Genomic DNA, 72089 nt, shown 5'->3' with positions numbered 1-72089 from the left:
TTCCTCTCTGCTTCATTTATTTCTACCATTCTGTCTGCTTTCTTACTTATCCTATCTTCTGCCTCCATTATTTTACTGTTGATTCCCTCCAGAGTGCTTTTGATCTCATTTATTGCATTATTTATTATATATTGACTTTTTTATTTCTTCTAGGTCCTTGTTAAACATTTCTTGCATCTTCTCAATCCTTGTCTCAAGGCTATTTATCTGTAACTTCATTTTGCTTTCAAGATTTTGGATCATTTTCAATATCACTGTTCTGAATTCTTTTTCAGGCAGATTCCCTATGTCTTCCTCTTTTGTTTGATTTGGTGGGCATTATCCTGTTCCTTTACCTGCTGAGTATTTCTCTGCCTTTTCATCTTGTTTAGATTGCTGTGTTTGGGGTGGCCTTTCCATATTCTAGCAGTTTGTGATTCCTCTTTATTGTGGAGGTTCCTCACTGTATGTGGGTTTGGACAGGTGGCTTGTCAATGTTTCCTGGTTTGGGTAGCTTGTGTCAGTGTTCTGGTGGGTGAAGCTGGATTTCTTCTCTCTGGAGTGCAATGAAGTGTCCAGTAGTGAGTTTTGAGATGTCTGTGTGTTTGGTGTAACTTTGGGAAGCCTGTATATTGAAGCTCAGGGCTATGTTCCTGTGTTGCTGGAAAATTTTTGTGGTATGTCTTGCTCTGGGACTTGTTGGCTCTTGGGTAGTGCTTGGTTTCAGTGTAGGTATGGAGGCGTTTGGATGAGCTCTTATCGATTAATGTTCCCTGGAGTCAAGAGTTCCCTGGTGTTCTCAGGATTTTAACTTAAGCCTCCTGTCTCATGTTCAGTCTTATTCTTACAGTTTCTTCAAGCCTTCTCCATCTATACAGCACTGATGATAAAACGTCTAGGTTAATGATGAAAAGTTTCTCCATAGTGAGGGACACCAAAAGAGGTTCACAGAGTTACATGGAAAAGAGAAGAGTAAGGAGGGAGATAGACATGACCAGGAGAAGAGGGGAGAAGGCAGTGGCAACCCACTCCAGTTCTCTTGCCTGGAAAAATCCCTTGGGTGGAGGGCCTGGTAGGCTGCAGTCCATGGGGTCACTAAGAGTCGGACACGACTGAGAGACTTGACTTTCACTTTTTCACTTTCATGCATTGGAGAAGGAAATGGCAACCCACTCCAGTGTTCTTGCTTGGAGAATCTCAGGGACAGGGGAGCTTGGTGGGCTGCTGTCTATGGGGTCGCACAGAGTTGGACACGACTGAAGCGACTTAGCAGTAGCAGCAGCAGGAGAAGAGGGGGAATCAAAAGGGGAGCAAGCAAGCTAGCCAGTAATCACTTCCTTATGTGTTATCCACAGTCTGTATCCCTCAGAGATGTTCATGGAGTTACACAGAGAAGAGAAGAGGGAGGAAGGAGACAGAGGTTGGTTGCCAGGAGGAGAAAAGGGGGAATCAAAAGGAGAGAGACAGATCCAGCCAGTAGTCAGTTCCCTCAGTGTTCTCCACAGCCAAGAACACACAAAGAGATTCACAGAGTTGAGTAGAGAAGAGAAGGGGGAGGGAGGGGATAGAGGCGACCTTGTGGAGAAGAAGCAGAGTCAAAAGGGGGAGAGAGAAATCAAGCCAGTAATCACACTCCCAAGTAAAAATGGATACTGAAGATTGGGTTCTTAAAGGTACAAAATTGATAACAAATACCAAAAATCAAAGATTAAAAATCTAGAGTAGAGATTAGACTCTCAAAAGTACATTAAAAAAAAAAAGTCACAAAAATTATAAACTATATATATGAAGTTTGCTTAAAAAAATAGAATTTTTTAAACAAGGTAATAGTAGATTATAAAAATGAAAATTAAAGGAGTAATAGACAACTTAATTTTTTTTTAATTTATAAAATGATAATAGTAAAAATATATCTAGGAATTTCTCTGGAGCTGCTGTGGACAGTGTGAGGTCAGTTAAGTTTTAGATAGTTTCTTGATTTGGCTTATACTTGTAAAGATCTATAGGCCCCTTCCAATGTAGTCAGTGCTAACTATAGGGTTTTAATTTGTTGCACCTGTCACTTCCAAAGCAGTTCCCTCTGCTTATTTTAGCTTCTTCTGTTTGTTGGTCTCTTCAGTGTTTAATTTCTGCCCTGACAGAAGAAGACGAAGGTAGTCACTTATTTAGGCCCACTTGTTCAGTTGTGCTGTGGGGAGGAAGGAACACTGCAAACAAGTATAACTGGCATGTGTGGGGAGTGCTCACAGTTTCAGCCGCACTCGGTTTGCTCCCGCTCCGTGTGTGTGCTTTCCCAGTCTACACTTCTCAGGCTCTAGGTTGGTCTGCTGGCAACTGTCTGAGGTGAGCCTTGGGTTATGTGCACTTCCCAGGTCTAAACTGCTCAGGTTCAGGTTCTCAAGTACTCTCCAAAGTTGCAGGTCGGTTGGGCTTGTTTTGTGTCCTTCCCAGGTCCGAGCAGCTCAGGTGATCAGGTACTTAGTGAGCACAGTCACCCCAAGGTGGTGCATCTTATCACCTCCCCCACCCCAGCTGCTCGGTTTTCTGGGTGTACAAGGGCACGCCTTCTCAGGTGTGCTGTGTGTCTCTTCTGGGGAACTGATCTCTGGCTTCGACCCTCCCGGTGAATGTCAACCGTTCAGAATCCCAAGAACTCTTGGTTAGCAGTAGAGCCTGTTTGCAGTTTGGTAGAGGATGATGCCTCTCTGGGGCTGCGATTGCCCCTTTCTGGCTCTGGCTGCCCCCCGCCTGATTATCTCCAGCAGGGGATAGGCCAGTCCACAGCCTGCTAGCTCTCCTTTGGTGCCTGCTCAGTCCTTTGTTCTGTGAGCTGGCCTGGCAGTGCCTCAGGTTAGGGCTTTTCACAGGATAGTTCTTTCTCTCTCTCTCTCTTTCTCTCTCTCTCTCTCTCTTTTTTTTTTTTTTTTCCTCTCTCTCTCTGGCTATCCCACAGTTTGGATTGCTAGCTCATATTAGTTCCCTCAGATTGCTCTCAGGGCATTCAGGCCAGTCCTTACTCTATGCAATGTAGGCTGCACCTCCCTGTTCAGCCCCCACTTGCTGGTGGTGGCTGCGAAAGCTGGGAGTTGCTGTTAGGCACATAATTTGTGGGGTTTGATTATTTATTTATTTATTTATTTTTCCTCCCAGTTATGTTGTCCTCTGAGATTCCCAGATTCCCCACAGACCCACTGGTGAGAGTGTTTCCTGGTGTTTGGAAACTTCTCTTTTAAGACTCCCTTCTTGGGATGGGTCTCTGTCCCTACATCTTTTGTCTCTCTTTTTATCTTTTATATTTTGTCGTACCTCCTTTCAAAGACAATGGGCTGCCTTTCTGGGTGCCTGATGTCCTCCGCCAGTGTTCAGAAGTTGTTTTGTGGAATTTGCTTAGAGTTCAAATGTTCTTTTGATGAATTTGTGGGGGAGAAAGTGGTCTCCCCATTCTATTCCTCTGCCATCTTCATGACCTGACTTTTTAAAGCAAATCAACAACTTTCAAAATAATTTCTGAAGATATAAATAAATGTTGTTCAAAAAATATATAGAGTAATGACACTTACCATGCAAAAACAAAGATATTTTGCATGGTAAGAAAAGGGGAAATTTTCTCATGCACAATGATCTGAATCGATCAGGACTGATAATGGAATAGATAATCCACTTTTAGAGCAAAATCAGTAATCAGATGTATATAAAAAAGAGAGATTTTAGCTTATTTAATGTGAGAAAATTGACAGAAAATAAAATAGAAGGTATGTAATAGTGTTGGAAAACAAATCAGGACTTGTCAAAGGAAGAAAATATCAGTTGAACTTGTAGCAAAATGACTTCTCATTTCTTCCCATACATTTTAATTTAGAGCAAAATGACATAAGGAAGTCAACAGAATGCTGAAAAGAGTGTGAGAAGTAGTAATGTCAGGTATGTTAAAACAAAACATCAGTTTCATTTATTGATCTTGACTGTCTGCCAATCACCTATTTTTATCTTTCCTGTTTGCCAGCTAATTCCTACAAACTATATGTATAGACACACACACACACACACACACACACCCTTCAATATAACATAAAACCAACTCCCTTAAAGGGAGAGGCAATAGCATATATTTTGAAACCACTCTATATATGGACAACAGGGCTGTGAGAAAAACATCAGGTTGTCTCCTTTTGGGAAAACACGTGTTCTGGAGGCTGTAAGAAGAATTTGTCCTGGCTATTAGGTTTGACAGCTGTGGTCTTGGAGAAAGTTTCAAAATGTTTTCAGTGATATGAAATGTTATACAAAATTAAGAAACTATATGTTAGTGAAAGGGAGCACAGAATTCCCTCAAAAGTTAGGATGAAATTCTATGTCACTTAATAGCTGAAGGGCTGAAATAACAATGCCCAATATATTTAGTTTCAAAGGCATTGTTTCCTCTTCCATAAAATAAGGCTCTTCATGTTATCTGAAAGAATTCCTTGGAGTTTTAAATATTATAAACTCTGCTCTATCCATACATGTTTCACATATGTTATATATGGAACATAAAGAGAATGAATTTTTGCATTATTTCCCCCCCCAAAAGTTGGTGAATTTAGAAGTTTTTTTTAGAATTTACATCTTATTTAAATTTTATTTTTTGTTACTATTTTGCATAGAGACTGTAAGGGAGAGAATATTAAAGAAAGGAGGGAAGTGGAAAGGGAAGAAGTAGGGAAGAGAATGAGCAAGAGAAGAATGATTTCTGGCTAGCCAGGTAACACATAGCTGCCTAGCTGTTAGGTACAGCATGAAAACTTCTGCAATTCTGGACTTTTGAACACTTTTGAATGATTACTTTGCATTTAACAAATGCAAAGATGACTCTTAATGATACTTAATTGTTTTGTGTTGTTGAAGAATGTGATTTATATGTTAGATACTTTTCCATTCTTTCTCCTGCCCCCAATTCGAGTCCTTTTCAGATATTCCTTCTCTTGGAAAATGGTAGTCACAATATAAATGAAAAAAAAAAAAAAAAAAAGTCTGGTAGGCTCTAACCCTTAAATTCTAAATGTTTAAGCATTTAGAGATGAGAGACTAAACAAATATTTGGAAATAACAAAATGAAGAAAAATAGGTTTTTACAGAAACTTTTATTAAATATCTCTCACTGATATTCAAATTAAAACAGGATTTCTTCAGTACTGGAAAAGGGGCAAAGAATGAAGAAGATAAAATGAAAGCTTCATGGGCCTAAGAGAGCAAGTGCCTAGAGAGGCTTAGGAGGCTTAAAAGCTACAAAAGTTTTAGAGCCTGTTTGTGGACCCTGAGTTTTCCCTACGTAGGCAACAAGGTCCCAGCTACATCCACCCTATATTTTAAGTAGGCTATTAGGCTAAAGACAGTATTTTAAGTAGGTTTTACATGGGAACACAAAGGATTTCTAATTGGAATATGCATTGCTGTTGTTCAGTCACTAAGTCATGTCCTGCTATTTGTGACCCTATGAGCTGTGGCACCTAAGACTTCCCTGCCCTTCACTATCTCCCAGACTTTGCTCAAACTCAAGTCCATTGAGTCAGTGATGCAATACAACCATCTCATCCTCTGTTGTTCCCTTGGCCTCTTGCTCTCAATTTCTCAGCATCAGGTCTTTTCCAATGAATCAGATCTTCACATCAGGTGGCCAAAGTATTGGAGCTTGAGATTTAGCATCAGTCCTTCCAATGAATATTCAGGGTTGATTCCTTTTAGGATTGACTGGTTAGATCTCCTTGCTGTCCAAAGGACTCTCAAGAATCTTCTCCAGCACCACAGCTTAATAGTATCAATTCTTTAGTTCTCAGTTTTCTCTATGGTTCATTTCTCACATCTGTACATGACTACTGGAAAAACCATCAGATCAGATGAGATCAGGTTCAGTCGTGTCCGACTCTTTGCGACCTCATGAATTGCAGCACGCCAGGCCTCTCTGTCCATCACCAACTCCCGGAGTTCACTCAGACTCACGTCCATCGAGTCAGTGATGCCATCCAGCCATCTCATCCTCTGTCATCTCCTTCTCTTGCCCCCAATCCCTCCCAGCATCAGAGTCTTTTCCAATGAGTCAACTCTTCGCATGAGGTGGCCAAAGTACTGGAGTTTCAGCTTCAGCATCATTCCTTCCAAAGAAATCCCAGGGCTGATCTCCTTCAGAATGGACTGGTTGGATCTCCTTGCAGTCCAAGGGACTCTCAAGAGTCTTCTCCAACACCACAGTTCAAAAGCATCAATTCTTCAGCACTCAGCCTTCTTCACAGTCCAACTCTCACATCCATACATGACCACAGGGAAAACCATAGCCTTGACCAGACAAACTTTTGTTGGCAAAGTAATGTCTCTGCTTTTGAATATGCTATCTAGGTTGGTCATAACTTTCCTTCCAAGGAGTAAGCATCTTTTAATTTCATGGAGTTTTGTTGACAAAGTGATGTCTCTGCTTTTTAATATAATGTCTAGGGTTTTCATAGTTTTTCTCCTAAGGAGCAAATATCTTTTAATTTCATGGCTGCAGTCACCATCCACAGTGATACTAGAGTGGAATAAAATAAAATCTGTACTTCCAACTTTTCCCCATCTATTTGCCATGAAGTGATGGAACCTGGGACTGGATGCCATGACCTTAGTTTTTGAATGTTGAGATTTAAGCCATTTTTTTCACTCTCCTCTTTCACCTTCATCAAAAGGCTCTTTAGTTTACCTGCATTTTCTACCATTAGCATGGTATTTTCTGCATACCGGAGGTTGTTGATATTTCTCCCAGCAATCTTGATTTCAGCCTGGCATATTTCATGAGTACTAAACATAGAAGTTAAATAAGCAGGATGATGATATGCAGTCTTGACTAATCCTTTCCTGATTTTGAACCAGTCCATGTTCCATGTACGGTTCTAACTGTTGCTTCTTGTCCTGCATACAGGTTTCTCAGGAAGAAGTTTTCACAGTCTATTGTGATTTAGAGTCAAAGGCTTTAGTATAGTCAATGAAGAAGGAATAGATTTTTTTTTTATGGAATTCTTTTGCTTTCTCTATGATCCAACGAATTTTGGCGATTTGATTTTTGGTTCCTATGCCTTTTCAAAATCCAGCTTGTACATCTGTAAGTTCTTGCTTCACACACTGTTGAAGTCTAGCTTGAAAGATTTTTAGCATTACCTTGCTAGCATTTGAACAGAGAACGATTGTCGTCTGAACATTTATTGGTATTGCTTTCTTTGGGACTGGAATGAAAACTGAACTTTTCCAGTCCTGTGGCCACTGCTGAGCTTTCCAAAATTTCTGGCATATTGAGTGCAGTGCTTCAACAGCATTATCATTTAAGATTTAAAAAATCTCAGTTGGAATTCTACCACCTCCATTAACTTTCTTTGTAGTAATGCTTCATAAGGGCTGCTTAACTTCACACTTTAGGATGTCTGGCTTTACATTATTGTAGTTTTCTGGGTCCTTTAGTTTTTTTTTTAATAGTTATTCTGGGTATTCTTGCCACTTCTTCTGCTTCTTTTAGGTCCTTGACATTTCTGTCCTTTATTGTGCTTATTCTATCATGAAATGTTCCCTTGGATTCTCCAATTTTCTTAAAGACAGCCCTAGTCTTTCTCATTCTATTGTTTTCCTGTATTCATTGCATTGTTCCCTTAACAAGGCTTTTTTTCTCTCTTCTTGAAATTCTGTAGAACCATGCATTTAGTGCATATTTCATTCCCTTTCTCCTTTGCTTTTTGCTTCTCTTCTTTTCCAAGCTATTTGTAAGGCCTCCTTAGACACCCACTTTGCCTTCTTGCATTTCTTTTTCTTGTGGATGGTTTTGATCACCACCTTCTGTAAAATGATATGAGCCTCAGTCCATGATTTTTCTGGGACTCTCTCTACCAGACCTAATCTCTTAAATCTATTTGTTATCTTCATTGTAGAATTATAAATAATTTAAATTAAGTCTTATCTGAATAGTCTAGAGGTTTTCAAAGAGATTCTCCATCTTCAGCTGCAAAGAATATAAGCAATCAGATTTCAATATTGAGCATATGGTGATGTCCATGTGTAGAGAAATCTCTTGTGTTGTTAGAAGAGAGTGTTTGCTATGACCAATGCGTTCTGTTGGAAAAATTCTGTTAGCCTTTGCCTTGCTTCATTTTGTTCTCCAAGGCCAAACTTGCCTGTTACTCCAGATATCTCTTGACTTCCTACTTTTACATTCCAATACCCTATGATGAAAGAACATTTTTTTCTCTGCATTAGTTATAGAAGGTCTTGAATATCTTCATAGAATCGTTCAACTTCATCTTCTTTGGCATTAGTGCTTGGGGCATGGATTTGGTACTGTAATGTTGAATGGATTGCCTTGGAAATGAGCAAAGATCATTCTGTCATTTTTAGACTGCACCCACATAAGGAATTTCAGACTCTTTCATTGACTACTAGAGCTACTCCACTTTTTCTAAGGAATTCTTGCCCACAGTAGAAGATATAATGGTCATATGAATTAAATTTGTCTTTCCTAATCCATTTCAGTTTACTAATTTCTAAAATATCCATACTCACTCTTGCCATCTCTTACTTGACCTTGTCCAATTTACCTCACTTCGGGCACCTGAGTGATCATATGGATCCAACATTATCTAACTCAAAAAATTATGAACTATGCAGTGTAGGGCCACCAAAGATAGACAGCTCGTGGTGGAGCATTTTGACAAAATGTAGCACAGTGGAGGAAGGAATGGAAAATGACTTCAGCATTCATACCTTGAGAACCCATGAACAGTACGAAAATACAAAAAAATATGACATTGAAAGATGAACACCCCCCCCCCCCCCCCCGCCCCAGGTCGTTAGGTGCCCAGTGTGCTACTGGATAAGAATGGAGAAATAGATACAAATAGATCCAGAAGGAATGAAGAGGCTGAGTCAAAGTGAAAACAATGCTCAGTTGTGGATATGTCTTGTAGTGAAAGGAAAGTTCAATGTTGTAAAGAACAATATTGTACAGGAACTTGAAATGCTAGGTCCAGCCTAGCATTAGTCCATGAACCAAGGTAAATTGGATGTGGTCAAACAGTAGATGGCACAAGTGAACATAGACATTTTAGGAATCTGTGAACTAAAATGGACTGGAAGGAGTGAATTTAATTCCAATGAACATTATATCCACTACTGTAGGCAAGAATCCCTTAGAAGAAATTAATGGATCACCCTTTAAGGAAGACAACAAAAGAGTCTGAACTGCAGTGCTTGGGTGCAATTTCAAAAACAGATTGATCAGAATGATCAATCAATGATTGACAGAACAATCTCTCTTCAATTCCAAGACAAGCCATTCCATATGACAGTAGTATAAGTCTATGACCCAACCACAATACTAAAGAAGCTGAAGTTGAACAGTTCTATGAAGACCTACAAGATCCTCTAGAACCAACACACATGCGCACAAAAAAGGTGACCTATTCATCATAGGGGACTGGAATGCAAAATTAGGAAGTCAGGAGATACTTGGAGTAACAGGAAAGTTTGGCCTTGGAGTAAAAAATGAAGCAGGAGAAAGGCTAAGGAGAAAAGGAAAGACATACCCACCTGAAGTCAGAGTCCCAAAAGAATAGCAAGGAGAGATGAGAAACCTTCCTCAGTGAACAAGGAAAAGCAACAGAGGAAAACAATAGAATGGGAAAGACTAGAGATCTCTTCAAGAAAATTGTAGATACTGGGGGAATATTTCAGGCAATGATGTGCACAATAAAGTAAAACAAATAAAAACTGTTATGGACCTAAAAGAAGTAGAAGATAGTAAGACAAGGTAACAAGAGTACACAAAGGAACTATATAAAAAGGATGTTAATGACCCAGGACACCACGGTGGTGTGATCACTCACCTAGAGCCAGACATCCTGGAGTGCAAAGTCAAGTGGGCCACAGGAAACATCACTACAGACAAAGCTAGTGGAGGTGATGGAATTCCAGTTGAGCTATTTCATATTCTAAAAGGTGATGCTTTTAAAGTGTTGCACTCAATATGGCAGCAAATATGGAAATCTCAACAGTGGCCACGGGACTAGAAAATATGTTTTCATTTCAATCCCAAAGAAGGGCAATGCCAAAGAATGTTCAAACTGTCACATACTTACACACTCATTTCACATGGTCACAAAGTTATGCTCAAAATTCTCCAATCCAGGCTTCAAAAGGACATGAATTGAAACTTTTCAGATGTTCAAACTGGTTTTAGAAAAGTCAGAGGAACCAAAGATAAAATTGCAACATCCATTGGATCATAGAAAAAGGAAGAGAGTTCAAGAAAAATGCATCTACTTCTGTTTTACTGACTACTCCAAAGCCTTTGACTCTGTGGGTCAGAACAAACTGGAAAATTCTTCAAGAGTTGGGAATACCAGACCACCTTGCCTGCCATCTGTGAAACCTGTATGCAGGTCAAGAAGCAACACCTAGATCTGGACATAGAACAGACTGGTTACAAATCAGGAAAGGAGTGAGTCAAGGTTGTATATTGTCACTCTGCTTATTTAACTTATATACAGAGTACATCATGTGAAATACAGGGCTGGATGATACACAACCTGGAATCAAGATTGCAGGAGAAATAACAATAATGTTAGATATGCAGATGATACTACCCTTATGACAGAAAGTGGAGAGAAACTAAAGAGCATCTTGATGAAGGTGAAAGAGGAGATTGAAAAATCTAGCTTAAACTCAACGTTCAAAAAATGAAGATCATGGCATCTGGTTCCATCATTCCATGACAAATAGATGGGGAAACAATAGAAAAAAATGACAGAGTATTTTCCTGGGCTCCAAATTCACTGCAAGTGGTGAGTGCAGTTATGAAATTAAAAGATGCTTGTTCCTTGGAAGAAAAACTATGACAAATCTAGGCAGCATATTAAAAAGCACAGACATTTCTTTGCCAACAAAGGTCTGTATGTTCAACACTATGGTTTTTCCAGGATTCATGTATGGATGTGAGAGTTGGACCATAAAGAAGGCTGAACACTGAAGAATTGATGCTTTTCAACTGTGGTGTTGCAGAAGACTCTTGAGAGTTCTTTGGACAAAAAAGAGATCCAACCAGTCAATCCTAAAGGAAATCAATCCTGAATATTTATTAGAATATTAAATTGGATGCTGAAATGCTTAATATTAAATTAAATATTAATTGGATGCTGAAGCTGAAGTTCCAATACTTTGGCCACCTGATTGAAGAACTGGCTCCTTAGAAAAGACTGTGATACTGGGCAAGATTGAAGGCAGGAACAGAAAGGGACAACAGAGGATGAGAATGTTTGGATGGCATCACACACTCAATGGACATGAGTTTGAGCAAGCTCCGAGAAATGGCCAAAGACAGGGAAGCCTGGCCTGCTGCAGTGCATGGAATTGCAAAGGGAAAGACATGACTGAGCAACTTAACAACAAAAACATGCACCTGACATTCCAGATTCCTATGCAATATTGTTCTGTACAGCATCATGCTTTAATTTCATCACCAGACACGTCATTCTCACTGGGGCTATTTCTCTGCTATTCTTCAGGAGCATATTGGACACCTACTGAGCTGTCTGAGGAGGCCTTACAAATAGCTGTGAAAAGAAGGGAAGCAAAAAGCAAAGGATAAAAGGAAAGAAATACCCATTTGAATGCAGAGTTCCAAAAAATAGCAAGGGGAGATAAGAAAGCTTTCCTCAGCAATCAATGCAAAGCAATAGAGGAAAACAATAGAATGGGAAAGACTAAAGATCTCTTCAAGAAAATTAGAGATATCAAGGGAGCATTTAATACAAAGATGGTTTCATGCAAAGATGGGCTCATAAAGGACAGAAATAGTAGGCACCTAACAGAAGCAGAAGATATTAAGAAGAGGTGGTGAGAATAAACAGAAGAACTGTACAAAAAAAAATCTTCATGATCCAGATAATCACGAAGGTGTGATCACTTACCTAGAGCCAGATACCCTGGAATGTGAAGTCAAGTGGGTCTTAAGAAGCATTACTACGAACAAAGCTAAGGAAGGTGATAGAATTCCAGTTGAGCTATTTCAAATCCTAAAAGATGATGCTGTTAAAGTGCTATGCTCAATATGCCAGGAAATTTGGAAAACTCAGCAGTGGCGAAAGGACTGGAAAAGGTCAAATTTCATTCCAATCACAAAGAAATGCAATGCCAAAGAATGCTTAAACTATCCCACAATTACACTCATCTCACTCGCTAGTAAAATAATGCTTAAAATTTTCCAAGCCAGGCTTCACAGAGAGTAATATGTGAACTGTGAACTTCCAGAAGTTCAAGCTGATTTTATAAAAGGCAGAGGAACCAGATATCAAGTTGCCAACAGCTGATGGATCATCAAAAAAGCAAAAGAGTTCCAGAAAAACATTTATATATGCTTTACTGACTATGACAAAGCCTTTGACTGTGTGGATCACAATAAACTGGAAAATTCTGAAAGAGATGGGAATACCAGACCACTTGATCTGCCTCTTGAGAAACCTGTATGCAGGTCAGGAAGCAAGGGTTAGAACTGGACATGGAACAACCGACTGGTTCCAAATAGGAAAAGGACTATGTCAAGGCTGTATATTGTCACCCTGCTTATTCAACTTATATGCAGAGTACATCTTGAGAAATGCTGGGCTGGAAGAAGCACAAGCTGGAATCAAGATTGCCAGGAGAAATATCAATAACCTCAGATATGCAGATGACACCATCGTTATGGCAGAAACTGAAGAAGAACTAAAAAGCCTCTTGATGAAAGTGAAAGTGGAGAGTGAAAAAGTTGCCTTAAAGCTCAACATCAGAAAACTAAGATCATGACATCCAGTCCCATCACTTCATAGCAAATAGATGGGGAAACAATGGCTGACTTTATTTTTCTGGACTCCCAAATCACTGCAGATGGTGATTGCTGCCATGAAATTAAAAGATACTTACTCCTTGGATGGAAAGTTATGACCAACCTAGACAGCATATTGAAAAGCAGAGACATTACTTTATCAAGAAAGGTCCCTCTAGTCAAGGCTATTTTTTTTCCAGTGGTCAGGTATGGATTTGAGAGTTGAACTATAAAGAAAACTGAACACCAAAGAATTGATGCTTTTGAACTGTGCTGTTGGAGATGACTCTTGAGAGTCCCTTGGATTGCAAGGAGTTCCAACCAGTCCATCTTAAAGGAGATCAGTCCTAGGTGTACATTGTTAGGACTGATGTTGAAACTGAAACTCCAGTACTTTGGCCACCTGATGGGAAGAACTGACTCATTGGAAAAGACCCTGATACTGGGCAAGTTTGAGGGCAGTAGGAGAAGGGGACAATAGAGCATGAAATGATTGGATGGCATCAACGACTCAATGGACACGGGTTTGGGTGAACTATGGGAGTTGGTGATGGACAGGGAGGCCTGGTGTGCTGGGGTTCATGGGGTTGCAGATAGTCAGATACGACTGAGAGACTGAACTGAAGTGAACTGAACTGAACTGCACTCATGCAAACTCACATAAATATCCATAGACATGATATATCTGTGCATAAATCTATATGGATATATATATACATATACATCTATATACATACATATGTCACATCTTCTTTAATAATTCATCTGTCAATGAACCCCATGGACTGCAGCCCACCAGGCTCCTCTGTCCATGGGATTTTCCAGGCAAGAGTACTGGAGTGGGGTGCCATTGCATTTTCACAATGAACATTTAGTTATCTTCAGTTTCTTGGCTTTGTAAATAGTGTGGTAAGAAAGAACATTGGGGTGCATGTATATTTTTAAATTATAATTTGTATGTAATTTTTAAATTATGCTCTGTATGTATGTTTTCAAATTACAGTTTTGTATGTATAATTATTGGCATGTATATTTTCAAACTGTGCTTGGATATATGCTCAGGAGTGGGATTACAGGATCATATGGTAATTTTTAGATTGTATTCTATTTTTAGATTCTTATGGAAGCTCCACACTGTTCTCCAAAGTGGCTGTACTAATTTACATTCCCAACAACAATACTAGACAGTTCCTTTTCTCTACAGTCTCCCCGTTATTATTTATAGACTATTGGATGATGGCCATGATGACAAGCATGAGGTAATACCTCATTGTATTTTTATTTTGAAGTTCTCTAATTATTAGTGATGTTGAACTCTTACATGAGCCTGTTGGCCATCTATATGTCTTCACTGGAGAAATATCTATTTAGATCTCCTGCTCATTTTTTAATTGGGGTGTTTGATTTGATATTTGTTTATTTTGGAGGTTAATCCCTGTTGGCTGCATTGTGTGTAAATGTTTTATTCCATTCTATAAACTGTACTTTGATTTTGCATATGTTTTACTTTGTTATACAAAAGCTATTTAAGATTAATTAGATCTCCTTGTTCATTTTATTTTTATTTCCATTACTCTAGGAGACAGATCCAAAAACATGTTGCTACAATTAATGTCCAAGGGTGTTCAGCCTATGTTTTTCTCTAGGAGTATTATGGTGTGGTCACTGAGCTAAAGGCAAACTTCCTGGAGTGTGAAGTGAAGTGGGCCTTAGGAAGCATGACTACAACAAAGCTAGTAGAGGTGATGGAATTTCATCTGAAATTCTCAAAATCCTAAAAGATGATGCTGTTAAAGTGCTGTACTCAATATGCAACACATTTGGAAAACTCACCAGTGGCCTCAAAACTAGAAAAGTTCAGTTTTCATTCCAATTCCAAAGAAAGGCATTGTCAAAGAATGTTCAAACTACCATATAATTGTGCTTATTTAACATGCTAGCAGGGTAATGCTCAATATCCTTTAAACTAGGCTTCAACCATACATGAACTGAGAACTTCCAGATGTACAACCTGTGTTTAGAAAAGGCAGAAGAAACAGAGATCAAATTTCAAACATCCATTTGGTCACAGAAAAGACAAAGGAATTCCAGGAAAACAATCTATTCTGTTTCATAGACTAAATGAACACCTTTGATTGTGTGGTTCATAACAAACTATGGAAAACTCTTAAATAGATGGGAATAATATCAGGCCACGTTACTTACAGGCCACTCCTGACAAAACTGTATGCAGGTCAAGAAACAACCATTAGAGTCAGACATGGAACAATGAGCAGATTCAAAATTGGGACAGGAGTACATTGAAGCTGTACGTATCATCATCTTGTTTATTTAGCTTACATTCAGAGTACATAATGCAAAATGCCAGGCTGGCTGAATCAAAGCTAGAATCAAGATTGCCAGGAGAAATATCAAAAACCTCAGATATGCAACTGATAACACTCTAATGGCAGAAAGTGAAGAGGAACTAAAGAGCCTCTTGATGAGGGTGAAATCAACTTTCAAAAAACTGAGATCATGACATCCAGTTGCATCACTTCATGGCAAATAGATAGGGAAAAAGTGGACCAATCTTATTTTTTTCAGATCCAAAAATCACTGCAGATGGTGACTGTAGCCATGGAATTAAGACATTTTCTCCTTAGAAGAAATGCTTCAGTCCACTCTATGTGACCCTCTGAACTGTAGCCCACCAGGCTCCTCTGTCCAGTGGGATTCTCCAGGCAAGAATACTGAAGTGAGTTGCCATGCCCTTATCCAGGGGATCTTCTGGACCAAAAAATTGAACCTGTGTCTCTTATATCTCCTGCAGTGGCATGCAGGTTCTTTATGGCTAGCGCCACTGGGAAAATATGACAAATGTAGGTAGTGTTTTAAAATGCAGAGGCATCTCTTTGCTGACAAAGGTCCATAGAGTCAAAGCTATGGTTTTTCCAATAGTCATGTACAGATGTGATAGTTGGACAATAAAGGAGGCTGAACATTGAAGAATTTATGATTTTGAATTGCAGTGCTGGAGAAGACTCTTGAGAGTCCATTGGACAGCAAGGAGATCAAACCAGTCAATCCTGAAGGAAATTAACCCTGAATATACTTTGGAAGGATTGATGCTGAAGCTCAAGGTCCAGTACTTTGACCACCTAAAGCAAAGAGCTGACTCATTGGAAAAGATCCTGATGCTGGAAAAGATTGAGAGCAAGTGGAGAAGGAGATGGCAGAGGATGAGATGGTTGGATGGCATCACTGAATCAATGGACATGAGTTTGATGGTGGCTTCACAGAATGAATTCGGGAGTGTTCCTTCCTTTACAGTTTCTTTTTTAAGAAAAGTTTAAGAAAGATAGGTGCTAATTTTTTTCTAAATGTTTGATAGAATTTTTCTGTGAAGCCATCTGGTTCTGGATATTTGTTGTTTGAATGCTTTTTAATCACAGTTTCATTTTCATTACTTAGATTTTTTTCATGTTTTCTCTTTCTTCCTGATTCAGTCTTGGAAGATGGCACTTTTCTAAGAATTTATTTACTTCTATATTGTCAACTTATTGGAATGTATTTACTTGCATCAGTCTATTATGATCCTTTGGATTTCTATGCTGTCAGCTGCAAATCTCATTTCTACTTTTATTCATTTGGACCATCTCTTTTTCTTGGTGATTCTGAATGGTTTATCAGTTTTGATATCTTTTCACAAAAACATCTTTTATTTTCATTGCTTTTTTCTACTGTTTCTTGTCTCTATTTCATTTATTTCTTTTGTGATCTTTTTTATTTCTTCCACTAAATTTGGGTTTTGTTTATTCTGTTCTTTTTAGTTGTTATAGGTGTAAAGATTAGGTTGTTTATTTTAGATTATTATTGTTTGCTAAAATAAAATTGTATTGCTATAAATTTCCATCTTAGAACTGCTTTGCTGTCTGATAAATTTTGATTTTTTGGGGGGCAGGAGTTTCATTTTCATTTGTCTCGAGATAATTTTTTTAATTTCCTCTTTGATTTCTTTAATGATCCATTGGTTGTTTGGCAGCATATTGTTTAGACTCCATGTTTGTATTGTTTGAATTTTTTTTTCTTATATTTAATTTCTAATCTTATATTGATGTGGTCAGAAAAACAATGCCTGGTTTGATTTCCATTTTCTTAAATAAACCAAGGCCTGTTTTGTGGCCCAGCATGTGATCTATCTATTCTGGATATTATTCCATGTGCCCTTGATAGATTCTCTATTCTGCTGCTTTCAAATGGAATGTCCTATGATGGTGGTTTATTTGCTAAGCCATGTCTGACTCTTGTGATCCCGTGGACTCTAACCCACCATGCTCCTCTGACCATGGGATTTCCCAGGCAGGAATACTGGATTGGGTTGCCTTTTCCTTCCCCAGGGGGCCCTTTCAACTCAGAAGTTGAATTCAAGTCACATGTGTTACAGGCGGATTCTTTACTGACTGAGCTACCAGTGAAGCCCTATAAGTATCAATTAAGTCCATCTGGTGTAATGTATAACTTAAGACTTTTGATTCCTAATTTTTTTTCCCCCTGGATGATCTGTCCATTGATGTAAAATGAGGTGTTAAAGTTCCATTATTATTACATTTCTGTCAATTTCTCTTTTTAGGTTTGTTAACATTTGCCTTTTATAGAGAAGTGCTCCTATGTTGGATGCATATCTATTTACAATTGCTATATTGTCTTCTTCAATTGATCCTTTCATCACTGTATGTTGTCCTTCTTTGACTCTTGTAAGTCTTTGTTTTGAAGTCTCTTTGATTCTTGTAAATGTTTATTCTGAAGTCTCTTTTGTCTGGTACTAGTATGGCTACTTCTGCTTTCTTTCGATTTCAATTTGAATGAAATATTTTTTCTATCTCCTCACTTTCAGTCTGTATGTGTCCCTAGATCTGAAGTGGGTCTCTTGTAGACAGTATATATATATACCTTGTTTTATATCCATTCACTCAGTATATGTGCATTAGTTGTAACCCATTTATTTTACTTTTAAGGTATTTACTGATTAGTTTTTATTACAATACTGTTGGGCTTCCCCTGTGACTCAGCTGGTAGAGAATCCACCTCCAATGAGGGAGACTGGGTTCAATCCCTGGGTTGGGAAGATCCCATAGAGAAGGGAAAGGCTACACATCCCAGTATTCTGGCCTGGAAAATTCCATGGACTGCATAGTGCATGGGGTCATGAAGAGTCAGATACAACTGAGTGATTTCACACTCACACTCACAATGTTATTACTTGTTTTGGGTTTTTTTTTTCTTCCTTTTTTCTTTTGCTTTCTGTTCTTGTGATTCAATGACAATATTTAGTGTTGTGTTTGGATTACTTTTTCTTTTTCTTTTTATATGTATACCTCTTGGCCAGTTTTGCTGTACAGTTTCATGAGATTTTGATATAGCAGTTTATAAGTATATATGATTGCTTTAAGTTGCTGATCTGTTCATTTCAAATGCATTTCAAATGTCCTGCATTGTACATTTTCATGGTTACTGGTTTTGTATTATATTTGTGTGTGGATAATTTCCTACTTTTGCTGCTTGTTTTCCTTTACTGGTGAAGTTGCTCATTCCATAATTTTCTTGTTTCTGCTTGTTTCCTTTTCTATTCTGCCTAGGGAAGTTCCTTTAGCATTTGTTGTAAAGGTAGTTTGGTGTTATTAAATTATTTTAATTTTGTTTGTCCATAAGGTTGTTTATCTCTCTGTCAAACATGCATAAGAGCATGCTGGGAAGAGTATCGTTGCTTATAGGTTCTTCCCTTTCACCACATCAAACATATCATGCCACTCCCTTCTGTACTTGAGTTTCTGTTGAAAAATCAGCTAATAACTTTATGAGGATTCCTTTGTAATTTAGTTGCTGCTTTCCCCTACTGCTTTTATTATTTTCTTTTTATTTTAAGCTTTTGTCAATTTGACTACTATGTGTCTTGGTGTGTTCCTCTTTGGTTAATCTGCATGAGACTATGCATTTCCTGGACTTGGGTGTCTGTCTTCTTTCCCATGTTTGGGAGATTTCAGCCCTCATCTCTTCATATACTTCCTCAAGCCCTTTATCTCTCTCTTCTCCTTCTTGGGCTACTATAATGCAAATGTTTAATGTTGTTGCAGAGGTCTCTTAATCAGTTCTTATTTCTCTTTATTTTTTCTTTATTCTGTTCTGCAAGGGTGACCTCTATCCTTCTTTCAGCTCCTCATGGCTCAGAGGATAAAGCGTCTGCCTGCAATGCGCGAGACCCGGGTTCGATCCCTGGGTTGGGAAGATCCCCTGGAGAAGGAAATGGCAACCCACTCCAGTATTCTTGCCCGGAGAATCCCATGGACAGAGGAGCCTGGCAGGCTACAGTCCATGGGGTCGCAAAGGGTCGGACATGAATGAGCGACTTCACACACACATCCATTCTTCTGCCTCCTTTATTCTGTTATTGTTTCCTTCCAGTGTATTTTTTTTGTTTCAATATTGTATTCTTCAACTCTGGTTGTTATTTATATTTTGTAACTCTTTGTTAAAAAAACTTCTTGTATCTTTGCTCTTTGTGCATCCATTTGTTTCCTGAGACCTTGAATCATCTTTATGATCAGTACTCTGAACCTTTCTCAGGTAGATCGCTTCCCTTCGTTTCACATAGCTGTTCTTCTGAGGTTTTTATCTTGTTCTTTTGTCTTGAACATATTCCTCCACAGTCTAATTTTGTCTAAATTTGTATTTGTATTATTATGTCTGTGGAAAGTTAGTTATGTTTCTCAACTTTGGAGAAGTGGCCCTCTGGAGGATATATCCAAGCAGCACACTCTCTCCTTGTTACACAAGGACCAGGGGCCAGTGGTCCCATGGTAAATTATTTCCTGTGTTTACTGATTCAGTTCCTTAGGCTGTGGGATGGTAATTTTTTTGCTTCTGGAGTCTGTCCACTGGTGAGTGAAACTTGGTCTGGGCCTTTGGTGGCCAGGGCCATTTCAAGTGGTGTGGTGTGGTGTGTCTAGAGGGAGCTCTGGGCTCAGGAAGTCTTTTCAGCAGTCTCTCTGCTGATGGGTGGGACTATGCTATAATTTTATTTGTCGTTTGGCCTGACACATCCCAGCACTGGAGCCTACAAGCTGTTGACTGGTGCCAGCATTTGATGCCAAATGTCAGCCTCCAGCAGAGCTGATGCTGATAAATACTCCCTAATACCTCTGTCACCATTGTCCTAGTCCCCAGAGTGAGCCACCATTGCCCGCATTTCCAGAGGACACCCTCCAAAAACCACATGTAAGTCTAGTCCAGGCTCCTATGAAATCAGTTCTTTTCCCTCCGTCACGATACACGTGAGATTTCATGTGCACCTTCCAAGAGTATAGTCTTTGTTCAGCAAGTCCTGTGGACCTTATGTAATGAAGCCCTGTTGGTCTTAAAAGCCATATGCTCTGGTGGCCTCCCCTCATGATCCTACGGTTCCAGTGAGGGATAGTGATATGGGGCTCAGATATCTCCCCTCTGTGGGAAAACTTAGTGATTAATTATTCTCCAGTTTATGAGTTGCCCACCTGAGGTGTTTTCAGTTTTGATTATACAGTGATTGTGTTTCTCCTCCAACCCACTCCAGTACTCTTGCCTGGAAAATTCCATGGACAGAGGAACCTGGTAGTGCTCCATGGGGTTGCTAAGAGTAGGACATGACTGAGCAATTTCACTTTCATGCATTGGAGAAGGAAATGGCAACCCACTCCAGTGTTCTTGCCTGGAGAATCCCAGGGATGGGGGAGCCTGGTGGGCTGCTGTCTATGGGGTCGCAGAGTCGGATGCGACTGAAGCGACTTAACACCAGCAGCAGCAACTCCTCCTTCATCCTCATTATAGTTTCTTTTTAAAGTCTTTAAATGTAGAATATCCTTGTTGGTATGTTCCAATCTTTTTTAATTGATGGTCCTTTTTTAATTTATTGTTCATAAGTTAGTTGTAGTTTTGTTGTGCTTATGAAAGAAGGTGAGCACAAGTGAAGGGGGCATAGCAACCCACTCTAATATTCTTGCTTGGAGAATCCCCATGGACATAGGGGACTGGTGGGCTACAGTCTATATGGTCACAAAGAGTCAGACACGACTGAAATGACTTAGCACATATGCATATAAATATGTTCACATATATATCCATTCATCTATTGCTGTGCATCTCAGTTCCATATCTCAGTTATTGTAAATAATGCTGCAATGAACATCAGTTCAGGCACTCGGTCATGTCCGACTCTTTGGGACTCCATGCACTGTAGCATGCCAGGCTTCCCTGTCCATCACCAACTCCCAGAGCTTGTTCAAACTCATGTCCATCGAGTCGGTGATGCCATCCAATCATCTCATCCTATGTTGTCCCCTTCTCCTTCCTTCAATCTTTCCCAGCATCAGGGTCTTTTCCAAGGAGTAAGTTATTTGCATCAGGTGGCTAAAGTATTGGAGTTTAAGCTTCAGCCTCCGTCCACCCAATAAATACTCAGAACTGATTTATTTCAGCAATGAACATATGTGTGCATATATATTTTCTAATTAGTGTTTTTGTTTTATTCAGATAAATATTAGGAACAGAATTGCCAGATTATATAGTTCTCTCATTATGGTTTTCATTTGCATTTTCTTCATCTTTGATGAAGTTGCAGACTGTATATGGCACATCTTTTCATATGACTTTTGGTCATCTGTACACCTTTCTTGAAAAAAAAAAAAAAAGTCTACTCAGATTCTCTGTGAATTTTATTTTTCTCAGAATAAAGGTAAGTCCTTTTAATTGCATATTTAACTTATTGAAAAGATGATCACATTTATCTTGCTTTAGCAATTTTGTTACAAAGGGATGAAAAATTTATCATCATTTGGCACTGATCTAAGGATTGGAGTTTGAGAACTCCTTGTATAAAACACTTCATACAATTATTTTAAATTATTTATAAATATCTGGAGCCTCTCAAATATTTCAACATAGGGACTTGAAGTTAAACTACCATATTCAAAATTATTTTTAGTGACTACTTTTAGCTAGACTTTTTTTAAACAGTAATGATATGTTTCTATTAATAGCAGTCCACAGTTCATTCAGTCTTTTTTTTTCAGTTTTTCCCTAATATTCCTTCTCTGTTCCTAGACCCCATGTAGGATCCCACATTACACTTAGGCACCCTATTTCCTTAGGTTCCTCTTGTCTGTAATAGTCTCTTAGATGCTCTCTCTCTCTCTTTTAATTAATTTAAAAATTAATTGGAGGATAATTGATCTAAAATGTTGTGTTGGTTTTGCCTTACAAAAACGTAAATCAGCAGTGATTATATAAACATCTCTTGCTTTGTTAGCTGCCCTCCCCTTGCTCATCCCACCCCTCTGCTGCTACTGCTGCTAAGTCACTTCAGTCATGTCCGACTCTGTGTGACCCCATACACAGCAGCCCACCAGGCTTCCCCCAACCCCTCTAGGTCATAAAAGAACACCAGGCTCAGCTACCTATGCTTTATGACAGCTTATCACTAGCTATCTATTTCACACATTCTTGGGTAACTCAGCTGGTAAAGAATCCACCTGCAATACAAGAGACCCTAGTTTGGTTTCTGGGTCAGGGAGTTCCCCTGGAGAAAGGATGAGCTATCCACTCCTGTGTTCTTGGGCTTACCTGGTGGCTCAGATGGTAAAGAAATTTCCTTCAATGTAGAAGACCTGGGTTGAGAAGATCCCCTGGAGGAAGGCATGACAACCCACTCCAGTATTCTTGCATGGAGAACCCCCATGGATAGAGGAGCCTGGTGGGCTACTATAGTCCATGGGGTTACAAAAAGTAGGACACTACTGACTAAGCACAGCAGAGTGTATATATGTCAATGCTACTTTCACAATTTGTTTGACCCTCTCCATCCCCTGACGCATCCACAAGTTCATTCTCTACACCCACATCTCCATTCCTTCCCTGAAAATAGGTTTATCAGTTCTATTTTTCTAGATTCTCTCTCTATATATATCCATTATATATGACATTTTTTTTCTTTCTGACTTTTATTTCACTTTTTATAACAGACTCTAGATTCATCTATCTAACTACAACTGAATCAGATTTGTTCATTTTTATGTCAGTGATATTCTGTTGAATATGTGTATCACATTTTCTTATCCCTTCATTTATCAATGGACAGCTCAGTTGCTTCCATATCTTGCTTATTGTAAATTATGCTGCAATGAACAATGATCATTGAGGTGCATGCATCTTCTTGAATTCTGACTTTCTCAGGATATACACACAGTAGTGAGATTACTGGGTAATATAGTAAATTTATTCCTGGTCTTTTAAGAAATATCCATACTGTTCTCCATAGTCTTTGCATCAATTTACATTCCCATCCAGTGCAGCAGGGTTCCCTTTTCATTACATCCTATCCAAAATTTATTGCTTGTAGATTTTTAAATAATGGCCATACTGATCGACAAGAGGTGATACCTCATTGTAAATTTGATTTGCATTATTCTAATAATGAATGACATTAAGCATTTTTTCTTGTGTTTATTGACCATCTGTAGGTCTTCTTTGGAGAAAAGTCTGTTTAGATATTCTGCCCATTTTTTTATTGGATTTCTTTTTTTCTAGTATTTAGCTGCATGAGCTGCTTGTATATTTTGGAAATTAATCCTTTGTTGTTTGGTTGCAGCTATTTTCATCCATTCTGAGGGCTGCTTTTCATGTTGTTTATTGTTGCATTTACTGTGAAAAAGCTTTTAAATTTAACTAGGTTCCATTTCTTTATTTTATTTTCATTACTCTAGGAGGTGGGTCAAAGAGGATCTTGCTGTGATTTATGTCAAAGAGTGTACTGCCAATCTTTCTTCTAAGAGCTTTATAGTTTCTGGCCTTATATTTAAGTCTAATCCATTTTGAGTTTATTTTTGAATATGGTGTTAGTAAGTGTTCTAATTTCATTACTTTACACATAGCTGTCCCATTTTCCCAGCATCATTAATTGAAGAGGCTGTCTTTTCTCCACTGTATATTTTTGCATTCTTTTTCAAAGATAAAGTGCCCAGATGTGTGAGTTTTTGTCTGGGCTTTCTATATATTACTCCATTCATCTATATTACTGTAACCTTTTAGGATAGTCTGAAGTCAGGAAGCTTAATTCCTCTAGCTCCATTTTTCTTTGTCAAGATTACTTTGGCTATTTAGGGTCTTTTCTGTTTCCATACAAATTATAAAATATTTTATTATAGTTTTGTAAAAACTACAATTTGCAATTTGATAGAGATTTCATTGAATGCATAGACTGGTTTTGGTATTGCTATTCTCACAATATTGATTCTTGCAACCCTAGAGCATGTTATATCTTTCCATATTTGTTGCATCTTTGCTTTCTTTCAGCAGTGTCATACTTTTCTGTAGACAGCTATGATTTCTCCTTAGGTAGGTTAATTCCTAGGTAATTTTTACCTTTTTGTTTCAATGGTTAAAGGGATTGTTTCCTTAATTTCTATTTCTGAGTTTTCATTCTTAGTTTATAGGAACACAAGGAATGTCTGTGTATTCATTTCATATCTTGGTAATATCCTAAATTCATTAATTCATTATTGTAATTTTCTGGTAGCATATTTTGGGTTTTCTATGTATAGTATCATGTTATCTGCAAAGAAAGAGAGTTTTACTTCTTTTCCAAACTAGATTCGTTTTTTTTTCTTTTATGATTGCTGTGGTTAAAACTTCCAGAACTATGCTGAATAATAGTGGTGAGAGTGGGCGCCTCACCTTCTTCCTGAAGAAGAAATACTTTCACTTTTTCATCACTGAGTATAATGTTTGCTGTGGTTTTGTCATACATGGCATTTACTATGGTGAGGTAAGTTTTTCCTATGCTGATTTTATGGAGAGTTTTTAGCATAAATGGGTGCTGAATTCTGTAGAAATATTTCTCTACATCTATTGAGGTGATTATATGGATTTATCTTTCAGTTTATTAATATGATGTATCACATTGATTGACTTGTGCATATTGAAAAATCTTTGCATCATTGGGACAAACCCCACTTGATCATGGTGTGTGACGCTTTTAATACATTGTTGGATTCTGTTTACTAGCATCTTGTTGAGGATTTTTTGCATCTATATTCAAAAAATATATATCTTCCTCAGTGTTATAGGTCTGCAATTTTATTTTTTGGTGTATTATCTTTTTCTGCTTTGAGTGTCAGGGTGAGGATAGTCTTGTAGAATGAGTTTGGGGGTATTCTTCCACAGTTTTTTAGAAGAATTTGAGCAAGATAAGTCTTAGCTCTTCTCTAAATGTTTAATGGAATTCACCTGTGAAGTCATCTGGCCATGGACTTTTATGTTGTTGAAATATTTTTATTACATTTTCAATTTCTGTGCTTCTGATTAGTCTGTTCATACTTTCTATTTATTCCTGGTTCAGTCTTGGAAAGTTGTAGTTTTCTAAGATGTACTCCATTTCTCCCAGGATGTCTTCTATGATCCTTTGTAATGCTGCATTGTCATTTGTAATGTCTCTTTTTCATTTCTCATTTCATTGATTTGAGACATATCTCTTTTTTCTTGGTGAGTCTGGCCAGTGGTTTGTTAATTTTGTTTATTTTCTCAAAGAACCAGCTTTTAATCTTGCTTAACTCTGTTATTGTTCTCTTCATTTGTTTTTCACTTATTTGGCTCTGATCTTTATGATTTCTTTCCTACTAACTTTGAGGCTTTGTTGTTGTTCTTCTTTTCTTGATTTCTTTAGGTTAAGCTGTTCATGTAATGTTTTCCCGATTTCTTTAGGTAGGCTTATTTTACTACAGATTTACTTCTTTGTACTGCTTTTACAATATCCCCTAGGTTTAGAGTTGTTATGTTTTCATTTACAATTTTTCTAGCTGTTTTACTTACTCTTTGATTTGTTCAGTGTCCTCTTGGCTACTTAGAACCATATTGTTTAGTCTCTCTGTATTTGTGTTTTTAATATTCTTTTTCCTGTAATTGACATCTAATCTTAGCTTTTTCTCTGAAAAAAAAAATGCTTGATAACTTGATAACATTTAAATTTTATTAATTTTACCAAGATATAATTTCCACAAGATATAATTTACCTTGTAGAATGTTCCATGTGCAGTTGACAAAACATAATTCTACTGCTTTAGATATAATATCCTGTAGACATGGGTTAGATCCATCTGGTCCCAGTGTCTGTCATTTAAGGCTTGTGTTTCCTTTAGTCTTCTCTCTGGATGATCTGTCCACTGGTGTGATTTGAGTGCTAAAGCCTCCAACCATTATTGTGTTATTATTGATTTCTCATTTCATATTGTCTAAGTTCTTCAGTCGCTCAGTCGTGTCCGACTCTTAGTGACCCCATGAATTGCAGCATGCCAGGCTTCCCTGTCCATCATCAACTCCCTGAGTTCACTCAAACTCATGAGCATAGAGTCAATGATGCCATTCAGCCATCTCATCCTCTGTCATCCCTTTCTCCTCCTGCCCCCAGTCCCTCCCAGCATCAGAATCTTTTCCAATGAGTCAACTCTTCGCATGAGGTGGCCAAAGTATTGGAGTTTCAGCTTTAGCATCACTCCTTCCAGAGAACACCCAGGACTGATCTCCTTTAAAATGAATTGGTTGGATCTCCTTGCAGTCCAAGGGACTCTCAAGAGTCTTCTCCAACACCGCACTTCAAAAGCATTGATGCTTCAGCACTCAGCTTTCTTCATACTCCAACTTTCACATCCATACATGACCACTGGAAAAACCATAGCCTGATTAGACGGACATTTGTAGGAAAAGTAATGTCTCTGCTTTTGAATATGCTATCCAGGTGGGTCATAACTTTCCTTCCAAGGAGTAAGCATCTTTTAATTTCATGGCAGCAGTCACCATTTGCAGTGATTTTGGAGCCCCCCAAAATAAAGTCTGACACTGTTTCCACTGTTTCCCCATCTATTTCCCATGAAGTGATGGGGCCAGATGTCCTGATCTTCGTTTTCTGAATGTTGACCTTTAAGCCAACTTTTTCACTCTCCTATTTCACTTTCAAGAGGCTTTTTAGTTCCTCTTCACTTTCTGCCATAAGGGTGGTGTCATCTGTATATCTGAGGTTATTGACATTTCTCCTGACATCTTGATTCCAACTTGTACTTCTTCCAGCCAAGCGTTTCTCATGATGTACTCTGCATAGAAGTTAAATAAGTAGGGTGACAATATATAGCCTTGACTTACTTCTTTTCCTATTTGGAATCAGTCTGTTTTTTCCATAGCCAGTTCTAACTGTTGCTTCCTGACCTGCATACAGGTTTCTCAAGAGGCAGGTCAGGTGGTCTGGTATTCCCATCTCTTTCAGAATTTTCCACAGTTTATTTTTATCCACACATTCAAAGGCTTTGGCATAGTCTATAAAGCGGAAATAAATCTTTTTCTGGAACTCTCTTCCTTTCTCCATGATCCAGAGGATGTTGGAGATTTGATCTCTGGTTCCTCTGCCTTTTCTAAAACCAGCTCGAACATCTGGAAGTTCATGGTTCACGTATTGCTGAAGCCTGGCTTGGAGAATTTTGAGCATTACTTTACTAGCATGTGAGATGAGTGCAATTGTGCAGTAGTTTGAGCATTCTTTGGCATTGCTTTTCTTTGGGATTGGAATGAAATCTGACCGTTTCCAGTCCTGTGGCCACTGCTGAGTTTTCCAAATTTGCTGGCATATTGAGTCAGCACTTTCACAGCGTCATCTTTCAGGATTTGAAATAGCTCAACTGGAATTCCATCACCTCCACTAGCTTTGTTTGTAGTGATGCTTTCTAAGGACCACTTGACTTCACATTGCAGGATGTCTGGCTCAAGGTGAGTGATCACACCATCGTGATTATCTGGGTCGTGAAGATCTTTTTTGTACAGTTCTTCTGTGTATTCTTGCCATCTCTTCTTAATATCTTCTGCTTCTGTTAGGTCCATACCATTTCTGTCCTTTATTGAGCCCATCTTTGCATGAAATATTCCCTTGGCATCTCTAATTTTCTTGAAGAGATCTCTAGTCTTTCCCATTCTGTTGTTTTCCCCTATTTCTTTGCATTGATCACTGAGGAAGGCTTTCTTATCTCTCCTTGCTATTCTTTGGAAGTCTGCATTCAGATGCCTATATCTTTTCTTTTCTCCGTTGCTTTTCACTTCTCTTCTTTTCACAGCTATTTGTAAGGCCTTCCCAGATGGCCATTTTGCTTTTTTGCATCTCTTTTCTATGGGGATGGTCTTGATCCCTGTCTCCTGTACAATGTCACAAACCTCTGTCCATAGTTCATCAGGCACTCTGTCAGATCTAGTGCTTTAAATCTATTTCTCACTTCCACTGTATAATCATAAGGGATTTAATTTAGGTCATACCTGAATGATCTAGTGGTTTTCCCTACTTTCTTCAATTTACATCTGAATTTAGCAATAAGGAGTTCATGAACTGAGCCACAGTCAGCTCGTGGTCTTGTTCATGCTGACTGTATAGAGCTTTCCATCTTTGGCTGCAAAGAATATAATCAATCTGATTTCAGTGTTGACCATCTGGTTACATCCACATGTAGAGTATTCTCTTGTGTTGTTGGAAGAGGGTGTTTGCTATGACCAGTGCATTTTCTTGGCAAAACTCTATTAGCCTTTGCCCTGCTTCATTTCGTATTACAAGGCCAAATTTGCCTGTTACCCCAAGTATTTCTTGACTTCCTACTTTTGCATTCCAGTCCCCTGTAATGAAAAGGACATCTTTTTTGGGTGTTAGTTCTAAAATGTCTTGTAGGTCTTCATAGAACCTTTCAGCTTCAGCTTCTTCAGCATTACTGGTTGGGGCATAGACTAGGATTACTGTGATGTTGAATGGTTTGCCTTGGAAACAAACAGAGATCATTCTGTTGATTTTGAGATTGCATCCAAGTACTGCCTTTTGGACTCTTTTGTTGACCATGATGGCTATTCCATTTCTTCTGAGGGATTCCTGCCCACAGTAGTAGGTATAATGGTCATCTGAGTTAAATTCACCCATTCCAGTCCATTTTAGTTCGCTGATTTCTAGAATGTTGATGTTCACTCTTGCCATCTCCTGTTTGACCACTTCCAATTTGCCTTGATTCATGGACCTTGATTTGCCTTATGTATTGCGGTATTCCTATGTTGTATGCGTGTTTACAACATATCTGCTATACAACATAACTGCTATATCTTCTTCTTGGGTTGATCATTATACAGTGTTCTTCCTTGTCTTTTTCAATGGTTTTTATTTTAAAGTCTATTATATCTTATGTGAATATTGCTACTCCTGTTTTCTTTTTATTTCCATTTGCATGGAATATTTTTTCTTTTCCAGCTTTTCACTTTCAGTCTATATGTTTTCTTATCCCTGAAGTGAATCTCTTGTAGACAGGGGTCTTATTTAAGGGTCTTGTTTTTGTATCCATTCAGCCAATCGGTGTCTCCTGGTTGGAGTATTTAATCCATTTACATTTAGGTAATTGTTTATATATATGATCATATTACCATTTACTTTATTGCTTCAGGTTTGTTTTTGTAGGCCTTTCTCTCGCTTGTTTTTCCTGTCTTGAGAAGTTCCTTTAACGTTTTTTTGTAAAGTTGGTTTAGTGGTACTGATCTTTTATGTTTATCTGTAATGCTTTTGTGTTCTCCTTCCATTCAGGTAGGTTCTAAATAAACAATTTAGAATTGTTTATTCTAGTTCTGTGAAAAATGGCATTGATATTTTAATTGGGATTGCATTGGATCTGTAGATTGTTTAGGAGTAGTGTGGATAGTTTAACAATATTGAGTGTTCTAATTCATGAGCATGTTATGTCTTCCCATTTGCTTATGTCATCTATAATTTCTTTCATCAGTGTCTTATAGTTTTATGGCTATATGTCTTACCTCCTTAGTTAGATTTATCCCTATGTATTTGATTCTTTTAAAACAATTTTAAAGGAAATTGTTTCCTTAGTTTCTTCCCTGAACTTTTGTTGTCAGTGTTTAGAAATGCAACAGATTCTGTGCATTAATTTTGTATCCTCTAACATTTCCAAATTCATTATGAGTTATAGTTTTTTTTTTTTTTTCCTGATGGTATCTATAGAATTTTCTATGTATCAGTTCAGTTCCATTGCTCAGTCATATCTGACTCTTTGCAACCCTTTGAACTGCAGCACGCCAGGCCTCCCTGTCCATCACCAACTCCCGGAGTTTACCCAAACTCATGTCCATTGATTCGGTGATGCCATCCAGCCATCTTGTCTTCTGTCGTCCCCTTCTCCTCCTGCCTTCAATCTTTCCCAACATCAGGGTCTTTTCAAATGAGTCAGCTCTTCGCATCAGGTGGCCAAAATATCGGCATTTCAGCTTCAACATCAGTCCTTCCAATGAACACCCAGAACTGATCTCCTTTAGGATGGACTGATTGGATTTCCTTGCAGTCCAAGGGACTCTCAAGAGTCTTCTCCAACACCACAGTTCGAAAGTATCAATTCTTCCATGTTCAGGACGAATTTTATTCTTCCTTTCCAATTTGGATTATTTTTATTATTTTTCTTTTCTGAATGCTGTGACTAGGACTTCTAATACTATGTTAAATAAAAGTGACAAGAGTGGGTACAATTGTCTTTGTACTTATCTTAGAGGAAATACATTCAAGGTTTTCACTGTTGAGTATTAACGTTCACTGTGGACTTACTATAATGATCTTTATTATAGTGAGATATGTTCCCTCTTATACTCACTGTATTTAGAGTTTTAAATGTCAATTAACATTGAGTTTTGTCAAAACCTTTTTCTGCATCTATTGAGATTATCATTTGATTTTTATACTTCAATTTGTTAATAGATGGTCAAGTTGATTGATTATATCCTTGGGCTAAATCCCACTTGGTCTTTCTTGGTGTATGAACATTTTAATGTATTATCAAATTCAGTTTGCTAATATTTTGTAGGGAATATTTGCATCTATGTTCATCAGAATTATTTATTGCTTTTTTTCAGTCTCTTAGCTGTGTCTGACTGCGACCTCATGGACTTCAGCATGCCAGACTTCCCTGTCCATCATCTCCTGGAGCTTGCTCAAACTCATGTCCATTGAATCAGTGATGCCATCCAATCATCTTGTACTCTGCCATCCCCTTCTCCTCCTGCCTTCTATCTTCCACAGCATCAGGATCTTTTCCAATGAGTTGGCTCTTTGCATTAGGTGGCCAAAATACTGGACATTCAGCTTCAGCTTCAGTCCTTCCCATGAATGTTCAGGGTTGATTTCCCCTAGGATTGACTGCTTTGATCTCTTTGCAGTCAAGTCACTCTCAAGAGTCTTCTCCAACACTGCAGGTTGAAAGCATCAGTTCTTTCAGTGCTCAGCCTTCTCTATGCTTCAACACTAACATCTATACATGACTATTGGGAAAACCATAGCTTTGACTAACAGACATTTGTTAGCAAAATAATATCTCTGCTTTTTAATATGCTGTCTAGGTCTTTCATAACTTTTCTTCCAAAGAGCAAGCGTCTCTTAATTTCAAGGCTGGAATCACTCTCTGCAGTGATTTTGGAGTCCAAGAAAATAAAGTACTTCGCTGTTGCTATTGTTTCCCCATCTATTTGTAATTTTTTATAGTCTGTATTTCTGTTTTGTATTTAGATTAATTTATTTCTGCTCTGATCTTTATGATTCATTTCCTTCAACTAATTTTGAGTTTTGTTTGTTCTTTTTTTCCCTTGTTTCTTTAGGTGTAGCATTAAATTGCTTATTTGAATTTTTTTTTTTTTCCCTGAAGCAGGCTTTTAGTGCTGTAAGCTTATCTCTTAGAACTCTTTTGTTTCAAAAAGAAGAAAAAAAAAAAAAGATTTTAAATTATTGTTTTATTTTTCACTTATCTTCAGGTATTTCATTTCTTATTTGATTCTTCAATGATCAATTAATCATTTAGTAGCATATTGTTTAGCCTCCACATGTCTGTAGGTTTTGCATTTATAATGGACTTTTACTTCTATCTGGCCTGCTTTACTTGGCTCATTTAAGCCATCCAACACTTTACTAATTTTAGATTGTACCTTCTAGCTCTTTAAAGAAGTTTATAAGAACCAAAAAATCAGATTAATAAACTCTTGTGCAGCTGTATGTGTTTATTTTCTAACGAGTTATTCTGAAGTTCCAATTGATTTTATTTTAGATAGAATCTGGGTGTGGTTAGGTTTTAGTTGCCATTTTCACTACCTGCAGAGGCTAGTCATGCTCACAAAATAAGGCAAAATGTAATAAAATTTTGAAAATGCCTTGTCCTTAGCAACAAGATTAAGTTACCACTTTGTACTCTATTAAATTCTTCACAAGAATAAGGATAGAAAAAAACAAAACAACAAGTATACCATGGAGAATTAATTATTATAAATATAACCTATGGAGTCCAAGCCCTTTCACAGTGCATCATCTCCTCATTTACTTCTTTGTGTGCAGTATAGACACTTTCATTGTGATTTTGATACCCCCACTGCTCTGAATTTGATATGTCTGGCATATGACTCTTAATCAGAAGGCTCATTAATTGATAAATTAACTTGATAAATGTTGATTCATCTTCTGTCACTTTATTAAATTCATCTGCCAGTCCTGAGATTTATTTTCTACCATTTTGACATTAACCTGCAACTTTACTGTTCTCTAGGTTCCAGAAATGTTTTCTAAAACTTCTATACATTTCACTGTCCTGGTAATTCTCTTACATACTTAAAAAGTCTGATAATTTATCTTTTTTCTTTCTTCTTCTTGTAGCAAATAAACAACTGCAAACTAGGATCTTTTATTTTTAATTTGTAGTAGTTCTGCAAAGTTCGGTTCACTTCAGTCACTCAGTCGTGTCTGACTCTTTGCAACACCACAGACTGCAGCACGCTAGGCTTCTCTGCCCATCACCAACTCCCAGAGAATACTCAAACTCATGTCCATTGAGTCAGTGATGCCATCCAACTAACTTATCCTCTGTTGTCCCCTTCTCCTCCCACCTTCAATCTTTCCCACACTCAGGGTCTTTTCAAATGAGTCAGTTCTTCATATCAGGTGTCCAAAGTATTGGAGTTTCAGCTTCCGAATCAGTACTTCCAATGAAAATTCAGGACTGATTTCCTTTAGGATTGACTGGTTGGATCTCCTTGTAGTTCAAAGGACTCTCAGGAGTCTTCTCCAACCCAACAGTTCAAAAGCATCAATTCTTATGGTCTCAGCTTGCTTTATAGTCCAACTCTCACATCCATACATGACTACTGAAAAAAAACATAGTTTTGACTAGATGGACTTTTGTTGGAAAAGTAACGTCTCTGCTTTTTAATATGCTGTCTAGTTTGGTCATAGCAGTGATTTTGGAGCCCAAAAATATGAAGTCTGCCTGTCACTAGTTCCACAAAAGGAGAGGTGTTTTTTTCCACATCATTCATTTTCCAGAAGAGGACAGATTTTGTTTTACTTAACTGAAATTTTTTGATGTAAAAGTCCTCATTGATGCTGTCTTGAAGAAGAAGCATAATTTAGTATATATATATAATGTCTAACTTGCACCTCAATTTGGGGCTCAAAGTAAGATCTTTATATATATATATATATATATATTTTTTTTTATATAATATATTTATAATATATATATATATAACATCCTTCCACCCAAACTATTCCAGGTACTCCTCTGATTAAAAAGAAAATGTGCCAGCAAGAAAGAAATTAAGAAAACTGCTACCTCCTTTTCTGTCTATGCAATATGAAATATCAATAACCTCAGATATGCAGAAGACACCACCCTCATGGCAGAAAGCAAAGAATTAGAGGGTCTCTTGATGAAAGTGGAGAGGGAGAAAGTTGGCTTAAAGCTCAACATTCAGAAAACAAAGATCATGGCATCTGGTCCCATCACTTCATGGCAAAGAGATGGAGAAACAGTGACAGACTTTATTTTGGGGTGCTCCAAAATCACTGTAGATGGTGACTGCAGCCATTAAATTAAAAGACCCTTGCTCCTTGGAAGAAAAGCTATGACCAACCTAGACAGTATATTAGAAAACAGAGATATTACTTCACCAACAAAAGTCAATCTAGACAAAGCTATCTTTTTGCCAGTAGTCATGTATGGATGTAAGAGTTGGACTATAAAGGAAGCTAAGAGCAGAAGAATTGATGCTTTTGAACTGTTAGGTTGGAGAAGACTGTTGAGAGTCCCTTGGACTATAAGTAGCTCCAACCAGTCCATCCTAAAGGAAATCAGTCCTGAATATTAATTGGAAGCACTGATGTTGAAGTTGAAACTGCAATACTTTGGCCACCTGATGCGAAGAACTGACTCATTTGAAAAGACCCTGATAGTGGGAAAGATTGAAGGCAGGAGGAGAAGGGGACAACAGAGGATAAGATGGTTGGATGGCATCACCAACTCAATGGACATGAGTTTGGGTAAACTCCGGTAGTTGATGATAGACAGGGAGGGCTGGCATACTGCAGTCCATGGGGATGCAAGAGTCAGACCCGAGTGAGCAACTGAACTAAACTGAACTTTCTGTCTAGGCAGTAGCGCTTTGTTATTGAAGGGAAGAAATAATGTAGTCTCCTTTGTGATTCAGTTATCTAACTCTGTAGTTATGATAATTTTTTAAATATTTATGGAGTATTAATAATATACTAGGGTCACCTGAGAAGGTAAGTGCAAACAAAATATTCTAATCTTGTTTAGAAGGATTACCATAAAGGAAATGGGGGATTAAATTTACATCATTTTTTGTTTTTAAGTCTGACTAATTTCTGGCTTTATAGGGATATAGTTTATGAATAACATTGTAAGTTTAAGGTGCACAATGTGATGGTTTGAAGTATGTTCACACTGAGGATTTTTTTTTTCTTTCTTTCTTTCTTTTCTTTGACAAAAATCAGTTTAATTAGCATATTCTTTCCGTATGGTCACTTAGTCATGTCTGACACTTTGCAACCCCAAGGACTGCAGGACACCAGCCTTTCCTGTGCATCACAAACTCCCAGAGCTTGCTCAAACTCATGTCCATCGAGTCAGTGATGCCATCCAACCATCTCATCCTCTGTTGCCTCCTTCTCCTCCAGCTTTCAATCTTTCCCAGCATAAGGGTCTTTTCCAATGAGTCAGTTCTTCACATCAGGTGTCCAAAGTATTGGAGTTTCAGCTTCAGCATCAGTCCTTCCAATGAATATTCAGCATTGATTTCCTTTAGGATAGGCTGGTTGGATCTGCTTGCAGTCCAAGGGACTCTCAAGAGTCTTTTCCAACACCACAGATTAAAAGCATCAATTCTTCTGTGCTCAGCTTTCTTTATAGTCCAATTCTCACATCCATACATGACCACTGGAAAAAATAACGTTGACCAGATGGACCTCTGTTGGCAAAGTAATGTCTTTTATTTTTAATATACTGTCTAGTTTGGTCACTCTAGGTTACTTTTACTTTTATATCTTTTACTTTCATGGCTGCAGTCACCATCTACAGTGATACTGAAACCCAAGAAAATAAAGTCTCTCACTGTTTCCATTGTTTCCTCATGCATTTGCCATGAAGTGACAGGACCAGATGCCATGAACTTAGTTTTCTGAATGTTGAGTAGAAAGCCAACTTTTTCACTCTCCTCTTTCACTTTAATCAAGGGGTTTTTAGTTCCTCTTCACTTTCTGCCATAAGGGTGGTATCCTCTGCATATCTGAGGTTTTGATATTTCTCCCAGCAATCTTGATTCCAGCTTGTTCTTCATCCAGCATGACCTTTCACATGATGTACTCTGCATATAGGTTAAATAACCAGGATGACAATACACAACCTTGATGTACTCCTTTCCTGATTTGGAACCAGTCTGTTGTTCCATGTCTGATACTAAATGTTGCTTCTTAGCCTGCATACAGATTTCTCAGGAGGCAGGTAAGGTGGTCTGGTATTCCCATCTCTTGAAGAATTTTCCACAGTTTGTTTTGATCCACATAGTCAAAGGCTTTGGCGTAGTCAATAAAGCAGAAGTAGATGTTTTTCTGGAACTTTCTTGCTTTTTCGATAATCCAGATGATGTTGGCAATTTGTCTCTGGTCCCTCTGCCTTTTCGAAATCCAGCTTGAACATCTGGAAGTTCATGGTTCATGTATTGTTGAAGCCTGGCTTGGAGAGTTTTGAGCGTTACTTTGCTAGTGTGTGAGATATGTGTTATTTTGAATTGTGTGTTATTTTGAACATTCTTTGGCATATTCTTAAACATATTCTTTACCTCACATAATTACCATTTTGTTGTAATGTCGTTATGTTGAGAACATTAAGCTGAATTATGAAAACACCTTCCCCTGTAGCTTTTCAAACAGAATTGCCACATCATTTCAAGGGTCTAGAATAAGATAAACATTTCTATGCCAAAGAAACAATGGCAGATACTCAAAGCAATAGATAGATATGCTTTCTACCAAGGTTGCAAGGAAGCTAAGTTAAAAAAAAAGAAAAAGAAAAGATGCAAAATGATACAAATGTGGTGCAGACATACTAAAAGGAATGTCGAATTTAATTTAACCCACCACAAGCAAGATTCTCATTGGCTGCTCTGTGTTCATTTTACATGAAAGAACTCAAGATGGTAGATTGGGATATAATAGCTGTAATAAATAAGATGCTTTCCAAATTTCACTGGAAATAGTTACAGTTCAACTTATTTCATATGTTCTGAAATTCAGTAGCAAAGATATACAACTTTTTTTAATGTATTCTCTTTTTTATCTTTAATTGTTTTTTAAAATTTAAATTTATTTATTTTATTTTTATTTTTTTTTAATTTAAATTGTATTTTATTTTTAAACTTTACAATATTGTATTAGTTTTGCCAAATATTGAAATGAATCCGTCACTTTACAATATTGTATTGGCTTTGCCATACATCGACACGATCCACCACGGGTGTAAATGTGCTCCCCACCCTGAAACCCCCTCCCACCTCTCTCCCTGTAACATCCCTCTGGGTCATCCCAGTGCACCAGCCCCAAGCATCCTGTATCCTGCATCGAACCTGGACTGGTGATTCGTTTCTTATATGATGTTATACATGTTTCAATGCCATTCTCCCAAATCATCCCCACGTCTCCCTCTCCCACAGAGTCCAAAAGACTGTTCTATACATCTGTGTCTCTTTTTCTGTCTCGCATACAGGGTTATTGTTACCATCTTTCTAAATTCCATATATATTCGTTAGTGTACTGTATTGGTGTTTTTCTTCCTGGCTTACTTCACTCTGTATAATAGGCTCCAGTTTCATCCACCTCATTAGAACTGATTCAAATGTATTCTTTTGAATGGCTGAGTAATACTCCATTGTGTATATGTACCACGCTTTCTTATCCATTCATCTGCTGATGGACATCTAGGTTGCTTCCATGACCTGGCTATTATAAACAGTGCTGTGATGAACATGGGGGTACACGTGTCTCTTTCAATTCTGATTTCCTCAGTGTGTATGCCTAGCAGTGGGATTGCTGGGTCGTATGGTAGTTCTATTTCCAGTTTTTTGAGGAATCTCCACACTGTTCTCCATAATGGCTGTACTAGTTTGCATTCCATGTTCATGGATCGGAAGAATGAATACAGTGAAAATGAGTATGCTACCCAAAGAAATCTGTAGATTCAATGCAATCCCTATCAAGCTACCAACAGTATTTTTCAAAGAGCTAGAACAAATAATTTCACAATTTGTATGGAAATACAAAAAACCTCAAATAGCCAAAGCAGTCTTGAGAAAGAAGAATAGAACTGGAGGAATCAACCTATCTGACTTCAGGCTCTACTATAAAGCCACAGTCATCAAGACAGTATGGTACTGGTGCAAAGATGGAAATATAGATCAATGGAACAAAATGGAAATCCCAGAGAAAAATCCACGCACCTATGGACACCTTATCTTTGAAAAAGGAGGCAAGAATATACAATGGAGAAAAGACAGTCTCTTTAACAAGTGGTGCTGGGAAAACTGGTCAACCACTTGTAAAAGAATGAAACTAGAACACTTTCCAATACCATACACCAAAATAAACACAAAATGGATTAAAGATCTAAATGTAAGACCAGAAAATATAAAACTGCTAGAGGAGAACATAGGCAAAACACTTTCCGACATAAATCACAGCAGGATCCTCTATGACCCACCTCCCAGAATATTGGAAATAAAAGCAAAAATAAACAAATGGGACCTAATTAAAATTAAAAGCTTCTGCACAACAAAGGAAACTATAAGCAAGGTGACAAGACAGCCTTCAGAATGGGAGAAAATAATAGCAAATGAAGCAACTGACAAAGAACTAATCTCAAAAATATACAAACAACTCCTGCAGCTCAATTCCAGAAAAATAAGTGACCCAATCAAAAAATGGGCCAAAGAACTAAGTAGGCATTTCTCTACAGAAGACATACAGATGGCTAACAAACACATGAAAAGATGCTCAACATCACTCATTATCAGAGAAGTGAAAATCAAAACCACAATGAGGTACCATTTCATGCCAGTCAGGATGGCTGCAATCCAAAAGTCTACAAGCAATAAATGCTGGAGAGGGTGTGGAGAAAAGGGAACCCTCTTACACTGTTGGTGAGATATGCAAGATTTAACAATTGCCTAAGTAAGTTTCTTAGCCTATTTCAAATTCAATGTACAGTTTTTCTGGGAAGAATTATCTGTGATAGTTACACTGCCTACATATTTTCCTTTAATGTTTGCAATAGCAGAGGAAGAAATTGATGCAAGAGAATAAATACAGGTGATAATCCTTTCTTTCTAAAAAATATCTGTCTAAGAGATATTACAGACATCAACTGTAAAGTACTATACCAACTTAATACTGTATTAATTATATATATATATATATATATATATATATATATATATATACACACACACACACACATAATTAAAACTACCAGGCCACAAATGGAGATTTGTGCCATACAGACTGTACTACAGAAGGAAGTAGATTCTCACAATGGGGACATTCAAATTTAGGCAAAATAATTTCAATTTATATTTTCCCTTTATTTGATATAGCAATGTTATCATGATCTTCATCCACAATGGGAGTTTGGTAATGCTTTCACTTATGTATACTCTCCATAGGAATAAGTGATTCTAACCTTGAAATCACAGTACTTTTCTTAGTATTTTTGTGACAAATAACTTTGTAAATGCTTCAAACATTTTCATTTATGGAAAGAAATGTTCCATTATGAATACAAAGCAGCATTCCCTTTTAAACACAGTAATTCAAACTAGAAACGAGATGAAAACAGTTCTACACATACAGTTAACTGTCAGTTCCCATAAGCATTGTGCATAATTTTCAATGGCACTAAAATTATATGATTTTTATTAGACTGTGTGCAGCTAAATTGGGGGCTTCACTGATAGCACAGCTGGTAAAGAATCTGCCTGCAATGCAAGAAATCCTGGTTTGATCTTTGGGTTGGGAAAATCCCCTGGATAAGGGCATGGCAACCCACTTCAGTATTCTTGCTGGAGAATTCCCACAGACAGAGGAGCTTGTCAGACTAAAGTCCAGTACCATTCAGTCACTCAGTTGTGTCCAACACTTTGCAACACTGTGGACTACAACAGCCCAGTCTTCTCAATGCATCACCAAATCATAGAGCTTGCTAAACTCATGTCCATCGAGTTGGGGATGGTATCCAGCCATCTTATCCTCTTCTCCTGCCTTCAACCTTTCCAAGCACAAGGGTCTTTCCTAAGGAGTCAGTTATTTGCATCAGGTGGCCTAGGTCTTGGGAGTTTCAGCTTCAGCATCAGTCTTCCCAATGAATATTCAGGACTGATTTTCTTTATGACTGGCTGGTTTGATCTGCATGCAGTCCAAGGGACTCACAAGAGTCTTCTCCAACACCACAGTTCAAAAGCATCAATTTGTTGGTGCTTAGCTCTCTTTACTGGAGAAGGCAATGGCACCCCACTCCAGTACTCTTGCCTGGAAAATCCCATGAACGGAGGAGCCTGGTAGGCTGCAGTCCATGGGGTCGCTAAGAGTCGGACACGACTGAGTGACTTCCCTTTCACTTTTCACTTTCATTCATTGGAGAAGGAAATGGCAACCCACTCCAGTGTTCTTGCCTGGACAATCCCAGGGATGGGGGAGCCTGGTGGGCTGTCATCTCTGGGGTCGCACAGAGTCAGACATGACTGAAGCGCCCTAGCAGCAGCAGCTCTCTTTATAGTCTAAATCTCACATCAATACACGACTACTGGCAAAACCATAGTTTTGACTAAAAGGATCTTTGTCAGCAGTGTAATGTCTCTGATTTTAATATGCTGTCTAGGTTGGTCATAGCTTTTCTTCCAAGGAGTAAGCATCTTTTAATTTCATGGCTGCAGTCATCATCTGCAGTGATTTTGGGGCCCAAGAAAATAAAGTTTCTCACTGTTTTCATTTTTTCTCCATCTATTTTCCAAGAAGAGATGGGACAAGATGCCTTGATCTTAGTTTTCGAAATGTGGAGTTGTAAGCCAGCTTTTTCATTCTCCTCTTTCACTTTCATCACTTTTTGCCATAAGGGAGGTCTCATCTGCATATCTGAAATTATTGATATTTCTCCCAGAAATCTTGATCCCAGCTTTTCCTACATCCAGCCTGGCATTTTGTGTATTGTATTCTGCATATGAAGTAAATAGGCAGGGTGACAATATACAGCCTTTATCCATTCCTCTCTCAATTTGGAACCAGTCCATTTTTCCACATCTGGTTCTAATTGTCAATTCTTGACCTGCAAACAGATTTCTCAGTAGGCAGGTAAGACGGTCTGGTATTCCCATTTGTTGTAGAATTTTCCACAGTTTGTTGTGATCTACACAGTCAAAGGCTTTGATGTAATCAGTAAACCCAAAGTGGATGGTTTTTCTCGAATTCTCTTGGTTTTTGATAATCCAATAGATGTTGTCAGTTTGATCTTTTTTTCCTCTGCCTTTTCTAAATCAGCCTTGAGCATCTGGAGGTTTACATTTCATGTACTTTTGAAGTCTGGCTTGGAGAATTTTGAGCATTCCTCTGCTATCTTGTGAGATGACTGCAATTGTCCGGTACTTTGAAAATTCACTGGCATTGCCCTTCTTTGGAACTGAAATGAAAACTGACCTTTTCCACTCCTTTGGCCACTGCTGCATTTTCAAAATTTGCTGACATATTGAGTGCAGCATTTTCACAGCATCACCGTTTATGATTTGAAATAGCACAACTGGAATTTCATCACTTCCACTAGCTTTGTTCATAGTGATGGTTCCTAAGGTCCACTTGACTTTGCATTCCAGGATGTCCGACTCTAGGTGAGTGATCACACCATCATGGTTATCTGGGTCATGATGATCTTTTTGCGTAATTCTTCTGTGTATTTTTGCCAGCTCTTCTTAATATCTTATGCTTCTGTTAGGTCTATACCATTTATGTCCTTTATTGTGTCCATCTTCGCATGAAATGTTCCCTTGGTATCTCCGATTTTCTTGAAGAGATCTCTAGTCTTTCCCATTCTATTGCTTCCCTCTATTGCTTTGTACTGATTACTGAGGAAGGTTTTCTTATCTGTCCTTGCTCTTTTTCAGAACTCTGCATTCTAATGTGTATATCTTTCCTTTCTTCCTTTGCCTTTCACTTATCTTCTTTTCTCAGTTATTTATAAGACCTTCTCCGACAACCATTTTGCCTTTTTGCATTTCTTTTTCTTGGGGATGGTCTTGATCCGTGCCTCCTGCACAATGTCATGAACCTCCGTCCATAGTTCTTCAGGGACTCTATCTACCAGATCTAATACCTTGAATCTGTTTGTCACTTCCACTGTATAATAGTAAGGGATTTGATTTAGATCGTATCTGAATGACCTAGTGTTTTTCCCTACTTTCTTAGATCTAAGTCTTGATTTGGCAATAAGGAGTTCATGATCTGAGCCACAGTCACCTCCTCATCTTATTTTTGCTGACCGTATCATTCCAGTCTCTTATGATGAAGGATATCTTTTTTGGATGTTAGTTCCAGAAAGTCTTGCAGGTCTCCAAAGAACCGTTCAATTTCAGCTTACTGCTAGGGACATAGACTTGGATTTACTGTGATATTTAATGGTTTGCCTTGGAAATGAACAGAGATCATTCTATCGTTTTTGAGATTGCACCCAAGTACTGCATTTTGAACTCTTTTTTTGACTATCAGAGCTACTTCATCTCTTTTAAGGGATTCTTGGCCTTGGTAGTAGATACAATGGTCTTCTGAATTAAGTTCACCCATTCCGGTCCATTTTTGTACACTGATTTCTAAAATGTCCATGTTCACTCTTGCATTTCTTGTTCGACCACTTCTAATTTACCTTGATTCATGAACTTGAACTTTACAGGTTCCTATGCAAATTGTTCTTTACAGCACCAGACTTTACTTCCATCACCAGTCACATCCACAACTGGGCATTGTTTTCTCTTTGGCTCTGTCTCTTCATTCTTTCTGGAGTAATTTATCCACTCTTTAGAAAAGGCAGAGAAACCAGAAATCAAATTTCCAGTATCCGTTGGATCATCAAAAGAGTGAGAAAGTTCCAGAAAATATCTACTTCTCCTTTATTGATTCCACCAAAGCCCTTGACTTTGTAGATCACAACAAACTGGAAAATTCTTAGAGATGGGAATATCAGACCACCTGACCTCCCTCCTGAGAAACCTGTATGCGGGTCAAGAAGCAACAGGTAGAACAAGACATGGAACAACAAATTAGTTCCAAATTGGGAAAGGAGTATGTCAAGGCTGTATATTATCATCCTGTTTATTTAACTTATATGCAGAGTACATCATGTGCAATACTGGGCTGGATGAAGCACAAGCTGGAGTCAAGATTTCGAGGAGAAATATCAAAACCTCAGATATGCAGATGACACCACCCTTATGGCAGAAAATGAAGACAAACTAAAGCTCCTCTTGGTGAAAGTGAAAGAGGAGATTAAAAAACCTGGCTTACAACTCAAGATTAAAAAAACTAAGATCATGGCATCTGGTCCCATCACTTCATGGCAAATAGATATGAAAGCAATGGAAATGTGACAGAATTTATTCTATTAGACTCCAAAATCACTGCAGATGGTGACTGCAGTCATAAAATTAAAAGATGCTTGCTCCTTTGGAAGAAAAGCTCTGAGCAACCTACACAGCATATTAAAAAGCAGAGACATTACTTTGTTGACAAAAGTCCAACTAGGGAAAATGATGTTTTTTCCCATAATCATGTATGGATGTGAGAGTTGGACTGTAAATAAGCTGAGCACCAAATAATTGATGTTTTTGAACTGTGGTGTTGAAGAAGACACTTGAAAGTCCCTTGGCCTGCAAGGAGATCCAACCACTCAATCCTAAAGGAAACAGTCCTGGATATTCATTGGAAGGACTGATGCTGAAGCTGAAATTCCAGTACTTTGGCCAACTGATGCGAAGAACTAACTCCTTAGAAAAGATCCTAATGCTGGGAAAGATTGAAGGTGGGAGGAGAAGGGGACAGTAGAGGATGAGATGGCTGGATGACATCACTGACTCGATGGACATGAGTTTGAGCAAGCTCTGGGAATTGGTTTAGGACAGGGAAGCCTGGCGTGGTGCAGTTGATGAAGTCACAAAGAGTTGGACATGACTGTGCGACTAAATTGAATATATATATATATATATATATATATATATATATATAATCAGTTCAGTTCAGTTCAGTCGCTCAGTCATGTGCGACTCTTTGCGACTCCATGAATTGTAGCACTCCAGGCTTCCCTGTCCATCATCAACTCCTGGAGTTCACTCAGACTCATGTCCATCGAGTCAGTGATGTCATCCAGCCATCTCATCCTCTGTCGTCCCCTTCTCCTCCTGCCCGCAGTCCCTCCCAGCATCAGAGTCTTTTCCAATGAGTCAACTCTTCGCATGAGGTGGCCGAAGTACTGGAGTTTCAACTTTAGCATCATTCCTTCCAAAGAAATCCCAGGGCTGATCTCCTTCAGAATGAACTGGTTGGATCTCCTTGCAGTCCAAGGGAGTCTCAAGAGTCTTCTCCAACACCACAGTTCAAAAGCATCAATTCTTCGGCACATAGCCTTCTTCACAGTCCAACTCTCACATCCATACATGACCACAGGAAAAACCATAGCCTTGACTAGATGGACCTTTGTTGGCAAGGTAATGTCTCTGCTTCTCAATACGCTATCTAGGTTGGTCATAACTTTCCTTCCAAGGAGCAAGCGTCTTTTAATTTCATGGCTGCAGTCACCATCTGCAGTGATTTTGGAGCCCAGAAAAATAAAGTCTGACAGTGTTTCCACTGTCTCCCTATCTATTTCCCATGAAGTAATGGAACCGGATGCCATGATCTTTGTGTTCTATATATCCATGCTAATTGCTCCATTCGTCCAACCCTCTCCTTCCCCTACTGTGTCCACAAGCCATTTTCTACATCTGTATCTACATTCCTTCCCTGAAAATGGATTATTCAATATCATTTTTCTGGTTTCCATATATATGTGCAAATATATGATATTTGATTTGTTTTTCTGTCTTTACTCTGTATAACAGTCTCTAGGTTCATAATCCTCACTAGAACTGACAAGTTCATTGTTTATGGCTAAGTATTATTCCATTATTTATATGTACCCCAGCTTCTTTATCCATTCATCTGTAGCTGGAGCATGTGTTTTGCTTCCATGTCCTGGGTATTATAAATAATGCTGCAATAAACAATGGGGTACATGTCTTTTAGACCTGTAACTTTCTGGAGGTATATGTCCAGTAGTGAAATTGTGGGTCATATGATATATTTATTCCTAGATTTATAAAGAATCTCCATAATGTTCTCCAGAGAGGCTGTATCAGTTTACATTCTCACCAACAGTAAGAGGGTTCCCTTCTCTCCATCCTCTCCAACATTCATTGTAGATGTTTGATGATGTCTATTCTGACTGGTATGAAGTGATACCTCATGGTAGCTTTTATTTGCATTTCTCTAATAATTAATGATATTAAGCATCTTTTCATTTGTTTATTTGCCATCTGCAGGTCATCTTTGGAAAAATGTCTGTTTGGATATTTTGCCTATATTTAATTACTTTTTTCCCCTCTCTGATTTTGAGCTGTATGTGCTGCTTATATATTTTGGAGATTACTACTTCATCAGTTGCTTCATTTGAAATTATTTTGTTTCAGACAATTCTGAGAGTTGTCTCTTCATTTTTTTAAAATTTCTTTTGCTATGCAAAAGCTTTTAAGTTTAATTTAGTTATTTAATGTACTTATTTTTGTTCTTATTTCTATTATTCTACTAGGTGAGTGAAAGAAGATCTTGCTGTGATTTGTCAGTTTTCTGCTGACTTTATATTTTCTGTCCTTATTAAATATTTAATTCATTTTAAGTTTATTTTGATATATGGTGTAAGAAAGTGTTCTAGTTTCATTCTTTTGTATGTCCAGTTTTCCCAGCACCACTTATTAAAAAGGATTTCTTCATTGTAGATTCTTGATTCCTTTGTCAAAGATAAAGTTGCCATATATGTGTGGGTTTCTATCTTGTTCCATTGTTCCATTGGTATATTTCCGTTTTTATGCCAGGACCATACTATCTTGATGACTGCAGATTTATATTTTTGAATTAAAGAAGGTTGATTCCTCCAGCTTCATTTTTTTTTCTCAATGTTGCTTTGGTTAATGGGGATTTTTTGTTTACATACAAATTGTGAAACTTTTTTGTTCTAGATCTGTGAAAAATATCATTCATAATTTGATAGGGATTGCATTGAATTTTTAGATTGCTTTGGATAGTATAGTCATATTCACATTATGATTCTTCCAATTCAAGAACATGGTGCATCTCTCCATCTATTTGTTTTGTCTTTGATTTCTTTCCTGAGTGTCTTATAGTTTTCTGCATACAGGGCTTTCATCTCTGTAGGTAGGTTTATTCCTAGGCATTTTATTCATTTTGTTCTAATGGTGAATGAGATTCTTTCTTTAATTTCTCTTTTTGAGATTTCAATGTTAGTATATATAAATGAAAGTAATGTTTTTTCTGTGTATTAATTTTATATCCTGGGTCTTTACTAAATTCATCGATAAGCTCTACTAATTTTCTGGTGACATCTTTAGGGTTTTCTATGCATAGTATCTTGTCATCTGAAAAAGTGAGAGCTTTACTTACTCTTAACCAATATGAATACCTTTTATTTCTTCTCTGATTGCCATGGCTATGATTTCCAAAATTTTGTTCAGTAATTGTGGAGAGAGTGAGCACCCTTGTTTTGTTAATTAATCTTAGAAGAAATGTTCCCGTTTTTCACAGTTAGGAATTTTGTTGTCAGTTGTCTCATATATAGCCTTTAAGAAGAGGTGGCAAGAATACACAGAACTGTACAAAAAAGATCTTCATGACCCAGATAATCACGATGGTGTGATCACTGACCTAGAGCCAGAAAACCTGGAATGTGAAGTCAAGTTGGCCTTAGAAAGCATCATTATGAACAAAGCTGGTGGAGGTGATGGAATTCCAGTTGAGCTATTTCAAATCCTGAAAGGTAATGCTGTGAAAGTGTTGTACTTAATATGCCAGCAAATTTGGAAAACTCAGCAGTGGCCACAGGACTGGAAAAGATCAGATTTCACTCCAATCCCAAAGAAAGGCAATGCCAAAGAACGCTCAAACTACCGCACAATTGCACTCATCTCACACGCTAGTAAAGTAATGCTCAAAATTCTCCAAGCCAGGTTTCAGCAATACATGACCCGTGAACTTCCTGATGTTCAAGCTGGTTTTAGAAAAGGCAGAGGAACCAGAGATCAAATTGCCAACATCCACTAGATCAACAAAAAAGCAAGAGAGTTCCAGAAAAAAAACATCTAAATCTGCTTTATTGACTATGCCAAAACCTTTGACTGTGTGGATCACAATAAACTGTGGAAAATTCTGAAAAAGATGGGAATACTAGAACACCTGATCTGCCTCCTGAGAAATCTGTATGCAGGTCAGGAAGCAACAGCTAGAACTGGACATGGAACAACAGACTGGTTCCAAATAGGAAAAGCAGTATGTCAAGGCTGTATATTGTCACCCTGCTTATTTAACTTATATGCAGAGTACATCATGAGAAAGGCTGGGCTGGAAGAAACACAAGTTGGAATCAAGATTGCCAGGAGAAATATCAATAACCTCAGATATGCAGATGACACCACCCTTATGGCAGAAAGTGAAGAGGAACTAAAAATCCTCTTGATGATAGTGAAAGACGATAGTGAAAAATTTGGCTTAAGCCTCAACATTCAGAAAACTAAGATCATGGTATCTGGTCCTATCACTTCATGGGAAATATCACTTCATGGGAAATAGAAACAGTCGAAACAGTGTCAGACTTTATCTTTTTTTGGGGGGGCGGGAGCTCCAAATTCACTGCAGATGGTGACTGCAGCCATGTAATTAAAAGACACTTACTCTTTAGAAGGAAAGTTATGACCAACCTAGATAGCATATTCAAAAGCAGAGACGTTACTTTGCCAGTAAAGGCCCATCTAGTCAAGGCTATGGTTTTTCCAGTAGTCATGTACACATGTGAGATTTGGACTGTAAAGAAAGCTGAGCACTGAAGAATTGATGCTTTTGAACTGTGGTGTTGGAGAAGACTCTTGAGAGTCCCTTCTATTGCAAGGAGATCCAACCAGTCCATTTTAAAGCATATCTGTCCTGGGTGTTCTTTGGAAAGAATGATGCTAAAGCTCAAACTCCAGTACTTTAGCCACCTCATGTGAAGAGATGACTCATCGGAAAAGACTGATGCTGCGAGGGATTGGGGCAGGAGGAGAAGGGGACGACAGAAGATGAGATGGCTGGATGGTATCACTGACTCAATGGACATGAGTTTGAGTGAACTCTGGGAGTTGGTGATGGACAGGGAAGCCTGGTGTGCTGTGATTCATGGGGTTGCAAAAAATCGGACACAACTCAGCGACTGAACTTAACTGATGTTGAGGTAGGTTCTTTCTGGGCTTACTTTATGAAGAGGTTTTACTATAAATAGGTATTAAAATTTTTCTAAAGTTTTCTCCACATCTATTGAGATGATCATATTATTTTTAAATATTTTTTATTAATTTATTTAAGTTGTAAGATAATTACTTTACAATATTGTAATGGTTTTGTCATACATCAACATAAATTGGTCATAGACATACATATACCCCTTCCCTCATGAGTCCCCACCACCACAACCACATTCATCCAGGTTGTCATAGAGCACCAGCTTTGAATGCTGCATCATACATTAAACTCCCACTGACTATCTATTTTACATATGGTAAGGAGTAAGTGAAGGCTGTATATTATCACCCTGCTTGTTTAACTTATATGCAGAGTACATCATGAGAAACGCTGGACTGGAAGAAACACAAGCTGGATCAAGATTGCCAGGAGAAATATCAATAACCTCAGATATGCAGATGACACCAGCCTTATGGCAGAAAGTGGAGAGGAACTAAAAAGCCTCTTGATGAAAGTGAAAGTGGAGAGTGAAAAAGTGGGCTTAAAGCTCAACATTCAGAAAACGAAGATCATGGCATCCGGTCCCATCACTTCATGGGAAATAGATGGGGAAACAGTGGAAACAGTGTCAGACTTTACTTTTTTGTGCTCCAAAATCACTGCAGATGGTGACTGCAGCCATGAAAGTAAAAGACGCTTGCTCCTTGGAAGGAAAGTTACGACCAACCTAGATAGCATATTCAGAAGCAGAGACATTACTTTACCAACAAAGGTTCGTCTAGTCAAGACTATCTTTTTTTCCTGTGGTCATGTACAGATGTGAGAGTTGGACTGAGAAGAAGGCTGAGTGCTGAAGAATTCATGCTTTTGAACTGCGGTGTTGGAGAAGACTCTTGGGAGTCCCTTGGCCTGCAAGGAGATCTAACCAGTCCATTCTGAAGGAGATCAGGGCTGGGATTTCTTTGGAGGGAATGATGCTGAAGCTGAAACTCCAGTACTTTGGCCACCTCATGCGAAGAGTTGACTCATTGGAAAAGACTCTGATGCTGGGAGGGATTGGGGGCAGGAGGAGAAGGGGATGACAGAAGATGGCTGGATGTCATCACTGACTCGATGGACGTGAGACTGGTTGAACTCCGGGGTTGGCGATGGACAGGGAGGCCTAGCATGCTGCAATTCATGGGGTAGCAAAGATTCGGAAACGACTGAGTGACTGAACTGAACTGAATGTATATGCTTCAATACTATTCTCTCGAATCATCACACCATTTCCTTCTCCCATTGTACAAAAGTCTGTTCTTTATGCATGTGTCTCCTTTGTTGCTCACCATGCAGGACAGTCAGTACCATATTTCTTAATTCCATATATGATCATATGTTCTTTATTTTTCAGTTTATTGTAGTGTATCACATGGATTGTTTTGGATATATTAAAGAATCCTTGCATCCCTGAGATAAAAGCCAGTTGACCATGATGCATAATCCTTTCAATGTGTTGTTGGACTCTGTTCACTCATATTTTGTTGAAGATTTTGCGCCTATATTCAACTGTGATACTGGCCTGTTATTTTATTTATTTGTGATATATTTGTCTGGTTTGGTATCAGCTGGCCTTGTAAAATGAGTTAGGCTTTTTTCCTTCCTCAGCAATTTTCTGGAAGTGTTTGAGCAGGACAGGTGTTCAGATCAGTCGCTCAGTCATGTCTGAAACTTTGCGACCCCATGAACTGCAGCACACCAGGCCTCCCTGTCCATCACCAACTCCCAGAGTTCACTCAGACTCAACGTCCATCGAGTCAGTGATGCCATCCAGCCATCTCATCCTCTGTGTCCCTTTCTCCTCCTGTCCCCAATCCCTCCCAGCATCAGAGTCTTTTCCAATGAGTCAACTCTTCACATGAGGTGGCCAAAGTACTGGAGTTTCAGCTTTAGCATCATTCCTTCCAAAGAAATCCCAGGGCTGATCTCCTTCAGAATGGACTGGTTAGATCTCCTTGCAGTCCAAGGGACTCTCAAGAGTCTTCTCCAACACCACAGTTCAAAAGCATCAATTCTTCTGTGCTCAGCCTTCTTCACAGTCCAACTCTTACAAGCATACACACCACAGGAAAAACCATAGCCTTGACTAGACGAACCTTTGTTGGGAAAGTAATGTCTCTGCTTTTCAATATGCTATCTAGGTTGGTCATAACTTTCCTTCCAAGGAGTAAGCGTATTTTACTTTCATGGCTGCAGTCACCATCTGTAGTGATTTTGGAGCCCAGAAAAAGTCTGACACTGTTTCTACTGTTTGCCCATCTATTTCCCATGAAATGGTGGGACCAAATGCCATGATCTTCGTTTTCTGAATGTTGAGCTTTAAGCCCACTTTTTCACTCTCCACTTTCACTTTCATCAAGAGGCTTTTTAGTTCCTCTCCACTTTCTGCCATAAGGCTGGTGTCATCTGCATATCTGAGGTTATTGATATTTCTCCCAGCAATCTTGATTGCAGCTTGTGTTTCTTCCAGTCCAGCCTTTCTCATGATGTACTCTGCATATTAGTTAAATAAACAGGGTAACAATATACAGCCTTGTCGAACTCCTTTTCCTATTTGAACCAGTCTGTTGTTCCATGTCCAGTTCTAACTGTTGCTTCCTGACCTGCATACAAATTTCTCAAGGGGCAGATCAGATGGTCTGGTATTTCCATCTCTTGAATAATTTTCCAGTTTATTTTGATCCACACAGTCAAAGGCTTTGGCATAGTCAATAAAGCAGAAATAGATATTTTTCTAGAACTCTCTTGTTTTTTCCACGATCCAGCAGAGGTTGGCAATTTGATCTCTGGTTCCTCTGCCTTTTCTAAAACCAGCTTGAACATCAGGAAGTTCACGGGTCACATATTGCTGAAGCCTGGCTTGGAGAATTTTGAGCATTACTTTACTAGTGTGTAAGATGAGTGCAGTTGTGCAGTAGTTTGAGCATTCTTTGGCATTGCCTTTCTTTGGGATTGGAACGAAAACTGACCTTTTCCAGTCCTGTGGCCACTGCTGAGTTTTCCAAATTTGCTGGCATATTGAGTGCAGCACTTTCACACCATCATCTTTCAGGATTTGGAAGAGCTCAACTGGAATTCCATCACCTCCACTAGCTTTGTTTGTAGTGATGCTTTCTAAAGCCCATTTGACTTCCCATTCCAGGATGTCTGGCTCTATGTCAGTGATCACACCATCATGATTATCTAGGTCGTGAAGATATTTTTTTGTACAGTTCTTCTGTGTATTCTTGCCATCTCTTCTTAATATCTTTTACTTCTGTTAGGTCCATACCATTTCTGTCCTTTATCGAGCTCATCTTTGCATGAAATATTCCTTTGTTATCTCTAATTTTCTTGAAGAGATCCCTATTCTTTCCCATTCTGTTTTTTCCTCTATTTCTTTGCATTGATCGCTGAAGAAGGCTTTCTTATCTCTTCTTGCTATTCTTTGGAACTCTGCATTCAGATGTTTATATATTTCCTTTTCTCCTTTGCTTTTCACTTCTCTTCTTTTCACAGCTATTTGTAAGGCCTCCCCAGACAGCCATTTTGCTTTTTTGCATTTCTTTTCTATAGGAATGGTCTTGATCCCTGTCTCCTGTACAATGTCACAAACCTCATTCCATAGTTCATCAGGCACTCTATCTATCAGATCTAGGCCCTTAAATCTATTTCTCACTTACACTGTATAATCATAAGGATAGGTGTTAGCTTTTTTCTAAGATTTTGGTAGAATTCGACTGTGAAGCCATCTGGCCCAGAGCTTTTATTTGTTGGAGTATTTTTAATTATAGTTTTGATTTCTATGCTTGTGGTCAGTCAGATTTTCTATTTCTTCCTGGTTCGATCTTGGAAGGTTATACTTTGCAAAGAATTAGTCCATATCTTCCAGGTTTTTCATTTTATTGGCATATAGTTACACATAATAGTCTCTTATAATCATTTGCATTTCTGTATTGTCTGTTGTAACTTCCCTTTTACATGTCTACTGTTAATTTGCATTTTCTCTATTTTTCTTGATGAGTCTGGCTGATGGTTTCCCAATTTTTTATCTCTCAAATAATCAGCTTTAATTTTAATGACCTTTGATATTGTTTGCTTCATTTTTTTCCACTCTGATCATTATTATCTCTTTATTTTTAGTATCTTTGAGGTTATTTTCTTCTTCTTTTGTAGTTACTTTAGGTGAAAGTTTAGGTTATTTACTTGTTTTTTCTAATGTTTCTTGAGGTAGGCTTATACTGCTATAAAATTCCCTTTTCCACTGCTTTTACTGTTTTCCATAGGCTTTTGAGTAGTCATATTTCCATTGTCATTTGTTTCTAGTTATTTTTTATTTCCTTTTTTATTTGTTCAGTGACCTCTTGGTTATTCAGAAGCATAACCATTGTGTAGCTTCCATGAGTTTGTGTTTTTTACGATGTTTTTTCCTGTGCAATTGATTTCAATTCTTATAGCTTTGTGGTGAGCCTTTCAGTTCAGTTCATTTGCTCAGTTGTGTCTGACTCTTTGCAACCCCATGGACTGCCGCGTGTCAGGCTTCCCTGTCCATCACCAACTCCCAGAGAGACTACTCAAACTCATGTTGATCATGTAGGTGATGCCATCCAACCATCTCATCCTGGTGGTGAGAAAGGATGTTTGAAATGATATTTATTTATTTTTTTTAATTTATCAAATCTTGATATATGACTCAAGATGTGATATATCCTTAAGAATGTTCCATGTGCCCTTGAGAAAACAAAGAAATCTACACTTTTTAAAAATGAGATATCCTGTAGATATAAACTAGGTCCATGTGCTGTAATGTACCATTTATAGCTTGCATTTCCTTACTGATTTTCTATCTGGATGATTTTTCCATTGCTGTGAGTGGGGTATTAAAGTCTCCCACTATTATTTTGTTACTGTAGATTTTCCCTTGAATAGTTGTTAGCATTAGCCTTATGTATTGAGGTGCTCTCACTTTGGGGTCATATGTATTTATAATTGTTGTACCTTTTGTTTGGATTGATTCCTTGATCATTATGTAGTATCATCCCTTGTCTCTTATAAAGGTCTTTATTTTAAAGATGATTTTATCTAGTATGAGTATTGCTACTCTTGTTTTCTTTGGATTTCCATTTGCTTTGAATATCTTTTTCCAGCTTCTCACTTTGAGTCTTGCATGTGCCCTTAGGCCTGAAGTGGGTCTCTTGTAGACAACATGTATAGAGGTCGTGTTTTTGTATCCATTTGGAGAATTTGTGTCTTTTGGTTGGAGCATTTAATCAATTTATATTTAGGTAATTATATATATATATATATAATATGATTTTATATATATGATTATATATATATATATATATATATATAATCTTATTACTATTTACTTTGTTTTTTCAAGTTTGTTTTTGTAGTTCATTTCTCTTGTGTTTCCTGTCTAGAGAAGTCCTTTTAACAATTTTTGTAAAGCTAGTTTAGTGGTGCTGAATACCCTTAATTTCTGTTTATCTGTAAATATTTCATTTCTCCTTCAAATGAATGAGATCCTTGCTGGGTAGAGTAATCTCTGTTCTAGGTTTTTCCTTTTATCACTTTAAGTATATTTTTTGACCCCCCCATCTGGCCCTGGGACTTTCTATTGAAAGATTAGCTGTTAGCCTTATGGTGCTCCTCTTATATGTTTTGTTGCTTTTTCCCTGCTGCATTTAATATTTTTTTCTTTGTATATAATTTTCACTAGTCTGATTAATATGTGTCAGGATGTTTCTCACTGAGTATATTCTGTATGGGACTCTGATCTTCTGGGATTTGGGTGGCTATTTCTTTCCTTATGCTGGGGGAATTTTCAACAATACCATCATACATTTTCTCATATTCTTTATTTTTCTCCTCTTCTTCTGTGACCACTATAATTCAAAAGTTGGTCATCTTATTTTTGTCCCAGTAGTCTCTGAAACTGTCTTCATATGTTTTTATTCATTTTTTCATTATTCTGCTCTGCTTCAACTTTCATTCACCATTTTATCTTCCAGCTCAATTATCTGTCCTTCTGCCTCAGTTATTCTTGTATTGGTCCCCTCTAGTGAATTTTTATCTCAGGTATTGTTTTTCCATTGCTGACTGTCCACACAATTATTTCCAAGTTTTTGTTAAACACTTATTTTATCTTCTTGATTCATATCTTCATTCTATTTATCTGTGGCACTTTTTATTTCCAAGATTTAGGAACATCTTTACTATCATTGAACTTCCCTGGTGGCTCAGATAGTAAAGAATCTGTCTTCAATGCAAGAAAACTAGGTTTGATCCCTGTATGGGGAACATCGTCTGCAGAAGGAAATGACAAACCACTCGAGTATTCTTTCCTGGAGAACTCCATGGATAGAGGAGGCTGGTGGTCTACAGGCCATGGATTCAAAAAGAGTTGAACACAACTGAGCAACTAACACTTTCACTTTCACTAACTGTCATTACTCAAGTTCTTTTTCATGTAAATTGCTTATTTCCTTTTCATTGTTTTTCTTTTCTTTTTTTTTTTTCTTTTTAGGTCTTGTAGGTATTTTCCATGTTCCTTCACTTGCTACATGTTTCTATTTTCATTTCATTTCATTTACTGTGTTGGAGATTTCCTTTCTGCAGGCTGCAGAGTTGTAATTCCTCTTATATATGGAGTGTGGCACCCATGGGGATGGGGGTTTGGCTAGTGCCTTGTAAAGTTTTCCTGGTTGGGAGGACCCATGCCTGTGTTTTGATGGATAGAGCTGGACCTTAACTCTCTAAATGGCAGTGTCATGTCCAGTAGTTTATTTTGGTGTTTCTGTGGGCTTGATATGTTTTTGGACAGCCCATTTGCTTAGTGGGCAGTGTTAGCGTCCTATTTTGCTGAAGGTTTGGTGTCAGGCATCTGGCACTGGAGATTACTAGCTTCATGTTTGTGTTTTTTACAGTTTTTTTCTTTCTTTCTTTTTCTTTTTCTTGTAATTGATATCTAGTCTCATAGCATAGTGGTCAAAAAAGATTCTTGATGTGGTTTCAGTTTTCTTAAATGTACTGAGTTTCCATTTTTGACCCAAGATATGGTCTATCCTAGAGAATGTTCCATGTACACTTGAGAAGAAGGTGTATTCTTCTGCATTTGGATGGAATGTCCTGAAGTTATCAATGAGATCCATCTTGTGTAATGCATCATTTAAGACTTGTGCTTCCTTATTAATTTTTTGTTTTGATGACCTGTCCATTGGTGTAAATGGGGTGATAAAGTGTCCTACTATTATTGTGTTACTGTCAATTTCTCCTTTTATGTCTGTTACTGTTTGTTTTATGCATGGAGGTGCGCCTATGTTTGGTGCATAGATCTTTACAATTGTTATGTCTTCCTCTTAGATTGATCCCTTGATCATTATGTAGTGTCCTTCCTTATCTCTTGTAATATTCTTTATTTTAAGGTCTACTTTGTCTAATATGAGGATTGTTACACCAGCTTTCTTTTGCTTTCCATTTGCATGGAATTTATTTTTCTATTCTCTCACTTTCAGTTTATATGTGTCTTTAGATCTAAAGCAATTATTTTAGTTTTGGGGTTGGATGCTTATAGCTATGTACTAAATGTTTGTCCTCGCTTTGAAAGGAGCAGGATACAAAGATTACATTTATTGTGCAAAAGATATTCTCTGGGATAATTTATATGAAATAACTTTTAGTTGCTGGATCTGGATGTGTGAAGAAAGCATACATGTTTGTATTAATGATATGTGCATGTATACTAGAAATAACTACAATGTGTTTAACATATTTGTTAAAATTCTTTCAAATATGAAATCAGAAATTTTCTCTGCACTGAGCAAAGTATTTCATTGAGGTTCATGGAGTTGGAATGAAAATAAAACTTCATAAATCATATGTTTCATAAAATAAATGTTTCATAAAATAAATATGTATATACCTTATTGCTTTTGAATAAATAATATGTCATGGAGAAATCTTTTCACTTGTTTTAGCCTGGGTCTATATTACAGGTAAAAATTCCATTTATGAAGGGACATTTTTTGAACAAAATTAGTATTTGTACTTATGTGAGGAGAATCTGATCACATCACTTCATGGCAAATACATGGAGGAAAAGTGGAAACAATGATAGATTTTCTTTTGGAGGGAGGCTCCAAAATCACTGAAGATGATGGCTGCAGACATGCAATTCAAAGACACTTGTTCCTTGAAAGGAAATCTATGACAAATCTAAACAGCACATTAAAAAGCAGAGACATCACTTTATCAAACAAGTTCCATATAGTCAAAGCTATGCTTTTTCCAGTAGTCATGTATGGTTATGAGAGATGGATAATAAAGAAGGCTGAGCAATGAAGAATTGATGCTTTCAAACTGTGGTGCTGGAGAAGACTCTTGAGAGTCTCTTGGACTGCAAGGAGATCAAACCAGTCAATCCTAAAGGAAACCAACCCTGGACATTCATTTGAAGGACTGGGGCTGAAGCTGCAGGTCCAATATTTTGTCCACCTCATGCGAAGGGCCAACTCATTGGAAAAGACCCTGATGCTGGGAAATGTTGAAGGTAGGAGAAGGGGATGACAGAGGATGACATGATTGGATGTCTTCATTGACTCAATGGACATGAGTTTGATCACATTCTGGGTGTTGGTGATGAACAGGGAAGCCTGGTGTGCTGCATTCCATGGAGTCACACAGAGTTGAACATGACTGAGTGACTGAACTGACTGTACATACTCTGGGCCTTTAAGACATCAGAATTAAAAAGCTAAATGATAACATCAGCTGCATAAGCTGATCATTCTAATATATAATTTTAGATGGTAAGGGCCTGAGATAAATAACTACTAAGTTTCTACACTGAATATTTAATCATTCCAATAAAATTGAGATGTGTACTGGTCTAGCATATGATAAATAAAATCTCTACACAAGAATGCCCTGACCCTAAAAATCAATGTGTTGTATCTCTTAGAGTACATAGGCTAGGAAACTAAAATAAATTTTATCTTATTAGAGGCATTTAGGTAATGTAATTTAAGTATATAGCTAGAAAAAAATAAATGCTTCTCTAGATTCAATATATACATATTAAATATAACTTTCTTCCCTGAATCTGTTTTATTTTGAAGATGATTTTTGCTCACATGACTGAATCTCTTTTTCCTGAAATCCCAGTTAGTTCAGTGTTCTAGTTTTCAACTAGGTGTTATATTTCAATTCAGTTCCATGCTTCAAACTCTGTATTCTTTAAGAGAAACCTTTGCGATTTGCTATGCTTTTCCTGGTTTTAAGAATATTCAACTTAAGTCAGGTTATAGAAAACAAGTATGTAAGACACATCACTGATCCTTCATTAAATATTGAGAATTTATAGCCAGAAAAGTGTGCGGGGAGGTATATGGGGGGAAGAAACAAAACTTGTGACTTAAAACACAGATTCATTCAACAATTGCAAACCCCTTTTCTGTCACAGTTGCAGTGAAGCATCTTCAGTGTGTGTCATTTTATTAAATTCAGGCAGCAGCACTCAGAGATTATCTCCTCATAGTATGTTTATTAACATATTCATAACTATTCAATTGCCTTCCCTCTCAAAAAAAATTTTTTTTCTGTCCATCCTACCTCCACTGCCAGCCCTCTTAGCCTGACAAATCTCCAACTTCAAGGCCCATTGCAAATATCCTTTTCATTATAAAACATTCTTATGTTTTCTATTGATTCTTAATATGAATCATTTTTAACTCTCTGTGCTCAGTAAACATTGTTTACGTTTTCAAATCTATATTGCAGTGCTTGTCAATTTGCTTATTGTTTATAGTATATATACCTGCTCCTCCACAAAGTCCATGAGCTATTGGAAAGAACACCAAAAAGTATTCCTATTTTTATTAGCCACTAATATATAGAGAGTTTCCATGGACTACACTCTTCTTTGTAATTAAGTTCTGTTCAGTTCAACAAACATTTAATAAGTACCTATGTGTTGTTTTTGTTTAGTTGCTAAGTCGTTTCTGACTCCTTTATGACCCCATGGACTCTAGCCCATCAGGCTCTTCTGTTCATGGGATTTTCCCAGCAAGAATACTGGAGTGCATTGCCATTTTCTTCTCCAGGGAATTTTGATGACCCAGGGATCAAACCTACATCTTCTGCATAGGCAGGCAAATTCTTTACTACTGAGCCACCAGGGAAGCCCAAGTAGTAGATACTGTTGCCCTATAAATTGAGATAACCCTCAATAATACAAAAATGGATTACTATTGAGAATTTAGGATAAGAGTGACAGTTATGTATGCAGGCTACTTCATACAATAGGAATATGGTGCAGTTTTCCTAAGCAAGAAGTGTTATTTAACCTAACACACACACACATACACACAACAGAGTAGATACTAGATTGGAGGAAAACGGACCTTTACTAAGCCGAAGTTTCAGGAGACATAAGAAGGTAGAATATGGGCTTGAGCCTGGAGAGTCCTCTGAACCCAGAGTGTGCCTGGGTATGTGTGGGTGTCTACTAAAAGAGCTGTGTATTATTAAGGTTTCAAAAATATTTCATAGCTGAAGATAAACATTACCCACTAAACTACTGCCTGGTCAGTAAAATCATAGTAATCCTAGGAACAATGATTTTCTGAGGCTGACTCAGTCCAGCCAGCTGTGGGAGCCAAACCATCTGTGTATTGTCTCTCAAGACAAACTGTATAGTTATTCCTTGCTCCATTTTATAGTGTCTTTTTTCCCTTACCATAAGAAAGGATAAGTTCAACCCTTTGGACTGAATAAGTACCCTGCAGCTCAGGTGGTAGAAAGTTTTATGAGAGCAAAAGGCAGGGTAAGAGTCATTTAATTTGAACTGGGAAAAGTTCAAGCTAACTGGCAATGAAATGAGAAAAATTTTTAAATGTGATATAACTAGACTTGTAAATTTTAAATGTTACCAAACATTTGCCCAAAATCCTTAGTCAAATGAGAACATTTCAAAGACACTATAAAAATTCATGTTTTGTTATGGACCAGTAATATACATATGAGTACCCCCAGTCTCTCTTCCTCTTTGACATCTAGACTATGATCATATTTTCTTCCTTGGTTTCTTATCCTTCCCCCAACCCCACTCCCATCCAGAAGTTTGTTATCATTACTATATTAGATGTCTTTTATTTTCTTTTTAAATGAAGAGAACAAAATGTTGAGAAAATAAGAAAATGAAAATACAATTATGGTAGATTAGCAAGGGAAAAAAAGGAGCAATGGGAAGACAAGAAGTAATATGGCCCTGGGCTACTTATGGTCAGGAATGATTTTTCAATGATGAATGTATTAATATATCCCTTTCACTGTTTCAGAAACTGACATTTTAATCACTGGGGATATTTTTATGTTCAACCAAATAAGTACTTTGAGCCTGAATTAAAATACTGATTTGAATAGAACTGAATTTTTACATTCTTTCCATAGATGTTTCATATAAAATATATGGCCTCACTCAGTCAACATGCTACTATAAACTAAAACTAGGGGCCTTCCAAATAGGTCTCTAAAAAGAGAACTGGACAACTGGTAACAGTTTTATTTACAAGATAAGTGTAGAATCCCTGGTAATTTCAGGCTGAAGGCTAACTAAAAGTGTGGCATTAGAGACTGTACTCAATGATCTAGATATTTATAAAAGATTTAACAAAATGTATGAGCAGTATGTATTATGCATCCCTAGAAGAGGTGAATGGAAAGAAAGCTAATAGGAAGAATATACTGTTCTAAGTTTAAGGCCATCATATGCAATAAAAAGTATACAAATATGGTATAAATTTAATATATTTATGGCTACATTCTTTAGTGCATCAATCATCTATGGATTTAAAAAAAAATATTGAAGTATAGTTGACTTACAATGGTGTGCTAATTTTTGCTGCAGAGCAAAGTGACTCAATTATACATACATTTTTCATATTCTTTTTTCCATTATGGTTTCTCACAAGATACTGAATATTGTTCCCTATGCTGTACAACGGGACTTTCCTTTTCAATATTATATATTGATAGCTTACTGTGAACGATGTTGGATTTGTGATTTCTGAAAGAGAAGATTTAGCTTCAGGACCAGGGACCAGGCTTTTGTGTGGCAGTTTTATTAAAGTATAAAAGGGACAGAGAAAGCCTCTGACTTAGACATTAGAAGGGGGACAGAGAGTGCCCCCCTTGCTAGTCTTTAGCTAGGGAGCTATATACTTTTTTAATTAGTTATTACAATAAATCAAAAGAATGTTTCAAGGTTATAAAAATTTTACCATATCCACTGCCACAATTTACATTTTAAGATAACAGGACTAGTCAGAAGGTTTTCAGGAAGGAGAAACTGTCCTCAAGCAGGATACCTTGTTGTTATATAATCATGAGTTGTTTGTTGTGTAATCATCAGTTTCAAGGAAAAAAAAAAAAATCATGTGACTAAGACTAAGGAATGTAGAGGGAAAAAAAAAAAAAAAAAGACAGTTGTCCTTTCCTCCTCTTTCAGAATTCCAGACCCCCTCGCCTCCTCAGAGACCCTGGACTTCTTATCAACCAGCCTATGAATTGACTCTCATCCCCCGTTCCCTGTCCCCTCCCCCCGCCCCCTTTTCTTTTAGGAGAATATGTTGCCAAGAGAAAGGGGCATCATTTTCATTCCGTAACTACTTCCTGCTGTGATGGTGCACTGTCCCTAAACTATCGAAGCAACATATTCTCCTAACCATCATATTGAGGGTCTCCAATCCAGGGTCCCTAAATAATAATTGGAGGAGGCTGTGGCACTTGTAACAGCCTGGGCAAGCATTTGTAATTTAAAAGCTTTCAAATGGTTAGAAAGAAATCCAGTTACACAGTTACAGATGCAGGGAGTAAACAGTAAAAACAGAACAATTAGAATTATTATGATTAAGATAGTTTTCCACCATGGGGAGCTAGTTGATGTTTCCCAAAGTGAAGTGACTAAGGCTTCAGGAGAATCCATAGCCTGAACCATCTTGTTCATGTGTTTAGTAAAGAGTAACATAGGTACTCATATCTGGTATATATGTACAACATTGGGTATGAATAATAGCACAAGTTCCTCCTTGTGTGGCCATTAGAATATCTAAGGCCAATCTGTTTTGTAAAACCACCCTTCTAATTTGTATTTGTTCAGCATTAAGGGCTGAAATAGCTTTTTGTGAATCATGTAAAACCTGTTGAGTCAAGTTAGTCAGAGCATCAACTCATAGCATAACATCTGTACTTCCCAGAGAGGGAATGAATATTACATCCAGATAATCATACCAGTGAAATACAGGCAGAGAGTTTTAAGGTGTGGCAGATTAGCAGGCTTCTCTGGAAGCTCTGAAAATATGAAGCCACGAGTAAAAGGTAAACCTAGGGTGCATCTCCCTATCTATCCAGAGGGAAGCCACACTAATAGGTAAGAGCCACATATCCAGTAAGTCCTGTTTGGAGCAAACTAGTGTGAATGAGATATCCAGTCCCAATCAGTGCCTGGCCAGGCAAAGGGAGTACCTGAATGGGGACTAGAAAACATGAGAATGATTGTATTGCATATTTTTTTGAGACAAAAATCCTAGTTGTTTCCAATCATTATAATTAAGTTGTCAGCTAACTTCTGGGGATGGATTTATTTGTTCTCAGCATATGGGAACATTACATAGTAGAGTAGGCATCCCTTTTCAGTTGAGGTCATAGCCATATGACCACCAGATCTAGACCCATTTACCTTCTTATGTGCAGCAAAACGTTCATTAAACCAAGATAATTAATAATCAAAGTTGAAACTCACATTATGTCCATAGTTATGGTACAAAGTGTTACACCAGTCCATCTTAGGATTGCTAGATGTCATCAGATTAAAGAGAGGCATCACACATGATTGTTGTTGGTGACGATATTCACAGAGTTGAATAAAGTATTTTCCTTGAAATGGAGAAACCCACCATGGAAAGCCTTCAACTGATGAAGAGGGGAGCCCTCCACAGATCCAGCAATTAGACCAATTGTGGAATGTAGCATAAGAGTGAGCCCAAGATAGGAAGGCGTTGTCTTGAGGGTCAAATGGCAGACTCAGGACTTTTGGAGTCAGCAGAAGCAGGCCCACATACATCATCAGGCCATCTGAAAAGTAAAAGGTTAAAGCATAGAGGATAAAGACATAAAATGACATTGTTTAGCTTTGGTCAGGGTGCCACTTTATAACTCGAGTATGGTGTACCCAAGAATCAATTCTTGGCACCTTGACAGCTGTGGGAGAAGAAAGAATAACTTGGTAAGGGCCTTCACAGAGGGGCTTGAGAGATTGCCCTTCAGATCCCAATGTATTTATCAGGACTTTGGTGCCCGGCACAAACAGTGGCTTGTTTGACTCAGAGCCTGGGTCAGGAGTCACCTACTGGAGTTTCCATAATATCTCTTGAAAGGCTGAAAGCTGAGTCACATAGTTAGTAAATTCTAAGGCTTCTAGGTCTTTAACAGTGTCTTTGAATAAGAAGGGTCTTCCATAAATACATTCAAAGAGGAACAGTCCTTCATTTTAAGGGGCAGTCCGAGCCCTCATTAAAGCTATGGGTAGAACTATTAAGCCAATTGTCCTGAGTCTCTTGAGTTAATTTATGCAGATGTCTCTTAATAATGTCATTAGCCTTTTCTAACTTTGCAGAATATCGGGGTCTCCAGGAACAGTGTAAGTGACATTCTGTTCCTAGAGCTTTTGACAACACTTGGGTTACAGCAGCTTTAAATATGGAGACATTGTCACTCTAGACTTTAGAGTTTAACATCCCACTTACATCATGAGACGTTAGCACTGTAAGATTCTGTCCATTAATAAACGTGAGCTTAAGGCATTAGCAAAACAATAGTAGCAATTACCCTTAAGCAATCTAGCCATAGCCTTTTTTAAAGTAACAAACTAAATTCTGATCCTGTGTGCAAATTTAAAGCAGGAGACAGCAGGAGAGCAGTTTGAAGAACCTTAAAAGACATTTGAGTTTCTGGAGACCAAAATACCTTGTCTGTTTGGGCTTGCTGAGTTTCAGCTATAAGTTTATATACAGGCCAGGCAAGTTTCTAATGACCAAAACCCAAAATACAGCAATATCCGTAACGCCCAAGAATTCTCTCAATTGTCTTAAAGTAACAGGTAAGGGATGATTTAGTATAGTGTTAATTCTCTCTGAGCCTATGGCCCTAGTCCATTCTGATATGATTCAGTCAGTTCAGATCACTTGCTCAGTTGTGTCCAACTCTTTGCAATTCCAAGGACTGCAGCAGGCCAGGTTCCCTGTCCCTCACTAACTCCCGGGGCTTACTCAAACTCATGTCCATCACATTCATGATGCCATCCAACTACCTCATCCTCTGTCGTCCCCTTCTCCCACCTTCAATGTTTCCCAGCAACAGAGTCTTTTCGAATGAGTCAGTTCTTCGCATCAGGTGGCCAAAGTATTGGAGTTTCAGCTTCTGCAACAGTCCTTCCAATGAATATTCAGGACTGATTTCCTTTAGGATGACTGGTTGGACCTCCTGCAGTCCAAGGGACTCTCAAGAGTCTTCTCCAACACCACAATGCAAAAGCATCAATTCTTTGTCACTCAGCTTTCTTAATAGTCTAACTCTTACATCCATACATGACTACTGGAAATACCATAGCTTTGACTAGATGGACCTCTGTTGGCAAAGTAACGTCTCTGCTTTTTAATATGCTATCTGGTTTGATCATAGCTTTTGTTCCAAGGAGCAAGGGTCTTTTAATTTCATGGCTGCAGTCACCATCCGCAGTGATTTTGGAGCCCCCCCTCCCCCCCCCCCAAAAAAAAGGAGTCTGTCACTGTTTCCATTGTTTCCCCATCTATATGCCATGAAGTGCTGGGACCAGATCCCACGACCTTAGTTTTTTGAATGTTGAGTTGTAAGCCACCTTTTTCACTCTCCTCTTTCACTTTCAGAAAAAGACTCTTTAATTATTTGCTTTCTGCCATAAGGGTGGTGTCATCTGCATATCTGAAGTTATTGATACTACTCCCAGCAATCTTGATTCCAGCTTGTGCTTCATCCAGCCCAGAATTTCTCATTATATACTCTGCATATAAGTTAAATAAGCAGTGTGACAATATACAGCTTTGACATACTCCTTTGATGTTGGCAATTTGATTTGTGGTTCCTCTGCCTTTTTAAAATCCAGTTTAAGCATCTGAACTTCACTGTTCACATACTTTCAGCCTGACTTGGAGAATTTTGAGCATTACTTTGCTAGCGTGTGAGATGAGTGCAATTGTGTAGTAGTTTGAACGTTCTTTGGCATTACCCTTCTTTGGGATTGGAGTGAAAACTGACATTTTCCAGTCCTGTGGCCACTGCTGAGTTTTCCAGTTTTGCTGGTATATTGACTGCAGCACTTTCACAGTATCATCTTTTAGGATTTGAAATAGCTCAACTGGCATTCCAACTAGCTTTCTTTGTAGTGATGCTTCCTAGAGGCCACTTGGCTGCATTCCAAGATGTCTGGTTGTAGGTGAGTAATCACACTATATTGATTATCTGGGTCATGAAGATATTTTTCATATAGTTCTTCTGTGTATTCTTGCCACCTCTTCTTAATATCTTCTGCTTCTGTTAGGTCCATAGCATTTCTGTACTTTATTGTGTTCATCTTTGCATGAAGTATTCCCTTGGTATCTCTAATTTTCTTCATGATTTTTTTTTTTTTTAGAGATTCCAGTTCATTTCTAGTCATTGGTCTACTCAAATTATCTGTTTCTGTTTTTTCAATACCATGTCCTTTAGTATCATTACAAAAAATTTTTTCCTTTTCTTTTTCTGTGGTTGGTTTCTAGTTTTATGCTTTTGTAGTCAGAAAGGATACTTAAAATAACTTTTGTACTACTAAATTTGTGGAGTCTTATTTAATGTCCTGCTGCTGCTACTGCTAAGTCACTACAGTCGTGTCTGACTCTGTGCGACCCATAGACAGCAGCCCATCAGGCTCCACCGTCCCTGGGATTCTCCAGGCAAGAACACTGGAGTGGGTTGTCATTTCCTTCTCCAATGCATGAAAGTGAAAAGCGAAAGTGAAGTCACTCAGTTGTGTCCGACTCTTAGCGACTCCATGGACTGCAGCCTACCAGGCTCCTCCACCCATGGGATTTTCCAGGAAAGAGTACTGGAGTGGGGTGCCATTGCCTTCTCCTATTTAATGTCCTAGTATGTAGTTAATCCTAAAGAATACTCTAAGTATTCTTGAGAAGAATTTGTATTCTGATTTCTTTGGATCTAATGTCTTGAAAATATCAATTAAGTTTAACTATTCTGTTATATGCTTTAGTATTTCTGTTACCTTATTAATTTACTGTCTTGTAGATCTGTCCACTGATATGACTGGGGTGTTAATTCTCCTATTATTATTATTATTATTTTGTTAAGTCCCCCCTTTATATATGTTTGTATTTGTTTCATATATTTGAATGCTCCTATATTGGTGCATGTTTGTTGATGAATATAATATCTTCTCATTGTATTAATGCTTTATATCATTATATAGTGTCCTTTTTATCTTTGTTATAGCATTTGTTGTAAAGTCTATTTTGTCTGATATGAGTATTAGGATCCCTGCTGTTTGTATGAAATATCTTTTTTTCATCTATTCAATTTCAATATAAATGTGTCCTTTGATGTAAAGGTGAATCTTGTAGGAAGCATATTGTAGATTTGTTGTTGTTATTCTTTTAATCCAAGCTGCCACTCTGTGTCTATTGATTGGAGTATTTAGTCCATTGACATGCAAGGTAATCAGTGATAGTAAAGATAGTATTATCATTCAAAATCTTGTTTTCCTTCTGATTTTATATTTCTTCTTTGTCTTTTTTTTGGGGGGGGGGTTCTTTCTCCTTTTGTGGCTTGATGACATTCTTTTGCATTATGCTTATGCTCACTTTTGTTTTTCTGTGAATCGTTTGTATGTTTTTTACTTACGGTTGATCTGTTTTTCAAGTATCTTAACTCCCTCTCATGTCTCAGTTCAGTTCAGTCACTCAGTCAAGTCTGACTCTTTGCGACCCCAAGAACAGCAGCATGCCAGGCTCCCTGTCCATCACCAACCCCTGGAGTTTACTCAAACTCATGTCCATTGAGTTGGTGATGCCATCCAACCATCTCATCCTCTGTCATTCCCTTTTCTTCTGGCCTACAATCTTCCCCAGCATCAGGGTCTTTTCAGATGAATCAGTTTGCATCATGTGGCCAGAGTATTGGGGTTTCAGTTTCAGCATCAGTCCTTCCAATGAATATTCAGGACTGATTTCCTTTATGATGGACTGGTTGGATCTCCTTGCTGTCTAAGGGACTGTCAAGAGTCTTCTCCAACACCACAGTTCAAAAGCATCAATTCTTTGGTGCTCAGCTTTCTTTATAGTCCAACTCTCACATCTGTATGTGACTACTGGAAAAACCATAGCTTTGACTGACACTTGTTGGCAAAAAAAAAAAAAAAAAAAAAAAGTCTTTGCTTTTTAATAAGTTGTTTATGGTTGGTTATAACTTTTCTACCAAGGAGCAAGCATCTTTTAATTTCATGGCTGCAGTCAGCATCTGCAATGATTATGGAGTTCAAAAAATAAAGTCTGTCACTGTTTCCACAACTATTTGCCAAGAAGTGATGAGACCAGATGCCATGATCTTAGTTTTCTGAATACTGAGTTTGAAGCCAACTTTTTCACTCTCTTCTTTCACTTTCATCAAGAGGCTCTTTAGTTCTTTTCTATCTGCCTTGGACTGCAAGGAGATCCAACCAGTCCATTCTGAAGGAGATCAGCCCTGGGGTTTCTTTGGAAACAATGATGCTAAAGCTGAAACTCCAGTACTTTGGCCACCTCGTGCGAAGAGTTGACTCATTGGAAAAGACTCTGATGCTGGGAGGGATTGGGGGCAGGAGGAGAAGGTGACGACAGAGGATGAGATGGCTGGATGGCATTACTGACTCGATGGATGTGAGTCTGAGTGAACTCTGGGAGTTGGTGATGGACACGGAGGCCTGGCGTGCTGCGATTCATTGGGTCGCAAAGAGTCAGACACGACTAAGTGACTGAACTGAACTGAACTTGCATCAAAATTTCCCTTGGTATCTCTAATTTTTTTGAAGGGATCTCTAGTCTTTCCCATTCTATTGTTTTCTCTATTTCTTTACATTGATCACTGAGGAAGGCTTTCTTATCTCTCCTTGCTCTTCTTTGGAACTCTTCATTCAGATGGGTATATCTTTCCTTTTCTCCCTTGACTTTTGCTTTTCTTCTTTTCATAGCTGTTTGTAAGGGCTTCCCCTACAACCATTTTGCCTTTTTGCATTTCTTTTTCTTGGTTGATCTTGATCACTGCTTCCTGTACAATGTCATAAACCTCCATCCATAGTTCTTCAGGCACTCTATTTATCAGATCTAATCCCTTGAACCTATTTCTCATTTCCACTCTATTGTTGAAGGGATTTCCTTTAGGTCATATTTAAATGGCCTAGTGGTTTTTCTACTTGCTTCCATTTCAGTCTGAATTTGGCAATAAGCTGTTCTGGGCCACAGTCAGCTCCTGGTCTTGTTTTTGCTTACTGTATAGAGAGAGCTTCTCCATCATTGGCTCCAAAGAATATAATCAATCTGATTTCAGTATTGTGTTGTGGGAACTTGCTTTAAATTGGTAGCGATTTAAGCTAAAACATATTCTAGGGGAAAAAAAAAAAAAAAAAACTTACATTTTTCTTACTCTCCTTCCTATATTTTATAATTTTGATATCCTGTTTTTTATTTTCATGTGCATTATTTTGCTGTTCATTGTGATTATCATAAATTGAACAGAAATTTTTGTATTTTTTTAGAATCTATTTTTTTACAATAATCAATGGCTTATTTATGTGCTTTTTTTTTTTTTTTTCCAATTGTGATTTTCTCTTTCATATAGATTATTTTTTCTCTTCTATTTAGACAAAATCTTTCACTATTTCTTTTAGGATACATTTATTATTAATGTACTCTCCTAGTTTTTTACTATCTGAGAAATTCACATTTCCTTTTATTTTAATTAGTAATCTTTCTAGGTAGAGTATCCACTGTTACAGATTTTCCATTTCAGGAATTTGAGTATATCTAGCTACTCCCTTCTGGCCTGTAGCTTTCCTGTAGTTTATAGTCTATTGGGGATTCCCTTCTAATTAACTCTTTGGTTTTTCTCTCGCTGTGTTTAGAATGCTTTCTCTATCTTAAACTTTTGCCATCCTAATTATAAAATGTCTTGATGTAGATCTTTTGGAGTTTATCTTGTTTGAGACCCTCTCTGCTTCCTGTATCTGGATATCTGTTTCCTCGTTTAGATTTGAGACTTTTCAGCCATAATTTGTTCAAGTACATTTTTAATTACTGTTTTTCTCCTTCTAGAATCCACATCATGTGTAGTGCCATGCTTTATATTATCTCATTGGTCTCCTATATTGCTTTCATTTTATTTATTTGGGTTTTTGTCTGCTCTTCTAATTGAGAGATTTTCATTATTCTATCATCCAAATCATTTATTCATTCTTCTGCACTTTTCATTCTGATGTTCATAGGTTTCATCTTTTCAAATTCATTCTCTTATTTTTCTTAGCTCCTTCTTATAGTTTCTAATTTCTTATTAAAATTATCTACATTTCTGTAAAATAACCTTTTAAAATTCCTTCAGTATTTTAATTATCTCCTTTTTGAATTCAGTGTCTACTAGACTAAAGTGGTATGTTTCATTGTTTGTTCTTTCAGGGAAATACTCTTGATCTTTTAATTTAGAGTGGGTCATCCACTTATATATTTTACTTGTATTTCTCTTGATTTATGAAATTAGGAGAAATAATTATCCATGGTGATCTTAGGGAGGTATCTTTATGTAGGCATGTCCCTGTAGAGCCTGTGTGGGTTTGATATTTTTTTGGTGTAATGGCTATGTTTAGTATGGATGTCTGCTGCCTCTTTCCTCAGTGTATGCTGGCCATTATTCCCTTGATAGTAGGTGTGGCTGATGTAATGGCCAGAGCATGCATTAGATATTGAGTGGGTGCTCCTCTTTGCCCTGTGGTTGTTAATGCCCTGTCAAGGGCAGTGTCTGCCTCCTCCCACCCAGTTGTTGGAGTAGAAAGTCCCAGATCCATTTCTGAGCTGTGGTGCAGGGTACACAGGATTGGAGTGTTCCCACTGGGAGAGGAGTCACTGGTTATTCCTCTGCCAGAGCTGTTCATCTGTCAGTGTACTCTGTTGTGTCATTTTTTGCCTATTGTGAGGGCTTACAAAATACATTCTTTTTGGCAATGCCTTTGACACCACCTCAATTCTGGATATGCTGACAACTGTCCTGGTGTCTTTCAGGTGTTATTTTCATAAGGCCACCAGTGAACATTCACCAAAGTCAGCTTCCAGGATTGCAATAGGCACACATTTGAACCCTTTTTGTAACCTATGGAGGCAGCTCAGACCCTGGCCTGGCCCAATCCATTGTGTGCATGCCAGAAAGACCACAGCTGCTAGGACCAGATACATCTCAGTCACGGGAGCACCCATTGTCCATTCAAATGTTCTGCAGACAGTGAATTTGCAAAGCTGACAGTGGAGGTATAAATCTGCCATTCTCACATACATGGGAAGAGACTTAATCTCTAACTTCCTAAATCACATGGCCCTCAGGGTGTTTTCAAGCTCCACCTCTGTGCATGGGCAACTGTCCAGGTGCCAGCCAGAGTATGTGAACCTGCCCAGGCAGACCTGAAACCTATGGAAACAGCCCAGCACATGAGCAAAGAAGCTGTAACATTGGCCTCAACCTTTTCTTCACATATCAATTTAACAATATCACTTCGTTTCTGGGGCAGCCAGGGCTTCCTATGCAACTATTCCTGGTCGTGGCACCCCACACTCAGTCACTTTAAGCTGTCTTCACACAGCCAACAGCAATCCTCTTCCCTGATCTGTCCTCTAAACTCTGTATTCCAGCACCCAGACCCTGCTTGTACCAGAGGATGTGTCCCAGGTTGGATTACACGGGCAGTGGCATGGATCGTCTGTGTAGGTCTTTATCCTGCTTACCACAAACCCATTTTTGCACTCTCCCCTGAGCCTCTGAATTTCCTTTTTCTGACCCAGCTGATTGTTTTGCCAATGATGGGGCTTCCCAGGGTGCAGAAACTTCTCCTCTCCAGGTTCCTTCCAAGGGCAGAGGTCTCATCTCATTTCCTTTTTATTTCTTTTCATCTTATCCAATTATATGGAGATTTTTCTTGTCCTTTTAGATGTTTGAGGACTTCTGCTAGTGTTCAGTAAGTGTTCTGTGAGAATTGTTGCAAATGTACATGTATTCTTGATGTATTTATGGGAACAGATGAGCTCTGTGTCCTGCTATTCCTTCATCTTGATTGGAGCCTTCATCTTAATTGGATCAGAGATTTGAACAGCCTCACTCATTTGACTGTAGGGGACCATAATTTTATCAAACTTCTCATAGAACCAATCACTTTCTCAGGATGAAAGAGATTCAATATTCTCCAGGTGCAAAAGCCTCCTGAATTTGGAATATTAGCTTTATTACACAGTTGGTGCAAAAAAGTGGTATCTGATGCCCAGATAGCCATTTTTTTCCTTCACTGGCAAAGTTGCCTTAATTCTCATTCTATGAGAAAAGAGAGCTACATAGAAGCAGAGGTATTCTTTTCCTGATACAACTAACCCACAGCATGACCAAAAGAATACTCTGGTTCTAGAATTTATCCCCCCCACTGTACGGGGATACAAGGAATGAGTTGCCTTTTTGTTGTTGATAATACTGGCTTTATAAATCCTTTCACTCTGTGGCTGGGCTCGACAGGCCTGGACAATAACATCAAGGAGTCTGAGGAGAGGAAAGGTGGGGGCCAGAGCTAGGCTGACAGCAAAACAGCACCAGGGGGCCAGTGGCAGCAGTGAGGCCAGGGAGTCCACTGTTCGTGGGTGTCCTTCAAATTCAGGTTGAGCCTTCCCTGGACCCCCTTTCTGATGAGTCCATCAGGTCCTTTGCCCCAGACCCTAGGCAGTATATTGACTGACACCCAGCAGTGGGTAAGGTTTACATGCACAACAAAGACCAGGAGTGGCAACTGGGGTTCTCTGCTTATTGTCCAGCAACATGGAGCAGCTAAAGGAACTAGAGTTTCTGCTAGTCAGTGCCTGACAAAACTAGCTCCACTGGAGAAGGGGACTCTAAACCACTTCAGCATTCTTGCCTGTAGAACACCTCATGTATTCTAAATGGGTTTTACACAATGAAAATGTAAAAATAAAATAAAGAAACAAACAAAAAAAGAAAATGTGAAAACATTTTGCAGGAAGATAAACTCCCTAGGTTGATAGGTCTCCAATATATTAATGGGAAAAGTGGATAAACAGCTCCAGAGACTGAATGAGCAGGCTGCAATTAAGGGGAAATATCACTCAGTTGTGGATGTGTGTGATGGAGAAAGTAAAGTCCAATGCTGTAAGAACAATATTGCTTAGGAACCTGGAATGTTAGGTCCATGAATCAAGGTAAATTGGACGTGGTCAGTGGAAGATAGCAAGAGTGAACATCAGCATTGAATAAATCAGTAAACTAAAATGGATGGAAATGGGTGAAATTCATGTGACCATTATATCTTCTACCGTGGGCAAGAATCCTTAGAAAAAATGGAGTAGCCTTCATAATCAAAAAAAGAGTCCAGAATGCAATACTTAGATGGAGTCTCAAAAATGACAGAATTATCTCAGATTGTTTCTGGGGCAAACCGTTCAACAACACAGTAATTCAAGTCTATACCCCAACTGAAAATGCTGAAGAAGCTGAAGTTGTATGGTTCTATGAAGACCTACAAGACCTTCTAGAACTAACACCTAAAAAAGATGTTCTATTCATCATCAGGGATTGGAATACTAAAATAGGAAGTCAAGATTTACCTGGAGTACAATCAAGTTTGGCCTTGAAGTACAAAACAAAGCAGGGAAAAGACTAATTTGCCAAAATAATGCATTCGTCATAGCAAACACCCTTTTCCAACAACACAACAGACGATCACCAGATGGTCAATATGGAAAACAGATTGATTACATTATTTGCAGCCTAAGATGGACAAGCTCTGTACAGTCAGCACAAACAAGACCAGGAACTAACTTTGGTTCAGATCATCAGCTTCTTAAGAAAAGTCAAGTT

The sequence above is a fragment of the Bos indicus x Bos taurus genome, chromosome 19 (genome assembly GCF_003369695.1).
Source record: "Bos indicus x Bos taurus breed Angus x Brahman F1 hybrid chromosome 19, Bos_hybrid_MaternalHap_v2.0, whole genome shotgun sequence".
Classification (NCBI taxonomy): domain Eukaryota; kingdom Metazoa; phylum Chordata; class Mammalia; order Artiodactyla; family Bovidae; genus Bos; species Bos indicus x Bos taurus.
The sequence above is the reverse complement of the archived record's forward strand: the minus strand, read 5'-3'. Positions refer to the sequence as shown.